Source organism: Arvicola amphibius, chromosome 2 (genome assembly GCF_903992535.2).
Source record: "Arvicola amphibius chromosome 2, mArvAmp1.2, whole genome shotgun sequence".
NCBI classification, from domain to species: Eukaryota; Metazoa; Chordata; class Mammalia; order Rodentia; family Cricetidae; genus Arvicola; species Arvicola amphibius.
The window spans coordinates 18450968-18523056 of record NC_052048.2 but is presented as its reverse complement, the minus strand read 5'-3'; the positions used below and the strand labels follow the sequence as shown (position 1 = coordinate 18523056).

Sequence of the window (72089 nt, the reverse complement as noted above, 5' to 3'; positions counted from 1 at the left end):
ATGAACACTGGAGTGTTCCACCGGCTATTTGATTTCACTATGTGGCCTTTTTTTAACTGTTTTTGTACTAGTTATTTTAGAGCCTGTATTTTTTTTTCTGTTAGGGGCCATTGACTTACCCAGACAGGCTCCTGAGTTAGCCATTCTATTTTATCAGCATACAACCCTTCTGCAGTGGCCCCTATGAAAAATTTTGACAGCTAAGTTGATCTGAGGTTACCAGTCTAACATCCATGGACTCTAGGATGTCCCTTCCCCATAGGGTAAAGGGCAAAGAAGGAAGCACATAGGGCTGGATCAGCCCTTTTTTACCATCACATTTCCATTTTAGATGTGTAGAGCTTTGCATCACTCCTGTAACTGATCCTAGCCCCAATAGTGAAGAGCCAGTTTTGTAGATAGGCCATGACCACGGCCAGTCAGGGGCAGCTATGCATGTTCTGTCAGCTCCTGTATCCAGGAGACCCCATTTTTTTTTTTTCATTTATAGTGATGGCCTTGAATGACCTTTGTCCCAGGTCTTGTATCCAAAAAGCTCCTTCTGAGGAACCAAATTGACCCTGGCCTCTCTCTTGTTTCATTACCTGATTTGGCAGTTTAATATAAGGCAGGAGCAGCAACTGTGCTATACGCTGTCCTTTGTGAATCTGAATTGTCTCAGCTAAAGTCTTAATCATTACCTTAATATCATTCTCGGTGTCCGCATCCAGAACACCAGGCAATACTTTAAAGTTTTTTAGATAATTACAGCTCCTTCCTATTATGAGTCCCACCGTTTGTGGCAGGAGTGTGCCTTTCACGTTAGTTGGCATCAGTGCCAGTCCGTCCCATTTGGACAGTATCATATCCTTAGCACTGGCTAAGTCTAAGCCAGCATTTCCAGGAGTAGCTCTGGGCAAATCATGAATAGTGAATTTAGGAGCATCAGGATTTAACTTTTGCCTCTGTATGGGCTTCTCCTCTCCCTTGGGTGCAGGGTTAGGAGAGCACCCCTGACTTAGTTTTTTGACTCTGTGAGTTCCTCTTTTTCCTCCTCTTCAAGAGGGGAACCGTCTTTGTGGAACTTTGACTTACATTTATCATTTTAATGATTTTTCTTTTTGCAGCGTGGGCATAAGTCGGGAGTTCCCCTTTGCCCTGCTGCTGCTCCCCGCGGCTTCCTGCAGTCCTTCTGCAGGTGCCTAGGTTTCCATAGCATTGGAGACAGAAGTATCAGAACAGCAGTCTTTACCAGACCCAGAAGGTGATTGATTGGTTTCTGTGGAAGAGGGACACAGAAAAGACTGACCTTATTTTGTGTAGGTAAAAGTGGTGCAATCAATTTTTCAAGGTCCTGCTGTTTGTCCATAGTCTGGACCCGGTCCTGGCAGCTGGTGTTGCACTGGGGGTCGTCTTGCCCAGTGGTCAGCGTCGTTGTTATCCAGGCGGAGACATCGTGGTGTCCCATAGTCTTCTTTGGGTCACTGTTAGGATCTCAGAGTTTTTGTTTGATATAAGCCTTTTAAAACTTTATTTTAAATGCTATTTTCTATAGATTTTTGAAGTATTTAGGGCTGTCCAGGTATCTGTGATTAGACAAACTTTATTATTTTAAATTACTTGTACTTATACCAGTACTTTGAGGATGACTAATTATTAACTTGTATTCTTAACAGACCAGAACTATATACCATATTTTTGTCAGATTGAACCTTTAGATTAATGATTTTAGCAAAGACAATGAGGCTAAAATCTAAACATTAACAATATGAAACATTTTATAAGACTTTATGTTTTATAACCTATTTTATTGTAATTGACACTTTTGGTGATTATCACCTGTCCTTTTTGTTTTTCTTTGTAACTGTTTTTTTTTTGGGAGTCTAGTCCCAGCTATTTCCGGTGGTAACTGACATTCTTGTATATCAATAAAGAACAGCATAAAACAGTTTTAACATTATTTATATTAAAAAGACATCCAAATTTTTGTGAACCCAAATCTAATGACCAGAGCTCAGAGAAAAATTACAAGTATAAAACTTACAATTACCAAAGCTTAATTTTTAACAAAACAAGCATACATAATTTTTTAAAGAAATAACCATGACCCTTTAACAAGGCAAACAAAGCCTTTTTAAAGCCAGAATTAACAGTTAAACATTTAGGTACAGTAAACATCTTTTGGCCTTTTATAATTTTTTATATACCTTTTGTGACCTTTTATATACCTTTTGTAATTTTTAGGTTTGTTCTCTCTCATCTTTGTTTTATTGGTTAAGTCAGACATTTTTAGATAAACCCCTATTAATATTATTATTATTATTATTATTATTATTATTATTTTAGTCTTCCATCCTTTTTGGTTTTTAGACATTATAAAAACCTCTATTAAAAACCTTTTAAAAATTTTGACAATACATAATGTATCTTTAACATTTATTTTAAAATTAGTGTTTTTTAAAGTTACAGGTTGGCATAATTTGACACTTTTTATAAGCAGCATTAGGACAGGAAAGAGTTAAGACAGAAAACTGCTGGCCAGCAGAAGAGACCTTGAGTGTTATCACAGTGAAGAACTTAGCTCAGAAAAGAAAAGAGGCACAGAGAGTGTCCTTAGCTCCTAATGCTCCTTTTTAGAAGTTTTTTGTTAATTTTTTTCTGACCATGATCTCAGACTTTTTGTTTTATATTTGCCTAGAATCTTTTTTTTAATATTAATTTTAATTTTTTATTCTTATCTAAAAGCATTCCATCCTTATAGAGTTTGGATTTACATTTATTTTTCCAGTGTCTTCCTTTTTGACATCTTGGACAATTACCTGGGAGAGGGCCTCTTTTGCCCTCCTTCCTTTCCCCAGAGCAATTCTTTTGTACATGACTTGATTCCCCACATTTATAACAAGTGGGAGCTGAGGGGTTCTTTTGACCTCCTCCATTGGCGCTGAATTCCTGTCTTCTCATGACTACAGCATAGGCTATACCCTGGACTATTGCTGGTGAGGCTTCTGTACAGGCTTTAGTATAGTCCTGTATGGTTCCTGTCTTTCTGATGGGCCTTATAAGGTCCTGGCATAGAGCATTGGCCTTTTCCCATGCCAATTGTTTAAGGAGCATGTCTGTAAAGAAATTCCCCAAAGACTGCTCCAATACTTTCAGTTCTCTATTTGTCATTACATGTTTCTGCTTTAAGTCAGTAAGCCCCATGTTTCCTGTGATTACTTACTCTTAACCGGTGATCCTTTACCGGCGGGACTGCAGTTCCCTGGTAAAAGCCGTACCTGATTTCGAGGGAGAAAGAAAGAAAGATTACCTGGCCTTCAAGTCCCTGTTTGGGCGCCACCTGCCACGGACCGCCTCTCGTGGAGACCACCGACCGCGGGAGAACAGGGGTGAAGGCTAGGAGAAATCAGGAATCGGCGAGGAAATGACAGACAGACACACTCAATAAGGTTGAATATGCTGCTGCAAATTTACTGAAGTTCAAGCATCAGTTTTATAGGATCACAGAAGGAAGTTGGCAAACAAATTACATGAGAAGAATGATTATAGGCAATAATCAAAAGCAGACAATTGATTGTTTTCAGTATGTCTTGTGGTTAGGGCCAGGTGAGCAGAGCTCTTTTTTGAAATCTGTCTCACACCATTAACCAACTATTTTCTCATAGCCCTAAATCATATCTGTTCTCATGGTAACCCAAAACACCATTTTTTAGGGTTATACTCCCAAGGCTTGCTCCGATGGTGAATAATTGGTTTTTTAATGTCAAGAATCCTGCCTTTTTCTCTTATCTAAAATGTACCTGGGGGTTTCTCATTCTGGCTAGCCTCTCCCATCATGAACTTCTTTTGTTTTAGGGTATCCATAAGTTTTCCCAGAGAGCGAGCCAGAGTCCAATATGTCTCAGTAGTTTGATTATTATTATTATTGGTAATGTCTTGAAACTTCTTGATCTGCTGGCAAGACAAAAGAACTATACAGAAACAAAGAAGGAACAGAAAGCTCAATACAGCGCCAGGGCTAGCCAGGGCGAGTTTGCTGATCCGGAATCATGACTGTGGCTGATTGCCAGGGAACTGCCTGGGGCTCAACTCCTGGGAGCGCAGACCCCAACCCTTCAGCGTCGCTCCACCTTAGCGGCATTTTTCTGCTACATAGGCGTGACAGCCGTGGGCATAGCAGTGTATTCCATAATTGCCTTTTCCCTTCATGATTAACCCATCTATTACCCAATTCATCATACCCTCCTGTGTAAGGAAGGGGATCCAGGTAATTTCCAGACTCTGGTGTCCAGCGCGGGGCTGTCCACCACTGACCATTAATCAAGTACTGAATGTATCCTCCCTAGGTTATGTTGTGGGTGTATGTTAGTTTTCTCAAACTCCTGAGCAACAGCCTGAATAAACGGTGGCGCAGAGTCAAGTAGATCAGTATCCTCTGTGTCATTTTGTTCTCTAGGATTCATGGTAGCAGTCATCTGTAAACAGGAAAGATAAGAAATACAAAGAAAGAGTACGCAGAGTAGCAGGAGGGCTCGCTTTCAGGGCCAGTTCCAAGGCCACTTTGTTCTACCTGAATCAGATCCCATCACGGTAGCTGATTGCTAGGGGACCGCCTGGGGCTTCGCTCCAAGAAGCTCTAACCCCAATCCTTCAGCGTGTGCTGGCCAGAGTAATGGCATTTGTCACTACACGGCAGTCACTGCTGTGGACGTGGCAGATGCCTTGAACTGATATTTTGTCTTAAGGACATACAGAATTCCATTTTATAATAAGTCTCCTCATATTAAGATGTTTCTTCAAAATCTTTGTATCAACTCAAATCCAGCTGTATAGATGCACCATATTTGCTGTGAGGCTCCTGACTGAATACTATGAGTCCCAGCCACTCACCATATGAACAGATGATGCTGTGTTATGTTCATGGTTAATGCTAACATGAGCCAAGGGTGCTTCTAGGATAATGGGTCAGCTGTGAGTGACTCATTTAGTGGTGATAATATGAGCTATACCTGCTACCCAATCTTCTCCTATCACAGCAGTGTTCAACAGATGGCACAATAACAGAGGCTGAAGAGAACTCACTATCCACTTCTGGTACTGGGGTTTGATCTCAGGGCCTAAAACATACTAGGCAAGTCCTCTAGTACAGAGATATTCTTGCCATTTTCTATCTATCTATCTATCTATCTATCTATCTATCTATCTATCTATCTATCTATCTATCATCTATCTATCTATCATCCATCTATCATCTATCTATCTATCTATCTATCATCATCATCTATCTCTCTCATCTATCATTTTAATCTATTCATTTCCATGTGTGTGCAGGTGTGTTTTTGAGGACTGAAGTTGTGTGTCAAGTGTCTTTCTTGATTGCCTTACAGTTTATTTATTGGGATCAAGCCACTTGCTGAACCCAGAGTTTAAAAATTCTGTCTGGATTTCTGCCTTGGCAATCCTCTGGCTCTTTCTCTTGACTGCTAGAAATACGGGTGGCTTCTGCTTTTCATGTGGGTTCAGAGGATCTGAATTCCAGTCTTCATTCTTGCACAGCAAGCATTTTATCCACTGAGCCTCTCCCCAGACATATTCATTTTTTTATTCTTATTTTGAGTCAGGGTTTTCCTAAGTTACTGAAGCTGGCCTTGAACTTATGCTGTAACCTAGGCTGTCCTGGAATTTATGATCTTCCTGCCTCAGCCTGTTGAGTAGCTCTGACAGCAGTTCTGTGTCATCAGACTTTGCTATTTTTAGATGTTTTGAAACAGGCTCTCACATGTCTTGCAGGTTGAGATAGAATTCATGATCCAGGGCAAGGGGTACAGGTGTGTGCTGCACACCTGGCTGGTGAAGCTATCTGTAGAGCACATTATAACTGTTCTAGGCAATGGGTCCAGATCAGCACTAGCCACCTAATAGTCCATTTGGTGCATAGCAGTGTGTTGGAGGTGATGGTCAGGGTGTGTGTGACAGTGTATATAACAATAACGTATGCGTAGGCATTGGTGGCAATCAATACTAAACTCTCATCCAAATACTTTCTGCTACAGTCCTTTTTGCTTGAGCTTAGCAGATTTGACATCTTGACAATGGCACCAGTGCACTCAGGCCTGCAAAGGCTTGCCACGGAGATTAAATTTCTGGGCTCCATCACAATGACTTCCAGGCAGGGCAAGTCTATATCATAGTTCAACAGTCAGAAAAGGGCTCTTCCATTCAGTTTGGTGAGAAACAATCTGTGGTGGTCATGTGCCCCAGATTGCTCTTACCCAGGGCTTTGTGTATGCTTCATAAGGGATCTACCACTAAGTTCTAACTCCATCCCTGTAACTATGCATCTAATAATTTAAAAAAATTGTTTTCTGCTCTCCAATTTGTTGCTGAGTAAGTCTTCATAATTACTTCCCATAATTTTTTTTTGTCTTTTGGCTTTCTTGAGTCTTGTTAAAGTTTGTCAACTTTGTTTATTTATTTTTGAAAAAGCAAGTCTTATTTTTATTGCACTTTCTATTGTGTTTATATTTTTCCCCTCATTTTCTGTTTTAGGACCCTTTGTTTGATTGTTATTTGTGTCTTTTGTAATATAGGCTTTTTTTCTGTTTTTCTTATATGTTTGAAGTTTATAGAGGTTAAGTCCTTTCTGTAACAGGCTCCCAGGCGTGAACAAACTGATTCCATGTGGGAAATGTCTTTCAGATCATAAAACTCAGCATGTAGACAGTACCACCTGTCAAAATGAAAACAAAGACTTAACTTATCAGAGTCCACAGTTCTGGGAATGTTTCTAAATGTACTAACTTTGCTTTTTGGATTCTGTAGTTCTGTGTCTGGCTAACTGTTCTTGTTAATTGAAGCATATCAACCCAGGACATTGTTTTTATGCTTAAAATACCACCCTGAGAAAGGCTTGAGACTACACTAGGATCCTGAACAGCCATTGTGGTTTCCAGCCAGCTAATAAAGACTTTCTCTTGGCTTAAAACTGTGTCCATAGAGTCTTCTCTGGTGGATACCCCATAGCACTTTATTGCTTTTAAAATTTAAATGTTTATCATGAAGCTCTCTTCTTTGTATGGTTTTCCTGAATCAAGATGTAATCTAAGTTCTTCTTCTGATCCATCACATTCAAAGATGGGTTATTAAATGTCTAAGCATTTGCAAACTTTGCCATTTTCTTTCTGCTTTGTTATTGCATAGAAATCAATCTTCTCAGATTTGTTAACACTTGTTTCATGATTTAACATGTCACCTGTCTCTTTGGGTTGCAATTTGTATAAAATGTGTCTTTCCAGTACTCACTTTTCAAACTTGGCATGTACAAAAATCTAAACATTTTTATTTTATTTTTTGTAGCCATCATGTGCTGAAACATTTTTCTTTTTCATATAGAATTTAATCTATAGATATTTGATTAAATTATTAAGAAAATTTCACATCATATAAACAAACATAGATGAGTAAATCTTTCATAAATAAAATTTGGAAATAATATGTATTTAAAAAATAGGACTCTAAAGGGGCTGCTGACCTGATGTAAAATTTGATTTGAGATTCAGATGTATTTTGCCTTTTGCTCCTTGCTGCCTCCCACTGGCACTAATTTTTATGGCCCCACGTTTCCCATCAAGCTATGATTTTCTAGTGAACTTTAGAATCTAAAGCATAGATGGTTATGGTGTTGCTTGCCCTGAGCATCAGACAATTTGTATTTTTTACAAAATATTTTTATCAAGATCAAAAACTAGAAACAGTCAAGGATTCAAAAGTCGAAACCAAACACTAGGAGAAAAAAACCCGCTTCTCTATATGTTCTGTGTTCAAAGAACAATGACCAAAAATTGTTAGTCCATTTGAGAAATTCACTAGCATATCAAGACTATAACAGAAATTAAAATGAACTGTAACAAAATAAAGATAAACAAACAATAGTATATGGTGTAATATAGAGGATTAACTCAGAAATTTTGCTAAAATTAAAAGGATAAGGCAAGATGATGTAAAATGTCCTTCTTGTATGTGTGTTGCTTTTGTTGGTTGATGAATAAAGTAAGTAAAATCTCATCTCCAAAACTTCCCAGACAAATATAATCTACACTTCAATTTATTCACTTAAATCATTAGTGTGATAATGGTACCTGCTTTGCAAGATTTCCAAGAGTTATGTTAATAATTGAATAACTCCAAAGACACAATTGTTTGTTCATACAAACCAGATTCACAAAGAATTAATTACAAAATATCATCATGGTAGTCATAAGAACTGAATCAAGGCCATAACTTCCAGAAATTCAAAACAACTTCAGGTGAAAGCATAATATTTGGAAGAAAGGTCTGTAATTAAAGAATTATAGTGAAGGACATACCTTCATAGGGAAAATGGAATTAAGGCACGAGACCCATTCATTATTGGATAATGGAAAAGAGTGTACCAATTGTTGACTGGAACAAGCTTCAGGCTAAATGTCACTGCTAAAAAGCTCAAGGTCACTGCTAAGGCCAAGATATAAGATGGAAAAAGTAAAGGATGAAGGAGAAAGTTGAGGCTGTGGAAAATCCTAGCATGGTCCTCTGAGTGTGTCAGGTCAGAGTGTGCTGGCAAGGCTCTTAATTTTTGTTGGAATTTTTTAAAATGTAAGAAGTTATCACTATAAAAATTTTAACAATATAGAAGGATAAAAAAAAGTCCGAATGATAGCTGGGTGGTGATGGTGCACACCTTTAATTCCAGCACTCAGAAGGCTTAGGCAGGTGGATCTCTGTGAGTTTGAGGCCAGCCTGGTCTACAAGAGCTAGTTCCAGAACAGGTAGGACTGTTACACAGAGAAACTGTGTCTCAACAAACAAACAAACAAACAAACAAACAAACAGTCCAAATGACCTCTACAATCTTACTTACAAAAAAGAAACCAATAAATAATAATTTGTCTATAATTTCACACATTTCCTGACAACAGTGTCTGATATGGGTAATATATATGCATATATAATATTTATCCATGAAATAAGTATACTCATAACAAGATAATGAAATATGCTAGACAGAAAGACATATAGAGAAATAGGTGCATGGGTAGAGAGGTAAAAAGATTTTTTTCATGCAAAAGTGAGATAATTTTTATTTTTAGTTAATAATTAATTTGGATACCCTTCTCTATTGTGATGTTCTAAATTATTTTTGATGGCTGAATTATGTTATGTTTTATTTATGGTTCAGATTACTTAAAGCAGAACCTTTTGTGGTGAAAGGGTGGCTTTGGGTCTATTCCCAAATAGGTGTAAAGAATGAGCAATAAGTTCCCACACTCTTGTTGTCAGTCAAAACAGTTCCTTGAGGGAGCATGGCCCATTCCCCAGGAATTTAATAAAAAGAGTTCAATGTCAGTTTGTTCTACAAATCTCAAAGTTGTTCTACAAATCTCAAAGCATACTTGAAATTCATAGCTAAGCACAAATTCTGACTTAAATGTGCTTTCTAGACGAACCTCTGCTGACACCTGTCTTCAGCATCATTCCCTTACCTCCTGTTGCATACTTAATGGAGCTACAGATTTGCCTCCTCTCCCTTTCCTTTCCTTCTCCTCCCTTCCACTGTCCCCCGCTGCTCCCCTCCATTCCCTTCCCTCCCCCTCTTTTTTTTCTGATTTCTGTCTTGTCTCTTTCACTCTGGTTTTATTTTCTGAGACAGGTCCTTATGAGGTAGCCCAGGCTACTCTTGAACTTCCAATCTACCTGTCTTCACACCTCAGCATTGAGATTGTAGGCCCGAGTCTCTGTTACTGGCCTGCACTGTCCCTTTTTGTCCTTTTTTATGCATTCTAGCCACTGTGACACAGAGGAAGAAGGATGGGCTTGCCTATTATGACTCTGTAAAATGTATCTCAGAAAGAAACCATCTGCCTTTGTCCTTTCTTCACAGGAGGTTCCTTGAGTTCTATTCAGAAACTACTGAAATCATAACTCCAGAATTCTGAAATCAAAGTTAATCATTGGCTAATGAGGGACTATTAAACTTTTTTCATAACAGCTTACGAATTTTCCTCTTGCATATCTAATTCAGAAAGGTTAGTGTTGTGACTGGTCTATGAAATAAAAAGCCATGGCTACAAATCTTATTCTCTCAACACCTAGTCATTGAAGCATCTGATATGAGGTTTTACATTACACCTGACAATCAGCCAACTGCAGAATGATGACTACAGATGTGAGAAGTGAACTGATAAAAATGACTGGCATCAACAGAGTCAAAGTTGGAACACTGATGAATCAAAGAAATGCATGTATTTTGCTACATTTCTAACCCACCATCATTAAAACCAATTTTTTTTTATCAACATGATGTTTTACTGGTAAGAAATTAGTTTTGGTATCACAAAGAGATGAATCAGAGTTTAAGAATGCTTGCTGGTTTTCCAGAGGACCCCAGTTTAGTTCCCAGCACCCATAACAGGGAATTCAACCACTAGAAGTGAGGAGCTGTTAATTCCCTGAAGCATCTTACCAGTCCCAAGAAAAGTTTTGAAAAGTAAATGCAAACCAAGTTCCTTTATATATAACATTAAAGTTCACATTAACATAATAAATACGTTAAATATTTTAAAAGTTAAATATATAATGATTAAGTGAGTTAGTACCTGTGCACAATAAATAGAATAAACCTTGGTTCCCACTAAGTATATTATAATATATTTGTACATTAATCCACTTATCTGCCTATGATGTAGGTGTGTCTTCTATCTATCTGATGATTTCATTGGTTAATTAATAAAGAAACTGCCTTGGCCCTTTAATGGGACAGAAAATTAGGTAGGCGGAGTAGACAGAACAGAATTGTGGGAGAAAGAAAGGGAGTCAGGCAGACGCTTCAGGCAGTTGCCATAGTGAGTCACCATGCTTCTTCTCTCCAAGACAGATGCAGGTTAAGATCTCTCCTGGTAAGCAACCACCTCATGGTGATATATAGATTACTAAATATGCGTTAAAGCAAGATGTGAAAAGTTAGCCAATAAGAGGCTGGAACTAATGGGCCAGGCAGTGTTTGAATGAATACAGTTACCATGTACTTATTTTGGGTGTAATGCTAGCCAAGTGGCAGGACGTAGCCCTGCCGCTCCATCTACATGCCTATTTATCTTCATCTATCTATCTATCTATCTATCTATCTATCTATCTATCTATCTATCTATCTATCATCTATCTATCATCATCTATCTATCATCTATCTATCCATCCATCTATCATCTATTATCTAGTTATCACCTATCTATCATCTATTACACATTCATCTCTATGACTATCTCTTACTGATCAGTCTATTTATTGTTCGATTTATTATCTATTGAGTGCTTATATAGAGAATAAAGACAAAAGAGAGATGCATATGTTTAAAAATTAAGCTGAAGTGAAATGAAAGAAAATAAAGGTGAAGTACCTTGAAAAAGAAGCAAGATTAAAATAGTATATTTAAGGGCATATTTTAAGGATATGGTGGGAAGGCAATGACATCTTTCTTAGAAAGAGCCAAGAAGAGAGCATTTGAGAGAAAAGAAGAACATAATGGTGAGATAGACAATAAAGATACCTATTAGGTGTGTCTATGTATGAAACTGCCCCATAGTTCCTTTTAATGGAGAATCCAAATTAATTCTTTGAAGTATCAATAATTATAGTAAATTTACTCATACTCTTCTGAGATATTTAAAAATATTAAGACAATTTAAAAAATGAACTAAAATTGTTTAAGATAATTTCAAGAATACTATAGAATTACTTTTATATTACCAACAAAATGTTCTTTTGTTAGTTGATAGTCGCAGTTTCTAGAAGGATTCAAACAAAAGTGCTCTTTGTTCTATATCACTAAGAATGAGAGGTGTACTTAGTTGTAATCTTGTCTTTCCAAGATGAACATATTTAGTTCACTGAGTGACCCTAACAGAATGTTGTTTTCCAACCCAGTCATTAATATTAGGTTTGTTCTTATTGGCAACTACTCTTGAAGTTTTCCAAGTCATAGAAGATATCTTATCATAGGTTTTCTTGACTCATGCTTCCCTCTTTTGATTGAGTTTCTGTTTTTCTTTTAGAGTCTGCTTTCATTTTGATTTTCTTGGCTCATTCTATAAAAAACTATCTTGAAGTCAATGACACTGTGGAAAGTTAGAACAGTGTTAGAGCCTGTAATAAAACAGAGAAGTGCACTTCTAGGTAGAATGTTAAACATGGAAGACAATTAGTAACACCTAGAATTAATAAATGAGGAGAATGAGCCATTGTTTCAAAGAACCTGAAGAAATTATTAGTTTTCTTTGAAGAACACAACCCACCCTTCTTTAGTCTAATCCAACTAGTCTGGCTGAGGCTCAAGTAACAAATCATATATGGATGGGAAGTGCTCAATTCATGGTCTTCAAGGAGACATTGTTTTGCTGGGTCTTATAAAGGCTGTGCTGAAGTTCCTCGGAGCATCAAAAGAAAGAGACACCATGGCTCCCTCCAGGATGCTTCTCCTTCTGGTCTCTATGGCCCTGCTTGCCCTGACTTCAGCTCAGAGGACCATTGAAGGTAAGAGGGGAAATGGGACTGAAATTCATGGAAAAGAGTAGAATTGGACTACTTATATTTCTTATAAGAAATTAGTTAATATTCAGAGAGCAGGCCATTAACAGGGTAGACAACATTAGTTTCTGTATCATTTTTTTTTCACTGATGGCAAAGACATGTGCCTGAAAATCTGGCTGTATATTCTAAGAACATATCTTTACAATGTAATGTTTATTATTTGAACATGCAGCAATTTTAAACACTAACTCTCTGTGTGAATAGGGTGAATTTTTCTTTCATTTTTTTTTATTAAAAATTTCCGCCTCCTCCCCCTCTCCCATTTACCTCCCTCCCCTCCACTCCCCCTCCCTCTCCTGTCTGAAGAGCAGTAAGGATTCCCTGCCTTGTGGGAAGTCCAAGTTCCTCCCCCCTCCATCCAGGTCTAGGAAGGTGAGCATCCAAACAGGCTAGCCCCTCCCCCCCCCAAAGCCAGTATACGTAGTAGGATCAAAATCCAGTGCCATTGTCCTTGGCTTCTCAGCAGCCCTCATTGTCCGCCTTGTTCAGGGAGTCCGGATTTATCCCGTGCTTTTTCAGTCCCAGTCCAGCTGACCTTGGTGACCTCCGATTAGATCAGCCCCACCATCTCGGTGCGTGGGTGCACCCCTTGCGGTCCTGACTTCCTTGCTCATGTTCTCCCTCTTTCTGCTCGTCATTTGGACCTTGGGAGTTCAGTCTGGTGCTCCAATGTGGGGCTTTGGGCAACTGATGAGAGGGAGCCGAAAATGGCGAAACCCTATAGCCATACTGATGAATATCTTGCATATTACCATAGAACCTTCATCTGGCGATAGGGTGAAAATTTTATAATTCACCTAGATATTCTTTTTCTTTCTAACAAATACCTGAACATTTAGAAATATTGATAATTCTTATTAAACCTTCATGTTTGATGAAAGTTTGATTCATAGGTTCTTCTGCTGTTTCCCAAATACACATGCTTCCCAGGAAAAGCATTACAGTTCAGTGAAGTGCAGAGCTCCAATCAGAACATTTCTTTACCAAAATCTAAGCAACTTCTGAGTGAAAATATATCTTGAAAGGCTAGCAAAATTTGGGTACTTCGAGATACTATCAAAACAATCTGTTGGTGAAAAAAATGAGTTTCTTATTTATGTAATGAAATAAAGTCCACTTTTCTTTAATTCATTAGTTAAAAACAAGAGGCAAAATTGGAATATTCAAACAAAGTTCTGGGTTCTGGTTGGTGGAATGAGGTCTTCATTAAGATTGTGTAAAATGTACAACTTACGATATGATGGAGGACCTATGAAAATATCATCAAGAATAAACAGTAATGGCTTTAGAGAATTGGACAAACTTGTGTTTGATTAAAAGGGTTTTGGATAGTTTCATGAAAATAAGCAATCCTTGTTTGAAAAGCTTGTCTTCTGGGAAAAAAGTTTTGTGGGTAATAAAGTCTTGCTAACATAGTCAGTGAGCCATATGGTCATGGATGGTTGAATTCTCAAGTTTTACCTGTTTAGGACATCAGCTCATCAAGCATGTGCTACACTGAAAAGGAAAGAATTCAATTGGTTGGTTAATTTCCGATTTACTTCTTGTTTAGTACATGATGGGGACTAGGGTTCTACTTTCGGAAATGATGGCTCATTATATTGAAACGACATATACATGTGTTTTGTGTATAATGTAAATCTTAATTTCCCCAGCATTCTCTTATATATATATATATATATATATATATATATATATATATATATTGTTTTATACAAGTACAGAGTTGGAATCAGTTAAATAAAATCTTAAATTTATTATATTTTTTGTTTAAAATCCTAGATGATGAAAATTCTCTTCAAGAGCAAGGTAAATCTTTAAAGCTATGCTTCATTTTCATTCAGAATGTGTCATACTTTACCTTTTGCTTACATTTCTGTCATTTACAAGTTCTAAAAATTGGTATGTCTCCAAAAAAGGTATCTCAAAAGAGAACCCCTAATGTTTTGTAGTCCTCAGTCAAAGTGTTAAACATGAGCCAACCTTTCACATCATGACTCTTGTGTCAGTGAGATAGTGTCTGTATATCAGCAGAACACAGCCACACCAATCATTTTCAAATGTTTTTCTCTAAATAGTCCTACAGACCATGGTTGATAATGGTGTAACACAACCCTCTTTTGCTTATAAGAGTTTTAATGAATCTCTGAGCACGAGGCAATGTGGAGGTCAAGGAGGAGAATGGCTTACTGGTTTGTTCCTTAAAGTTTGCCCAGCCTGCTTTCTATACACCACATGTCCAGGGTTGCACTACTACTCCAATGGCATAATACCTTGCACATCCATCAATAATTAAGAAAATGCTCTACAGGCCAGCTTATCTATAGCAAGATCTTATGGAGGCATTTTCTCAGTTGAGTTCATTTCTCTCAGATGACTCAAGCTTGTGTCAAGTTGACATAACATCAGATAGAACAACATATACTTTTTTTTTTTTTTTTTTGGTTTTTCGAGACAGGGTTTCTCTGCAGCTTTAGAGCCTGTCCTGGAACTAGCTCTTGTAGACCAGGCTGGTCTCGAACTCACAGAGATCCGCCTGCCTCTGCCTCCCGAGTGCTGGGATTAAAGGCGTGCGCCACCACCGCCCGGCTCAACATATACTTTGAATAGTAAATATATTAGGTTATTTGCTTAAATATGGCTATTCAATCAGTAAATAGCCCATCAAGGAAATGACAGAATCAAATAAAATGAATTAATGAAGGTATGGGCCTATAGTCTTTTCTGAGGAGACAGAAGGGGATGGTTCACAGGTCTAATGTCTAACTGGGCTGCAGAGAGAGTTCAAGTCTAGGTCAGACAGTTTAGCAAGACCCTGTTTCAAAGTGAAAAGTAAAGGAGACTTGGGTCAATGGTAGAGCACTTGCCTATCATTTTAGACTGTAGGTTCAATACCATGACAGCAAATAAGCAAATGAAACCCTTGAAAGCCACATAGTCATTTGTTATAAGGATGCCTCCTGACATTTTAATAATCTTTCCACATAGTTTGTAATTCCATTTAAACTTCTTCTTTGTGTGTGTGCTGTTCTTTCTTCACAGAATCCCCTGAAGGGGGAGACTCCCCTGACCCAGGTGAGATATTTCAGTTTCAATTGAATTATTGGGAACTATTCTGAATTACATCTAGCAACTTTTGGATTAAAAGTCTAGTATAAACTTTGTCTAACTTTTTAAATTAAAAAATTATGCCTAAGCTTTAAAACTTTCCTCTCCCTATTATTCTATTATTTAGTTTTTAGTTCCACATTATAAAAGGTTCAAAAAATTGAAAAAAGGAAAAACAATAAGAACATCAACAAAATGAGAAAGACAAGGAAAAAGAAAGAAAAGCAATGTTTGCTTTGTATCTGTCTTTATGATGTTCAATGTGGGGTTATTGTCTTCCTCTGCCTTTTCTCCCTTGCCTTGGCTGCCCTTGTGGTGGCACCCATATTTAGCATTTCCTAAAAGAAACATTTTGCCTACTTATAATATATCCTCCAATGTGAATTCAATGAAAAATATCACATTTACAACCATCATGGCGTGCCCTCTTTGTCATCACTAAGGGTGCAAGAGCTAAATGGGGGCATAGTTAATATCTTTGTGGTACCTAGAATCTAATAGATTGAGAAGCTTGGTCATAACCAGGACCACTGTTAGGAAAATGGGCATAGAAAATTGTAGATCTCACAGCATTAGAGGAAAAGAAAGACCTCATACAAGAGATTGTACCACTCACAGCTATATCTATACTCACATTATAGCCTTAGAAGATCAGTCTTAGAAGGTTAAAAATGCATATAGCTGAAGTAATATGAAGAGTTGAAAATGTGATTTAGCATCTGGGTGTGAAAGGTATTATGAATGGCAAATTGTACCCATCCTTTAAGCAAAAGACATGCGTAACAACAGATTTATATTATGATTTCTCTCAGGCACTGAGAAATATGATGGAATATGGGTGGTTTCATATGGAACAAACCAAGTTCAAGTTAGAGGAATAGATGACACTATATAATAATAGCAGCTATATAAAAAGAGAGGAGAGAGTAAATTGGGACAGAAAAGCAAAATGTTCCTTATTAAGTAATTATACACACTTAGGCAAGATCACTCTGTTCCTTTTTTTTCTAGGAATGGGGCCTAGTCACTACCTAATGACATCTATGCCAGTAAAAAAACTTCTCACTAAATCAAATCATTGATAGATTCTATGATTTTCTTCTTAAGTTCATGGTGATTCTTTCTCTATTTTTAATCTTTTTTGAATGTGTGTTCTCGCTTCCAAAAAGTTGGTTATCTCGGTGCAGGGCTAAAGGAAATAAAGAACCATGTTCAAGTCTCTATTTTTAATCTTTTTTGAATGTGTGTTCTCGCTTCCAAAAAGTTGGTTATCTCGGTGCAGGGCTAAAGGAAATAAAGAACCATGTTCAAGAACAACTAAGTCAACACAGCAAGAAGGCTAAGGATCTCATCCAAAAAAGAAGGAAGCTCAACCAAAAAAAAGGCCAAGGCTCTGATGTTGAAGGTTTGAGAGGTCAGGATCGTCAGAGTCAAAATCAACAAGGAAGAGGTGACCAAAGAGGACATGGTCGTGGTGGCCAGAGAGGCGAGAACGGCCAGAATGCAAAAGGTGGCCAGAAAATACAACGTGGAATAAATGTCAAGAGAAATCAAAGGGGTCAGTATGACAGCATTCCTGGTGACCAGTGAAAAGGAGAACCAGCTAAAGATGGCCTCCAACTATTTCCTAGGGACTAATTAAACTCTGCCATTTAGTGAATTGTTCTTTAAATTCCTCATGTTTTTCTCATTTATCTGAGTTTTGCATCTTGTTTTTCTCTCTAACACTCTTTCTTGCTGTGATTCTACCTGCCTCACATCTATACATAGAAAGGCCCTCTTCCTTCTGACAGCAGAAATCTTTCTTCTGCACTGTCACAGTCTCTCTCATTAGATTAATTTAATGTCTTCCTAAGTTCTCACTCTCTTATCATCTCCCTTCTCTTTCTTCTCCCTTCTTTTCCCCCCTCTCCTAGCCACTCCCTTTTCCTGTTCTCTCTCTTAGTGTGTTTGTTTGTTTATTTGTTTCTTTTGAGACAGAGCTTCACTTTGTAGCCCAGGATGGTCTGGAATTCACTATGCAGTCCAAATTAAAATCATATTGAGTGGTCTCCCTGCCTTAGAGTCCGGAGTGCTAGGGACACAGGCATAGGCCACAACATCTAGCAATATAATGTATTTTAATGAGACTATTGGATAGTGAAGGTATCGGGCATACATGTTTATGTCTATTTGACTCCTAAAGTCCTTCTCTTTGTTTCAGAGAATATCGGAGAACTTTCAGAAGAGTAAAAACCACTTGACTCTTCCTTTCCTCCAGCTCAAGCATCAATAAAATTACCAGCATGTATATCATGGCTCCTGTTTTCTTTTTAGGACTATGGCTCTTCATAGAGAATACTGATCTCTTGCTCTTGAGTTTTACAGGCACTTAGATGTTAGTAATTGATTGATGGCTCAACATGTTTTTGAGAGCAATGGTAATATTCTTGTAACCAGTGAGCAAATTTTCAATAATCAGCTTTTTCTTAGTTCAAGAAGATACTTACTTTGTGAGCTTCTATGTCAATATTTCAATGCCCAAGTGTCATTTTTCCACATTTATCTTGGGTTTATGAGAGTCCCCAGGACTACGAGAAGCAAGGGCAAAAGCCCACAACAGAGTCTTCCTTACAGCTTTCACAAAGAATGAACCCATTTACATCTTGCAATTTTAGCATTCAGAACTGTAACAGAACACATACAGCACATTTGTGTGGTTGGAACATCCTCTTCTCCCTGCCCATTTGGGAATCTTGGTTACTTAGAAAAAGTTATATGAGGAAATTCACTTACCAGATATTTTCCATGAATAAAAATAGAAGAAACCTAGCATGTGTATTCCATTCTGGCCCCTAAGCTTCTGAGAGAAGGTAGAGAGGGAGGGGGAGAGAGAGTTAATGAGATAGAGGGGTTGGGGGAGGAATGGAGAGAGAGAGAGAGAGAGAAAGAGAGAGAGAGAGAGAGAGAACTGGATAACTGGAGAACTGACTATAGGCAAGCCTCTGGCAACTAGTGGACTCAATACAGTCATTGTAGTGACTGTATTCCACCTAGATATTTGTTTTCCCAATTACGTTAACCTGTGGAATGCAGAAAGCTTAAAAAGCAGAAAATAAAAATGAACACTACAATGGCCCCCACTAAGGTTCTAAGGTTCTTGCTTTCAGCATTAGTGTTAATGGAGAGGCTAAGACAATCTGAAAATCTGATCAGAGCAGCCTGCATATCTCACTGTTCTTTTTCTCCCCTTTATCCTACCAACTACTAAAGTAATCTGTTGACTCTGTAGGTAGCCTTGGGGGAATTGCACGAGGCAAAATGTATGCAACACATAAACTGTAGTTGAGTTTACAAACATTTGGGACTGACTTAGGAGAGGATGAAAGGACAAATGTCTGCATATGTTGCAAGAAGACTGGGATCATTTACAATGATATTTCCCAATTTTCCATCACAACCTTTGCCTAACGTATAGAAAAAAGAATGAAGTAGAGTAAAAATAAGACACAATATACTATAACTCAGACATTCAGCATAATGGATACTAGTTCCCTATGTTTACCTATGAATTACCCCTAGTTGGACCATGCAGTCCCCATAGTGAAGGTCATATCACAACACTGCCTTATGTTACACAGGGTGAAAGAATAGGCAGAACATTAACAGATAAATCAGACACATCACTTTTTTCTTTGTTTTATAACAAGATCTCAGCTACTGTCCTCTCTTGTTTAAAGTTGACCAGTCTTCTAGTTTTTTCTTCTGCTAAAAGTTCTAGTTTCCATTTCTTTTCTTGTTCATATTAAGGTGTCTTCTAGTCCTCTAGAGAAATGTACAGTTTGCTCACATTGAAACAAATTTCTTGATCAGGAGAGACTATTTGTCTGTAAGCACAACTTTACAGTGTCAGCAAGTGCATATGTTAGTTTGAAATGCTGGGAAAGTGAAGTCTGACCACACTACTCCTTCGACATTCTTCTCATTGTCAGTACAATGAACAGCAAACTCCATTTCAATCTGCTGCTCACAGTATCTTTCCTCATCTGGAACTGACATTCATTTCTGGTCCATATCTCTCCATCCCCACTGAAACACCAGGAAGTGCATGTAGAATTAGCTGTACATTCTCTTCTGATTTCCCATCCTTCTCCACAGTCCAAATCACATGACATCTCTCTGTGAGCCTGTACCCTCCCACCCCAGTCACCACCCCTTGTCTTCGCTATTTTGAGCTTTAATGGCACATTCTTTTCCAGACAGTGTCTTATACAACCTAGGCAAACCTGACCTTAATATGGCCTAGCATGACCTTGAACTCCCGAGTTTCTTGCCTTTGTCTTTCAAGTGCTGGGGTTACAGGCAAGCCCTACCACACGTGGATAAAGCACCTTTCTTTCTCTGTCTTATAGTTCTTGTGGTTGTGTCCAAGCACCATCTTTTATTGTGTTCTGAGTTTCTAAAGGGCAACAATACTTTTCATCCTTAGTGCTGACAATAGGTCTCTGCCAGAGGGATTATTTCAAAATCGCTGAAACTCAGGGTTTGGAGAGATCTCTCAGAGGTTAAAAATCCCTACTGTTTTGCAGAGAACCCAAGTTTGGTTTCCAATAACCATCTTAGATGGCTCACAACCACCTATAACTATAGATCCAGTGGACCAATCTTCTTCTGTCCTGTGTGGGCACCTGCAATCATATGTTTATACACAGACATACATGTATATACATAAATAAAAATAAAATAAATCTTAAAAAAGACAATGAAGATTATGTTGATTGTCATATATTTGGTTATAGAAGCTTAATTTTATTCTAACTTTTTGGTTACCTTCCTGATCTGAGGTAGAGTTACCCCATACCCACAGAAATGACTAGCCTGGATTGAAACTCGCAGTAGGTTATCTCTATGTGTTTTGTTTTATGACATAGAAATGTGGTAGATTACAAAGTAGGGAGAGAGACCCCACAGCCATAGCCATGTCTGCCTAAGAATAGAAGAATTAGATTGTGATGTGGGAGGGTCTTCTGTTTGAGTTGATTTCATTGGTTAATGAAGAAACTGCCTGGCCCATTTGATTGGCCAGCCCTTAGGTGGGCGGAGTAGACAGAACAGAATGCTGGGAAGGGAAGTTAATAAATTGCAATGCCTCTGCTCTCTGAGCCAGACTGCCATGCCTCTCCTCAGGGAGACAGAGGCGATGAAGCCAGCCACCAGGTCAGACATGCTGAATCTTTCCCGATAAGATACCACTCGTGGTGTTACACAGATTATTCCATATGGGTTAGTCAAGATGTGAGTAAAAGGCTAAAACTAATGGGCCAGGCAGTGTTTAAAAGAATACAATCTGTGTGTTGTTATTTTGGGTTATAAGCTAGCTGGCGACCAGGAGCAGGGCTGTGGGAACACAGCCCATGGCTCCACACCACTACAAGATTGACTAGCCATCTAGCTTAGAAGCAACATTATTTTCTCCTCTATAGGCAGTTGCAGAGATTCACAGTTTGCCTGTTAGATGATTCCTCTTTTAAACGCTAATAAATTTGTTCTCTTTCTCTGAGTTCTTTCTTAAATTATTAACAAGACTATGATTCTTGAGAAAGGACTCATATCCACAGTAACACATGACATTGTAGGGGAGATTCCCCAACCTTTTCAGTAACAGAAATTTGTGTGTATTTGACTTCTTCCTTAAACAGTTTTGCCTACAAGGGCTAGATGGCTGCTCAATATCTCTTAGGGTCTTTATTGTTTTCTAGGTTTTCTGGGATTGTGATTTGTGGGCTGGATTTCCTTGCTTTATGTTTAAAACCACTTATGAGTGAGTATGTGTGATAATTGTCTTTCTGGGTCTGGGTTACCTCACTCAAAATAATGTTTTCTAGCTCCATCCATTTGTCTGAAAAATTCAAAATGTCATTATTTTTTTTCTTCCGCGTAATACTTGTACCACATTTTCCTTATCCATTCTTCGGTTGAGGGGCATTTAGGTTCTTTCCAGGTTCTGGCTATGACAAACAATGGTGCTATGAACATAGTTGAGCACGTGTCTTTGTGGCATGATTGAGCATTTTTTGAATATATACCCAAAAGTGGTATTACTGGGTCCTGAGGAAGGTTGTTTCCTAATATTCTGAGAAATCGCCACACTGACATCCAAAGGGGTTGTACCAGCTTGCATTCCCACCAGCAATGCAGTAGTGTTCTCTTTACCCTACAACATCGCTAGCACAAGTTGTCATCAGTGTTTTTGATCTTGGCCATTCTAACAGGTGTAAGATGGAATCTCAGAGTTGTTTTGATTTGTATTTCTCTGATGACTAAGGATGTTATTTTTTCTAATATTATTTCTTCAGAGCATTTTATACTAATTATATTTGAAATTTTGTCCTGTGTTAGCTGTTTTCTGTCCTGTATGAGCAATTATGAATGAATTAAAATGAGCAATTAAAAAGAACATACAGCACAAAGATAATTTATTAATTTGGCTTCCATGATATTGGATTGTTAGTCCAATAACTGGTCTCTGAATATTGGAGAAGCTGAGAACCTGATAGCTTCTCAGTTTGTGACTGTAAACTCCTTAACAGGTACAATATGACATAGAGAGTCTGGAATATTCCTGAAGAGTTCCTTGTTTTGAGTTCATTTTGGAAAGCTCAAGTAACTGGCTTGTTATGTCACTGAAGGATGGTAGCAGCAACAGTAGTTGTACTTTAGAGCAGACAGCAAAGGTTGGTAGCAATGCTTTTTCCTCAGACATCTATCTGCTCTGCCAGTGGAAGGTGCAGTGTATTCTGGGGAAGGTTCTAATCCTCTGTCTTAGTGTAGTAAGAGCAGCTGGCTCCGTTCCACCACTTGGCTAGCTTTACCCAAAATAATTACATGTAAACTGTATTCTTTTAAACACTGCCTGGCCCATTAGTTCTAGCCTCTTATTGACTAATTCTCACATATTGCTTTAAGCCATATTTAGTAATCTGTGTAGCACCACAAGGGTTGAGAGGAGAGGCATGGTGACTGCCTGAGGCATCTGCCTGACTCTGCTTTCTTTCTCCCACAATTCTGTTCTGTCTACTCCACCTACCTAATTTTCTGTCCTATTAAAGGGCCAAGGAAGTTTTCTTTATTAACCAATGAAAGTAACACATAGACAGATGACCCTCCTCCATCATCTTAGTTAATGTTCCTTTCCTGTGAAGAGATACCTTGATCATGGCAACTCTTATAAGGGAAAGCATTTAACTGGGACTTATTCACAGGTTCAGAAGTTTAGCCCATTATCAGCATGGCGAGAAGCATGTATGCAGGCAGACATGATGCTGGAGAAGAAACTGAGAGTTCTACATTTGGATCTGCAGGAAGCAGGAAGAAGAGAGTCTCTGGTCCTGGCTTGGGCTTGTTGTTTTAAATTTATGTGTGTATTTTATGTGTATGAGTGCTCTATCTGCATACCAGAAAAGGGCAATTGATCCCATCATAGGTGGCTATGAGCCAACATGTGGGTGCTAGGAAATGAACTCAGGACCTCTGGAAGAGTATATACTTCTCTTAACTGTTAAGCCTTCTCTTTAGCTCCTGGATTTGTGCTTTTAAACCCCAAAACTCATTCTATTTGCACAGTTCCTCCAACAAGGGCACTCCCATTAATCCTTTAGTGCTGCTCCCTAAGAATTTAAATGCATGTGTCTTTGGCATCCTTCTTATTCAAACCACCACACCTTCTCAGTTAATTATTCTAGGATTCTAACCTTCTAGCATCTGCTTTCTACTCCAGGAATCTCTTTTACATAATTTAATATCCAATCATATTTGCAACCACAATTAACCATCATAAAATCCATTCCTATCAACTTGTTATTTAATTCATTAGTATGTTAATTTCCAAGTGAAGAAAATAACAAGGTCATCATTCTGCATAACATGACATAACTGCCCAATGAATAACCAAGAACATAGTCTTCTTTCCCCAGAATAAACGGCTAAGTCCCTTGAAAACTGCATAATCCCTCAAAATGTAAATGTGATGATATAAATTTATAACACTTAAATACCAATATTATGTTAATCACTGTTACATTTCATGATAAAAAAAGTGAGAGGAGGACAACCACAGGGAGTTCCATCTGGACTGGTGAGTGAGTGCAGACCCTGGGGCAACCTTCCCTGGAAGAGAGCACAGACCCCCTCCCCCAGCTCCTGCTGCAGGCTTGTCTTTGTTTCTCACTTCCCTGCCTCTCTGAAGCCTTCCCTAGTTTATTCAGGTGTCCTGCTCTTGTACTAAGGCCATCCACCCAAAGGGGTCAGACTCTGGCCTCCAGGCAGGTCTGAGGATTCCTGCAAAGGAGTGCGGGCTCCTTCAGATTGTGCTGCCAGGTTCACTGTGTGATATTCCATATCGCCCTGCCCCCACCTTGGCCCTTTTGTCTGGGCAGCATTCCTGGGCTGCATCCCTGGGCTGCCTGGAATCCCTGATCCTGTGCAGTGGAGTTCCATCTGGACTGGTGAGTGAGTGCAACCCTGGGGCAACCTGCCCTGGAAGAGAGCACAGATCCCCTCCCCCAGCTCCCTCTGCAGGCTTGTCTTTGTTTCTCACTTCCCTGCCTCTCCCAAGCCTTCCCTAGTGTTTTCAGGTGTCCTGCTCCTATACTAAGGTCATCCACCCAAAGGGGTCAGACTCTGGCCTCCAGGCAGGTCGGAGGATTCCTGCAAGGGAGTGCGGGCTTCTTCAGATTGTGCTGCAAGGAATAGCTCCTCCTCTGGCACTGGGGAGATCCAACCAGATTCAGTCACAGCAAAGATTGGTCTAAGACACCAAGCACCTCCTGGCTCCATTTGAAGGAAGAGATGGGCAGGCGCCAATGCAAGAACTCCTCCAACAACATGAAAGGCAACATGACATCACCAGAATCCAGACATCCCGAAACAACAAGAATTGAATGCCCTACTCCAGAAGGTATAGAAGAAACCGACCTTAAACAGTACTTTATGAAAATAATAGAGGACCTTAAACAGGAGGTAAAAAAACTGCCATAAAGAAATGGAGATGACAAACAAAAAGGTAGACGAAATAAATAAATCTCTCAAAGATACCCAAGAAAAGAGTTGATGAAGGACAAATTATGATGACAGTGGCTGGCAAGCAGTAGCTGTTCAGTAAAGTCAGCGAATGAATAAAAAGCAGCTATTGTGATGCCCGGTACACAGTTCGTACTTAGTACTTGTTAGATGAATGAATGCCAAAAAAAAAAAAGAAAAGAAAAGAAAAGAAAAGAAAGAAAGAAAGAAAGAAAGAAAGAAAGAAAGAAAGAACACATATGACACACAGTAAGTACCTAGTAACTATTTCTTAAATGAGTGGAAATGGTGCCTGATACACAGTGAGGGCTAAATCAGTTCGCTGGACGGATGGATAGATGAAACGTTATCCCAACGGCTGGCAAACAGAAGGCACTCATCATCAAGGTCCCATCAAAATTCTTCACAGATATTGAGAGGACAAGAATCAACTTTATATGGAAGAACAAGAAACCCAGGATAGCCAAAACAATCTTATACAATAAAGGTACTTCTGGAGGCATTACCATCCCTGACTTCAAACTCTATTACAGGGCTACAGTGTTGAAAACAGCTTGGTATTGGCAAAAAAACAGAGAAGTTGACCAATGGAATCGTATAGAAGACCCGGATCTTAAACCACAAACCTATGAACACCTGATTTTTGATAAAGGAGCCAAAAGTACACAATCGAAGAAAGAGGCCATCTTCAACAAATGGTGCTGGCATAACTGGATGTCAACCTGTAGAAGAATGAAAGTAGATCCATATCTCTCACCATGCACAAAACTCAAGTCCAAATGGATTAAAGATCTCAATATTAATCTGAACACACTGAGATTGATAGAGGAGAAAGTGGGAAGTACTCTACAACAAATGGGCACAGGAGACTGTTTCCTACATATAACCCCAGCAGCACAGACATTAAGGGCAACATTGAATAAATGGGACCTCCTGAAGCTGAGCAGCTTCTGTAAAGCAAAGGACACTGTCACTAAGACACAAAGGCAGCCCACTGACTGGGAAAAGATCTTCACCAACCCTGCAACAGACAAAGGTCTGATCTCCAAAATACATAAGGAACTCAAGAGACTAGACTTTAAAATGCTAATTAACCCAATTAAAAATGGGGCACTGAACTGAACAGAGAATTCTCAACAGAAGAAGTTTGAATGACCAAAAGACACTTAAGGTCATGCTCAACCTCCTTAGCTATCAGGGAAATGCAAATCAAAACAACTTTGAGATACTGTCTTACACCTGTCAGATTGGCTAAAATCAAAAACACCAATGATAACCTTTGCTGGAGAGGTTGTGGGGAAAGGGGTACACTCATCCATTGCTGGTGGGAATGTACACTTGTGCAACTACTTTGGAAAGCAGTGTGGCGGTTTCTCAGGAAATTCGGGATCAACCTACCCCAGGACCCAGTAATTCCACTCTTGGGAATTTACCCAAGAGATGCCCAATCATACTACAAAAGCATTTGCTCAACTATGTTCATAGCAGCATTATTTGTAATAGCCAGATCCTGGAAACAACCTAGATGCCCTTCAGTGGAAGAATGGATGAAGAAACTGTGGAATATATACATGTTAGAATACTACTCAGCGGTAAAAAACAATGACATCTTGAATTTTGCATGCAAATGGATGGAAATAGAAAACACTATTCTGAGTGAGGTAACCCAGACCCAAAAAGATGAACATGTGATGTACTCACTCATAATCGGTTTCTAGCCATAATTAAAGGACATCAAGCCTATAATTCGGGATCCTTGAGAAGATAATAAGATGGTGAACCCAAAGAAAAACATATAGTAATCCTCCTGGATATTGGAAGTAGACAAGATCACCGGGCAAAAATTGGGAACTTGAGGGTGGGGCGAGATGGGCCAAGGGAAGATGGGGAGAGAAAAGCGTGAAGGGGAGAATGGAGGGAGCTCGGAGGAATGGGATGCTTGGGATACAGGAAGGGTGGATATGGGAGCAGGGAAGCATATATCTTAATTTAGGGAGCCATCTGAGGGTTGTCAGGAGACTTGACTCTAGAGGGGTTCCCGGGTTTCCAGGGAGACGCCCCCAGCTAGTTCCTTGGGCACCTGACAAGAGGGAGCCTGAAAAGGCCAGTTCCTATAGCCATACTGATGAATTTCTTGCATATCACCATAGAACCTCCACCTTGTGATAGATGAAGAAAATGACTGAGCCCCACATTGGAGCACCGGACTGAGCTCCCAAGGTCCTGATGAGGAGCAGAAGGAGGGAGAACAAGAGAAAGAAATTCAGGACCGTGAGGGGTGCATTCACCCGTGGAGACGGTGGGACAGAACTAACGGGAGATCACCAACTCCAGTTGGAATGGGACTGATGGAACATGCGACCAAACCATACTCTCTGAATGTGGCTGATGGTGGAGGCTGACTGAGAAGCCAAGGACAAAGGCTTTGATTCTTCTGCATGGACGGGCTCTGTGTGAGCCTTGTCAGCTTGGTTGATCACCTTCCTGGACCTGGGGGAAGTTGGGAGGACCTTGGTCTTAACATAGAGTAGGCAATCCCAATGGCTTCTTGGCCTGGAGAGGGAGGGATGGGGGTATGGGTGGAGGGGAGGGGAGGGAAGTGGGAAGAGGAGGGGAGGGGATGGAAATTTTTAAATATAAAAAAATAAACCATATTAAAAAAAGTGAGAGGAAAATTCTTCTTAATGTATGTATATACATACATTTACAAATGTATTCATAACAAAATATAAACAGATTTTTCTCTGTCCTATCATCCAGCTCCCAAATCATGACATGGAGACTTATTACTAATTACTAATTATGAAAGCTTGGTCAAAAGTTTAGGCTTATACCTAACTAAATCTTATAATTTAAATTAATCCATACCTTTTAATTGACATTTTGTCTTGTGGCTTTATTATCTCATCTTCATAATGCCCATCCTCCTTGCCCTGTGTTTGATGACTGCCTTTTATTAGCATTCTCTCTGCCCTGAAAATCTCGCCTAATTATTGGCCATTTAGCTTTTTATTAAACCAATCACAGTGACATAGCATCACACAGTGTAAGGGAATATTATAAAACAACAAAATATGACAGAAATACAAAAATTATAATCCTTACTTGTATAACTAGTCACATGGCATTAGCTGCTACTTATGACTATCTTCTTTTACTACACATTTTGTATTTCTTCCATCTACAATTTTTTCATACTCCTTTTGCAAACCAATTCCAAAGACTTAAGAACCACATGGCCAGGTTTATCATAGCAGCAACTCTACTTCTGATACTGTAGTCTGTGTGAGTCAGAGTTTTCTAGAGAAAAAGAGACAGTAGAAAGCTCATACAGTACAAATATGGTTTGCTATATCTGACACACTGAGTAGTTGATGATGACACCTGCAGGCACACTGCAGGACCAATGAAACCTGCTGGCACACTGTGAGACAGAGGGCACAGTAGCTTCTCAGTCTATGAGGAGTTTCAGTCTGGCATTGAAGGAGTGCAGGATGCATGAGAATTTGCTCTTCTTCACTTAGTAAGGACAGAAGAAATCTAGGTTCCAGTGTCAGCAAAGGATTCCAGTAGACATGGCAGCAGTGGGGTTAACTCACTAGCAAACTCAGATCTCTTTGTCTCTTGCTGCCACCAGAAGGAGCTGATCACTCTAGGGCAGGGTCTTCCATTCTCTATTAATTCTAGGAAATACCCACCCAGACCTGTCTGAGGCATGCCAATCAGTCAATGCCATGCATTATCAGGTAGATAACCAGCTCTGATTTTACTTTCTTGATGCAGATCTATCCTAATTTAGTACAAAATGATTCCTCACCTTTAGTTACTCTCAACTGTATAATTATGGTTTGTAATTATGTCTATTGGATTATTATTTGTCTTCAATGATATTTTCTGTGACTGTATCTCACACGAGACCATGGACTTTATCATACCTCATATGCATTTCTAGCACCTACAGCACTGTTAGATACCTAGACATTCAAGGTATAAATGGCTACCCACTGAGCATGCAAGGAACAGAACCAGATAGGAATAGCTCTGCTTTCTGTGGTCCATTCACTGATCCCTTATAAAGAGAGCTCGGAAGCTATCATCATTGCTACAGTAAAAGAAGGTATCCAAATATGCCATTCCACTTTTTTGTTTATCACCACATGATTTGCAACAATCAACACACTCAGGAAGTAAGTCCACCTTCTTGAGCGAGGACGACTTTAACCTAGCGAGAGGGAATTCAGGCTGCCAGACTTGTTAACCCAGCTTCTTACTTTTCAGGACATTTCCCCATCCTGTTGCTTTAAAATTTTTTTAGTTGTTTGAAATTGTGCTATAATTACATCATTTTCCTCTTCTGTTTCCTCCTCCAACCTCTCCTTTGCACCTCCACCTTTATCTCCCTCAGCCTTTGAAATAAGGTCTGGCTATATAGCGCAGAGTGGCCGTGAACTCCTTCTGTCACCTCTCTCAGCCCGGCAGGTGCTGGAGGCACAGGAATGCCTCGCCACACTAAGGTCTCTGTAGCTCAAGTCCCTCATCTCAGGCCACGTTTCTTCTGCTTCTTTTTGTTTCTTTTCATTTTTCACCATTTTTCCTTTCTCTCGGAATTATTTCCTTTACTTCCTTTCCTTTCCCTTCATTAGTTATGTTTATCTTTTTTTTTATTATCCTTTTTAGTAGGCACAGAAGATGCTGGGTTTCTGTATGACATTGCTACCGTGTAAATCATGGTTCTTTGCTTATATTATTACTATTTGCCATTGCCCTCTCCTGCCAGACCCCTCTTCCTGTTGGTCCTTTTTATTCTTTAAGCAGTCAAATTCCTGCTTTCATCTCTCTCTCTCTCTCTCTCTCTCTCTCTCTCTCTCTCTCTCTCATACACACACACACATGCACACACACACAGTTTTAAATCTAGGTTTCATATATGAGGGGGCATGTAATGTTCACCTTTATTTTTAATCACCATTAAGCTCTCCTACATCTATCCGCTATTCCTTTAGACTTATTCGTGCTCCTTAAAAGTCAATTTTTTATTTTTATACTATATCAGTATCCACCCATCCATTCATTTAAGTATATATTCTCCATTACAGAAAAAACACACTTTTTTTTCAAGGTCTGGTTATTTCAGTTATCACAAAGATCTCCAAGTCTACTTATGTTTTTGCTAATGAGATAGCTCCATTCTTCTTCATGTATCAATAACACTCCATTTTGTATATGTACAATTTCTTTATTAATTCATTTGTTGTTGGATATGCAGTTGTGTTCCCTATCTTAGCTATTATGAACAATGTTGTAGTAAACATGGCAATACAAGTATCTATGTAGTATGCTGACATAGTCTTTAGGTATGTACCCAGGTTTGGTATAACTGATTCTATTTTTAACATTTAAGGCTATATCCTGCTATAATATCTTTATAATCTCTGCCTGATACATTCTGGGTGTCCAGAAACAAAGTTGTAGGTGTTCTTTGTGGAAAAATTTGCTTCAATATGCAGCCAATAGGAATTACTTTTCAGAAAGTTTCTATGGAAAACTTACTACCCTGCTTCTAGAATATTTTTCATCTACTGATATATAATCCTAAATAATTTTGAATTTAACATAACATTTAATCACAATTTATATTTTAATGATATTTATACTCTATTAATTTAATTTCCCATATATTATATGTTTCCAAGGCATTTGCTAAGAATTGTCACCTGAGTCCGATGTGGTGGTGCACACCTTTAATCCTAGCACCTGGAGGCAGAGACACAGCTGTGAATTTAAGCCAGTTTAGTCCTTATAATATGTTCCAGGCTAGTCAGAATCACATGGTGATGATGAGATCCTGTCTCCAAAACAAAAGTCATCACTTGGTACTTGATTCTTCTCCAGTCATGAACATAGCTCCATGATCTGAGAAGAAAATGCTCAGTAGGGCCATAAGAATGAACTCACTCTTTTTGTAAGGATGCAAACAATGGCAAGATGCTGTTACAGTCATTTTGAATATGTCAGGCAGCTTTGCATTTGGAGAAGTGATTTAGAGCTGACTATGAAAACATTCTTTCCTCTTGTGGCTATTTGTTGTAATTTATTTGGATATGTTTTTCTTAATGTCAACCCTGTAAAGAGAAACAGAGATAGATACATGCAACGCTGTACGTGAGATTTCCCAAAGTTCAATCTTAAATCTGTTAAAAGAATGTCACTGCATAAAACCAATATTCATGTCAGAATGAAAGATAATGGTCTTTTCTTCCTTTATATTAGAAAGTGGAAGTTTTTATTCAGATCTGTCCATGCTGTTAACAGTTTCTTCCCATTACCATAGCCTTTACTTTACAAAGCACCTTCACAGATGCCTGTTTTAGTTTATTGTTGCTCAGGATTAGAATAAACGAATGGCTTGAGGGATAGATCAGAGATATCATCTCACCCCAAATTACAGCCAAGTCAGACTCTGGCATAAAGTAGCTGGAGGTGGCTATGAGAAATGCCAGACAGTAGGCAACAAACAAGACAAGGAAGGAGATTACTGCTTTTATGGCTCTATGTGAGCTGTTGTGCTGGGATCTTTGTTCCCTGTTGCATTGAGCTGCATATGCCTGGTGTGTCTCCATAGGGAGAGGATCAAGAGAAGAAATGAGAGCAGGGACACAGAAAAGGGAAACAGCATGACCAGGTTGAGATATACCTTGACGGAAGCGTGTCCAGCTTTATTTACTTTGCATCTCAAAGTAGAGTTTATTCTCCATTTTGTCTTGACACAAGATCTGAAGTCATCATTCAAATTCTCAGTGGCTGGAAGGCTACAACACAGGGACAGGACAAAGCTCAACAGTAGAGTCCTGAGAATTAGTTTGTCAATTCTCCACTTTATCCAGAGGAAAAGAGGGTGGAAGAAGTTTGCTATCTTGAAGAAATAGAAAATGCTGAGGCAGGTGGCAAACCAGACACTTAAATGGTTGCTGAGTGTCCAGAAGAAGTCAATGATCCTCATTTCTTTACCTGTGTTGTAGGTGTCTGGATACTGCACCAATATGAAACAATCTAATAGGATGATACACTGTAGACAAATTCTGGACATGGCCAGACTTGTGAGGATTGAATCAATAGAGGCAATCTTCTTACTCTTGATCCAGCCTGTGAAGTTTACCAATGCAATGAATGCATTTCCTAAGATCCCTACCAAGGTCTCGCCAACAGCTACAAACATTAAGGTAGTATCCATTTTATGAGATATTTTAAGTAGAGAAATATCCAGTTAGTTTCTGGCTGACTTGATGCAGTTTTGTCTCTATACTTGGTAGTTTAGAGTTCGCTGGCTTTGTCTTTTCCTTGTTAAGTTGTAGCCTGTCTTGTGAGGAAGACTGGATACATGAAGACTAGAGGTAGTTTAGTTAAACCTCAATTAGTCTGATAAACAGTGTGTTTGTTGATCTTTAGCCTGGGTGTTGTGTGTCCCTTTATCTTCTCAGGAGGTCATTCTTTTCTACACACAGTTAGTTTAGGCTGAGCTACTGTTTGCTAGGATGCAAATTGACTCAATTCCTTCCCATGGTCCGATGCTGTTTATTTGAGGATAAGTTTAATGAATTTGACATTCAGTAATCATACTAGTAACCCCAACAAAGCTACTATATTGAATAAATAAAAATACAGTGCCCTCAGTTAACTGAATTTCAGATAAACAATGAACATTTTTAAAGAGAATATTTTAGAACTTAGAATGTAAGATCAAAACTTTTAGGAAGCACTGAAGCTAAATGGAGTTGGGTGTCCTGTGTTATATTAGGTAACCCAACCCTCAAGAATTTTTTAGCAATTAAAAAATTGGTAGTAGCTGAAATTTATGGAGGACTCTCATCTTTGTGGATAATCATGCTGTTTATTATTAAAAAATTTAAAATTAGGCTGCACATTGAGAAATGGACAATTCAAGTACATTTAACAAACTAATCCTCTCTATAATTTAGCCCTCCATTTTAAAAAATTTGTTTAGTGTTAAAAGAACACTAGTTGAATGATGCAATGCTTCTCTTCCCTCTTCTTTCTTTTCTATTTTTTTTTTGAAAAAAATGATACATGGTACATCATTAAGTTTTAAGCTTTATTTTTTTATGTACCCTGTAAAGAAGAAGAAAAGATATGCCACAGGATGATCCAAAAATTTCTTATGAACATACATATCATAAAAGGCTTACTTCTGGAATATTTAGTAATTCTGAAAATGCAATAAATTAGGAAATATCTTTATTAATTAGATGAAAGATTTAAACATTTCACTGGTGACTTTTATTTGTCACAGAGAGATACGAATATCACATAAGCACATGAAAAGTTACTTGCAACAATTATTAGATATTGGAAAAACAAATTAGCAGTGTGCTGGAATATCATGGCACATCTACCAGATTGACTTCAATGAATATAACAAGAAAAAACTCCAGCAAAGCTAAGTGTTGACAAGCAGCCAAACCATGAGGCTTTGACCTGAGTCTCATTTATGTGATCACTGCAACATGCTTTCTAAGAAAAAGTGATGATGGTGAGTAAGGCATTTTCTTAAAAAGCCAAACATGTGACTTGGACACCAAATCCTGGAGTTTATCCACCAGGGGCAAATGTAGATGTCTATAATCTGATAATATTTGAGAAGTTATGGCGCATATCCTAATTCTTGGTCCCAGAAACAGACCAGCCATCATAACTCAGTGCATGGACAAAATGTATCCATAAAATACTATTTAGCACTTAGAAGAAAGAAATGACTATCATATTTGGCATTCAGTAATCATACTAGTAACCAAATAGTAACTAGTAATTATTTGGCATTTAAAAGGAAGAAATGATTGACACATCTAATATCGATCAATCTTCAAAACACTGCAATAACTGAAAAATCAGACCAAGAACTCCAAGGAACAGACACAGAATGATAATATTTACAGTTTAGTGAACTACTGAACTGTAATTATGTCTACTTGTGAAAATCTCTAATATTTTAAGTTGTTAAATTATTTTGGGTAAACAGGTCTCTGGTCACTTAGACTAACCATAAATTCCTAGAGTAAAAGGACCTCAGAATCAGCCATAAATTCCTATACAGTGTGTCTGTGACCTAAAGGTTATGAGAACTGACCACTGAACTGTTATCTCTCTGCTTCTGTAAAAAAGGCTTGCTTGTTGCAGTTATCTACAGCTGCCTTTTATATACATCACAGTTGTGGGTTTTGCCTTTAAAAACTTGTACAAATTGGAGGTGGTAGCTACTTCCCACTACTCTGCCTGGAACAGCCCCCACTGAAGGTAAACAAAGACTATAAAACTTATTTCGGCATCTCAGGATATTTTCTATTCAGGTACCCCATAAAAACATTTCCTAAAGAACCAGAGTGCTCCCAAGGTCCTGATGAGGATCAAAAGGAGGGAGATCATGAGCAAGGAAGTCAGGACCGTGAGGAATGCATTTACCCATTGAGACGGTGGGACAGATCTAACGGGAGACCACCAAGTCCAGTTGGAATGGGACTGATGGAACAGGGGACCAAACCGGACTCTCTGAATGTGGCTGACGGTGGAGGAGGACTGAGAAACCAAGGACAATGGCAATGAGCATGAAATCTACAGCATGGACGGGCTCACTGTGAGCCTTGTCAGTATGGTTGCTCACCTTCCTGGACTTAGGGGGAGCTGGGAAGACCTTGGACTTAACATAGTGAAGGGAACCCTGATGGCTCTTTGTCTTGGAGAGGGGTGGAGTGGAGGTATGGGTGGAAGGGAGGGGACGGAAGGGGGAGGAGGAGGGGAGGAGATGGAAATTTTTAATAAAAAAACTAGAAAAAAAAAAGAACCAGAGTGCAGGGTGTAACACATACTCCTCTTAGACCTCACATTCATAATTCCCATTGAAGGGAGAAAAGAATTAAATTTTACTTGAGACTAAACTAAGAAGGCTAAAGCAGATTCACCATATGTTTAGGATCTGAATAAAATAAATGAGAAACTCGTGAATCTCTCAATAATTTGAACTTTGAGTTCTTTATGAAAGTTAATCACAGTTGATTTTTTGAGAAAAAATGTTTTTAATGTGAAACAATTCTCCATTGAGACTTAACAAACTGTTTTAATTGTAATTGAATTATACCAAAACAGATAAAATGAGTTAATTAGAGCATACTAATTAGAATTACTGGCAAGCTAATATGTTCAATACTCTTAACAATGCATGGGTATGAGACAAATTATTTTTCTTTGATTTATCTCCTTTTTATTGAAAATAGACCGTTTTTCATCCATAGTCTACCTTGATTATGGTTTAACTACTTCTACTCCTCTCAGTTTCTTTTCTTCTCCCCTTCCATCGGGATCTATTCCCTTTCTGTCTCTCATTAGAAAACAAACAGGCTTCTAAGGCATAATAGCCAAACAAATTATAAGATTTAAAAAACCTACCACATCAAAATAGGACAAAAGAAACAGAAGGAAAAGATCTCCAGAGAAGGCACAAAAAGCAGGGACTCACTCGTTTACACCCTGTAGGAGGATGGCCCACTCGTTCCTCCTGGCCTCTCAGAACCAAAATAATCACACAGAAATTGTATTAATTAAAACACTGCTTGGTCCATTAGGTCTAGCTTTTTATTGGCTAATTCTTATATTATTTTAACCCATTTTTTATCAATTTGTATATCGCCACATGACAGTGGCTTATGGGCAAAGATTCTAACTGGTGTCTGCCTTAGGCAGAGGATCTATGGCTTCTCTTTCTCTGCCTTCCTTCTCCCAGCATGCCATTTAGTTCCCCCCTCCCCCACCTACCTGAGTTCTGCCCTCTCAACAGGCCAAGACAGTTTTTTTATTCATTAACCAATAAAGGAACACATAGACAGAAGGACCTCCCACATCAGCCCCCTCAGGAATAAAAACACTTAACTGGAAGCTATAACATATACACAAAGACCTGGTGAAGACCTCTGCAGGCCCAGTGCATGCTGTCTCAATCTCTGAGAGTTCATATGTGCATTAATCATGCTAATTTAGAGGGTCTTGTTTTTTTGGTGTCTCCCACCCCCTCTGGCTCTTATACTCTTTCTACATCCTCTCCCCAGAGTTCCCTGAGTTCTCAGGGGAGGAATTTGTTAGAGATACCACATTTAAGAATGAGTGTTTTACACACACACCCTCCAAGGATGGGCAGCAAGATGCCAAGAGTAGCCAGAGATGGACATTCACAAGCCTTCCTGAAGCAGTTTGCACTGAGTTGGTGAGAAGAGGACACGGGCCTTGTGTCATTAAATGGTCAGGCACCATTAGGGTGAGCAAATGTGTGGTGGGGTGTGGGAAGGAGAGAGAGTCAGAGAGAGGTTCATAGAAAGAGATGGGTCAAAGGCTGTGAAGAACAGGCTGTTGTGGGAGGCCTGTTTACCTCCCAGGGCCATGGTGTTGTCTGTTCCCGGGCTGCTACCAAGGGCCAAGTCTGGGTCTGAGAACCTATTGCAGCCAGGGTCTGTGTTGATGTTCATTAACCTATTACCATCTGGGGTCATGTGGATGTCCAGCATCTGGGACCATACCTGAGGACATGTTGGGTGACCAGGGCTACCCTGAAGCTGGGATGGTGCCCATTTCAGTGTCCTTTGTGGTCATAGTGGCATCTGGCCTGGGCTGCTTCTGAGGACCCTGTCTGAGTTCACAGTCCTACATCAGATAGGTCTGTGATGATGTTCATGGCCTGTGTCACTACCAAGGGCCATACAGATACCTGGGTTCTGGGTCACTGCCTGTGGGCATGTTGAAAACCAATGGCCATGCCGAGGCCGGGCCGTGACAATGTGGGTGGCTGCACTGCCATCAGTGACCACAGCGTTGGCTGGGTCCAAGCTGATATCAGGGGCCATGCCTGGTGCTATAGCACTACTACAGCCTGGATATGTATCAGTGTCAGTGGCTGCTATTACCACTGGAGGCTGTGCAGATGCCCAGTGCATGGGCTAACACCTGAGGCCAGGTTGGTGCCTGAGGGTCACACTGCCACCAGGGCCGTACAGATAAGAATGGACTACACAGCCACCAGGGACCATGGAGATGTCTGGGTCCTGGTTTCAGTTCAGGAGACACGGACATCAACACAGTCCTCAGCTGCAGTAGGTTCATGCCAAAATCAGTGGCCTGTGAAACCTATGGCCATGGTTTCATTGGGCCCAAACCCATGGTTCCACTGCAGGGACTGCTTCAATATCTGAGACTCTGGTTATTATCCAAGGCAATGTAGATGCATGGAGTCCAGGTGAACATTTTGAGGCTATCATACTGCTGCTAGGACCATGCAGATTGGGATGGCTGGCACTGACACCAGGGCCATATTGATGCCAGGCCAGAGCTGGGCCTGGCAGCCATTTCTGGGTCCATGACCCTGCTGCAGTCAGACTCTATGTTGAGGTCTATGATCCCTGTTACCACTGTGTTGAGCAACTGCCAGGAATCTGAACTGTCACATGGGGCCAGGTTGGAGTCCAGGGACCATGCTGTTGCTGGACCCATTCAGATCTTGAGAGACTTGTACAGTCACCTGAGGTCATGGTGATATCTGATGCCAAGCTGCTTCTGTTGACCACGTCTGAGCTTGTGATCCTTCAGCATCTGGGGTCTGTGTGGATGACCATTTCCTGTTTTTGCACCGGAGCCCATGCAAACCATGTACTGAATGAACCACGTGTTGAAACACTAGGGCCCTACTGAGCTAGCCCTGCCTCTCATTGGTCTGGAGTGACCTGCCTTCCCCACAGGAAAACTCACCCTAAACTTCTCCTGTCCTGAGATAATGGACCAACAACTGAAAGATGGCCTATCCCAATGAAAGAACTGGCCCAAACACATGGGAAATCTCAAGCCACCTCTCACTTCCAAATTGGGAGAACTGGCTCTACCCCCTCACCTGAAAGGAATGGTTCCAGAGACCAGGACTGACCAACTCAGTTGCCATCTTGGTACACATCCAGGGCTTGGAGATGACACACCCCAAATCTACCCTACATATGACATTCAGGAGTGTGTGAAGGGGCTGATCCTGTGGGACCATAGCCTCAGGATCTCCATGACTCAGGGCAGCAGCAGAATATCTGAGAGGAATGTAGGCGAGGGTCCAGTATTAACACTGTACCAAAACTAGGGGACTTAATCCACAACTCATCACACAATTTGCAAGTAAAGCTCTTTGGACTAAAGGGTTTAGTGCATGACACCCAACAGTTCCCAGTGACATTAAGATGAGTGAAGAAGTGATCGAGAGATGGGAAAGATGGAGGAGTGAAGTGTTTTACTTTTAAATTTTTTTAAAAATTCTTATTCTTTTCTTTTTGGCTCTCCTTTGGGTGGGGGGCAACTACAGGAGTGAGGGGTATATACAGAATGACTGGGACATGAGTGGGATTGGGGTGCAGGGCGTGAAATTTCCAAAGAATCAAAACAAAACAAAACAAACAAACAAACAAACAAACAAAAAAGAGCCACTGAGTGTTCCAAGATCTCTTACTCTCTGAAAAATATCTGGCTGTGGGATTTTGTGTTTGTTCTTTTCAGCTGTAAGAGGAAGCTTTTCTGATGATGGCCGAGCAAGTCACTGATAATATTTATCATTCTGTGTCTGGCTTATCTCACTCAGGATTTTTTTATAGTTCCATACATTTTACTACATTTTCATTTTTAATGACTGAGTAATGTTACACTGTATGAAAGTATCATATTTTCTTTATCCATTCTCTAATGGATACTTAGATTGTTTCCAATTTTTGGATATTATGAATAGATCAGCAATGAACATTGTTGAGCAACTGTCTCTGTGGGAGGATGAAGTGTCCTTTGTGTATAGGCTCAAGAGTCGTATAGCTGGATCTTGAGGTAGATTGAGTCTCATCTTTCCAAGGAACCACCACACTGATTTCCATAGTGGTTGTACAAGTTTGCACTCCTGTATTCAAGTTTTGCACTCAAGTCAGTAATAGATAAGTGTTCCCCTTACTCCACATCCTCACTAGCATAAGCTCTCACTTGTTCTATTGATTGTGGCCATTCTGATGAAAGCTCAAAGTAGAGAATACCACTCTGTGCCCCAGACTTACCTAGAATTCACTAAATAACCCATTCTGGCTTTAAAATCATGGAAATTCTTTTGCCTCATCTTCCCAAGTGATGGAATTAAGGACATGAGCTTCCATAGCTGATTTTACATTTTTTTTCTGAATGTGACATATTACTGGAAAAGTGACATTTATTGGTCACTGTCTTAGAGTTCTATTACTGTGAAGAGACACCATGACCACAGCAACTCTTATAAAGGAAAGCATTTAATTGAAGCTTGCTTGCAGTTTTAGAGGTTAAGCCCATTATTGTCATGGTGAGAAGCAGGGTGATATGCAGTCAGACATGGTGTCTGAGAAGGAGCTACATCTCAATTCACATGAAGAGAACTGTGCCACACACTGGGCATAGCTTGAGTATATGAAAGCTCAAAGACCAAAGCCCACCTTCACAGTGACACAATTCCTCCAATAAGCTACATATCCTAATTGTGCCACTCCCTATGGGCTAATTCAAACACACGAGTCTATGGGAACATACCTATTCAAACCTATTCATCACTTAGTTTATGATGTGAAATATAATAAGTTAAAAAGCAATGATAAAATCACTATTGATTACCATAGATGCTTCTTTTCATGTAAAATGTTCTCATGAAGTCTTGTAAGGTGTTGGAAGTGCCAGTTGTCATGATGGTGGTGTTGACATCACAGATGCTTGATAATCTCAAAATTAATCTAAACACACTACTTGTGTGTTGTTTTTCACATTTCATTTATCCTTAATATATCTATCAAAATAACCATTGTTTTCATGGATAGTTTTATATTGAGAATAAGTTGTAAAATCATTGCCAACTCCACCTTTCTCCTTACCAAAGTTTATCTAAATATCTAGACCCTTATTTTTTCTAGCAGTGCAAGGAATATTAAACTCACAGTACCAGTCTTGACTCTTTTAAAAAATGTTTATCAATATTATACAAGGTGTTTTGATCACATTCACATCTCTGTCACAACTTCTCCAGAGCCATGCCCACTTCTAACTTCACATTCTCTCCTTGTATAAAAGTCTATTTAGTCCAGTTTGTGTTGCCCAAACACTCGTGAGTATAGAATAAACCCCCAGAGCATGGCTGACCTGCCAAGGATCACATCCTTAATCAAAATAGATTCTTCCACACACAGCAACTATCAATTGCTAATAGCTCCTCATCTAGGGATGAAACTATGTCCACTTTCATGCTCTCCTCAATACAGAGATTTTATCTGTGTCTAGAGCTCTTATGAATCTTGTGAATGCTGCCATAATCACTGTGGGTTTGTATATGTGTCTGGAAAATACTGTTTCATTGTCATATACCACTTATGGCTCTTACAATATTTTCACTTCTTCTTCTGCAGTGTCCCCTGAGCCTTGCGTAGAGGAGATTCTTTATTTATGGCTGAGCAGCTACATACTTTTATTTTACACACAGACTAATTATTGTTTAGAACTTTACTGAGAAATACTTTACTATATAACATTTTAATAGAATAATATTGTCTATTCACACCTAATATTCTAATAAAGTACTCACAGTCCCTACAACAGCATCCTCCTCCAAATATTTTGTAAGTGTAACACAAATGTAATCTATCACAACCAATATTAAAATATTCGAAGTGAACAGGTGTTGGGAGCTGTGAACCCCCAGATCCTGAACTTCTTGTAAACAACTTGTTTTCCTCTGCTCTGAGACAGCTTGCAGCTGCTCTGAGCACGAGACCCTCAGGAGTTCCTGATGGCAGGGGAGTTATTTCTGGTGGGTTTGGCTGGGGCATGGCTATCCCTATATAAGCTGCCCCTGGACACAATAAAGGGAGCATTCTGGCATCAAGGATGACCTGTGTCTTTGTCTGTGAGTCTTTGTGTGTTTCAGTCTCCAGTCTTTCGCCTGGTTCACGAACTGTATGGTGGCTTATGGAGCGCAGATAGGCGTGGTGCACTACAAACAAGGCAATTCATGTCCCACATTTATACTAAGAATGCAAAAGACCAATGAGCACAGAATTTCTTAGAAAACAAGGAATATAAAAATGAGTGTGTTTAGGTTGACCATACTTCTTCGGATGGCCTTGTGTCCAGAATTTATGAGCAGCACAAATTGGAGGCTATTGGTTACTAAATTAAAAAAAAGAATTTGGGGAGAGAGAGGGAGTAACTAAAAGAATTATTTAAGAGTGAATATAATTAAAATAGTTGCATGATATTTCAAGAAATTATTAAATGTATTAAAACATAGTAGGCCGATTTGTATTATAAAAAGTCCAAGGTATGTGTATACACACACACACACACACACACACACACACACACACACACATTCATTAGTTTGATAGTAAATTCTGATCAAACTTGAAGATATGCCTCCAAAATTAGTAGAATAAAGAAAACAGAAGAATTTACACATTAGAAAATTTCATATTTTTAGAAAATAATTTGTTTATGTTTATATTATGTGTATAATTTGTAAGTTACTACATTGGTGCTGGGAACTAAATCTAGATCCTGTGCAAGAGTAACAGGTGATATTAAACATTGAGATAAGCCAATTCATAAAGTGAATATTTTACATCATGTGGACTATGCTTCTATATGTCAGTATTTTGATTCTTCTGGTTAGATTTTATCATCATTACATAAACTAGAGTCAACCGAGAAGAGGAAAATCTCAGTTGAGGTCTGCTGCCATCAGACAGGCTTATGGACAAGTATCTGAGGCATTTTCTTGATTGTATATTGATATTGAAATGTCCAGACCACTATAACAAAATTAGTCGAGCAAGCCAGGAAAGCAAGCCAGTAAACAACATTCCTCCATGGCCTCTGCTTTATTTCCTGACTACAGGTTCCTCCACTGACTTCTTTGTGTTGAACTGTGACACACAACTAAACTAAAGAAATTCTTTCCTCTCCACACAGTTTTTGGCCATGGTGTTTATCACAGCAACAGAAATCAAGCAGCACACCAACAGATGCAGGTTATAATTCATTTTCCCTCAAGTTAAAATGAGTGAGTGAAGGGATTGAGGATTGCTATAGTTTCTTCAAACACTACAATTAATTTTTATTCTAATTTTATGAGATAAAGGTCCCCCAAATAGAAGAAACATAACAAATAAAAAGAGAAGGTAAATGAAGTTACAATTTTCATGACACTAACACAGCTTCTGTGTTGGGATCTATACAAGCTGTCATATTGAGTTTCATCAGTGTAGTATGGTCCTGTAAGGATAGGATAAAAGGAAGAAAAATACCAGTGGTACAACAAATAGGTTAAACAAAGTTAATGGCTAGATGTACTTCCACCACATCCTCCGTGTTTTTACTGGACATGACCATTTTAGTCATATCTTTCCTTGTAGCTCCAAGGCAGTCTGTTGGTAGTTTAAGGCTGGCCAGCAGGGAAATTGCAAAGCATGATAACAATGATCTATTTCATCAATTTTCCACTTCAGTCAGAAAAAAGTGCGTGAGAGGAATTGGCTACTGTGAAAAACTAAAAGTCAAGATGACAGGTGCCCAAACAAACACTTAAGTACTTCGGGACTGTACAGACACTCAGAGTGACTGCTATTAGTGGATGGTAAGTTTCTGGCACAAGAGTAGTATAATAGTGCTCAATACCATTACACTAATCAGATACACTCTGAAGATAACTGGTAAGGATGCAGTCAATACTGGTAAGGATTTCAGTCAATCTAGTTGATCACTTCAAAGAGTTCATCCCTTCAGAGTTCTACTAATACGTCTCCAGTTGCTATGATAATGCAAATCTTTTTAGTACTGAACACATCTGTAGAATCAGCACTTGATCTTACATATCACCGTGATGGACTCATTTTAAGTGGTCCAGCTAGAGTATGATAGATTCTTCATATTATGTATTATTTTAATCTTTTGCTATCCTTTGACAGCATTCATGAAATATATAGTTCTCTTTCGAAGGGACACTATTCTCAAAGACTACATCAACTAGTTGCTTCAAATCATCTGAGTTCCTTACACTTGAGCATTAATCTTTATCAGAGGAATACTATTCAAATACTTTATTCTGATTTTTCAGTCATTTTTTCTCTCTGTCAGTTGTCTCCATTGCTCCTCAGAAGCATTTTATTTTGACTTTGTCCCACTTGTCTATTTATGTTTCTGTTGCCTATGATTGCTGGGTCATATCTATTTTGTGCCCTGGACCAATTCTCTCAATCTTTCCCCAGCTGTTTTCTTTCACAAATTTCAGAGCTAAAGAAATGTGACCCTAATTGGTCTAATTACAAATTATTAAATAAAAACCTGGAGTCAGGTGTTGGGGGTGAAAGCTGAAAGATCAGAGAAACAGAGCAGCCAGCCATTAGAGTTCTTACCCCTACAAAATCTCAGAATGAAAGGGGGCTGTGTTTCTGTCCATGCCCAGCCTTATCACTTCCTTTCTCCTGTCTGCACAAACCTACAGACTTCTATGGCTAACTAGTGGCTAGTTCCACCCTCTGATCACTAGGCAAGCTTATTTGTCAGAACACAAACAAAATATCACAACAGGCTTGCAATTGTCTTAGTCCATCCTCTATATATTGCATGATAAAGCATCTAAGTTCTTTCTACTGTGTGCAGATATAAAGATCTCCCCAAACTATTTATAGACATCTATAATTTCTCTGTCTTGTGTTTTTGATACCTCTGTTGGAAATCAGTTGATGATAAATGCATGGTTTTATTTATGGATTCCATTCCATTGCTTTGTGAATGTTTCTAATGCAGTTTCCAGTGAAATGTGTTTCTAGTTATTGGGGTCTAACACTTAGGAATAGGGATGGGCTAGGAAGGGAGAGGCTGAGCAGATGCACGGGTGGGAGGAAAGCAGGGTGTTCCACTAGTATCTGCTTAGTCCTTTAGGAAGGCAGAGAAGTAAGGAGAGGACACAAGAGGTATTCAGCACAAGGCTGATGCTGAGATTGGGGGATTGGTATGGAGGAGACGACGAGAGAGAGTGAAGATCTGAAGCTAGCCTACCTGCTTAGCTGACCTTCTTCTCTGGGAGGAAGCTGGCAGGTTCCCAGAAAATTGCTGCTGGGATATTGCAATGAATAAGGGGAAAGGACTTTGGAGAGGAAGATTTGTGTTATCTACTGGAGGAGAGGACAGAGGCAGAGAAGAATAGAGAACACAGCAGGTAGTTTGTTACAGAGCTAAAGATGAGACTGGGGTAGATAGGATTTGGAGCATAAGAGGGAAGCTATCAAGTTAAGTTATCTACTTACCTGGCCAGAGTACTTTTATTTTCTTGAAAACTTTAATATAACTGTCAAAATTGTGCCATAATAATAATAATAAGCAATAGTTATCATAACATGGACTCTAAGTGTAGGCACATTTAAAGCCTATTATAGGTGACTCAACCCAACCCTGTAATCTTATTTATCAAAGAATTATTTTATTTACATATGCCTCAACATTCTTAGTATATTATGCTTAGGCATCTGCTTAAACTAAGTCTGTAAGTTATGATTTTTTAATTTCTTCATGATTAGATTTCATTATTTATTCATTTTATGTTCAATACCTATTAGTGTTATGGCTTTTAAGTTAATTGTCTCTTCCTTTTATATTTCCATTTATTTATAAGCCATGACACTATCAGATTTGAGTGAGTGGCATATGTTCTTGACTATCTGTTTGCATGTCTTCTACATAGGTTTTGTGATACAAAGACTTATTTCCCTTCTTTTTTATTTTTTATTTTCCAGTCACGGGTTGGGTCCTCATAATAGAATTGCTTTAAATAATAATTTGTATATCCTAGCCATCTCCATTTCTCATAACCAAGCAAGATATATAAGCATTGTGCTAACCTGTTTTACATATTTTAGTTTTTACAGTCAGTGTTGCAAATAAGGGAAAAGTGTTTGCATTTTAGCAAACACACTAAAGGAGAGTATGTGAGGGAGCGAGTGTGTGGTATATATATGTGTGTGTGTTGTCATAGTGCCATAGGATGGCCTTGAAATCAAGATAATCTTCCTGATTTGGGCTTCATAGTTATAGGGTTATATTCATTTTGACAGTTGCTTTCCAAGGTTGTAGATGCCATGTTCATTTGTAACTTCCCTTTGGCAGCTTTTGTGTTTATCTTACAGTCAGCATAATATATATATATATATATATATATCCTAGTGTTGTTTATAGTTTTCTTTTCCTCTTTAGTCTCTAGGTAAGATAAAGGACTGATTTAAAGTGTTAGTTTAAGTTTACTTTGCCTAAGAAACAAACAGAGGCAAAAATGATAGAATATTCTAGCACCTGGACAGAGGGAAATTAAAATACATTGAGAAAGCACATGCAAATAAAGTTCAACAAAATATTTTCATTTGCATGTCTATAAAAAGAAAAAAGAGATGTAATTTTAAAAGGAAATAGAGAAAGGTAAACAGTGAGCTATGGAAGCTCTTGGTGAGGTAGGGCCAGGGAACTCTGTTTGAGAGGTAGGGTTTTCTAGAGTGATTTTTGTTACACTTAAGGATATTCTCAGCAAAAGAAAAAATCAGTATCAATTTTGTTCAACCATCAAAGACCATTACCATCTAGTTTATGTTATACCTCTTTCAAATCCAGCTATTCTATCAAACCAGATATTCCAGAATAGAGGGAGACATGGTAAAACCAGTGAATTACATGAGCATGAGACTATAGACCAGATTCACCTTTTTATTTTTCACTATGAAGTAAGTTCCTCAGGCAAAAGCAATACCGAATAGAATACTATGATGGTATATCCACTATAGTTTATCTGCAACCAGGTCATTGACTGATTTTTCTGGAGAACAATGCCACGTGGGGCCCCCAAAATGTGAACCTGTTTCCACATTGACCAAAGGTCAGAGACTTGGAACTTACTTCTATTCTTTCAAGGTTATTGTGTTTCTATCTCCAACAAAGTTCCCACCTAGATTTAGATCAGAGTGTTCTGTTCTCTCAAGATTATAGTCAACATGTGTGGCTAATAGCCAGAGCTTGTATTTCAGGAATAGAGAAGTAGATATTATTCTACCTCAAACAAAAGTCTAAGGATCTGACCAAAATTCCGGTTCCTTTATGTTTTTATTTGTCTTACTCCTACCTTTTGGGGTCAGGGGTATTTTGAGCAGTTGTAAATTAAACACATGTAATTTAGGAATTTACTGGAACTCCCTCCCGATACATTTCAATATGTTTCTGCTTTATTATCTTAAGCATGTCTTCATATTTTTAACTATATTTCTAAATCCCAATGCCCCTACCCCAGCAAGAGGTATTTTTGTCGAGAATGGTCCTTGACAATGTCATATTGGGGCTCAATGTTGTTTTTTGCTTCTCACATATTTGGTACTCAACCACAGTTATAGCCAGGTCATCCTCCATAAGAGGAAATCCATGCATTTGAGTCCATCCATTGACCACCATGGTTGCGATCCTGGCCACTTCATTAATGGGCTCATTGGGCAATGGCAGGGAAGCATAGCTCTCATCTCTCATCAAAGAACCATCTTTTTGGAACGGATGGAGACCATTACAGAGAGCCACAAATGGTCACAATGCAGAAATTTGTTCTCTGTGGGTGGCCTGTCCCAATTGATATATAAACATGTAAAGCTCAGGGAACATAGCAGAACTGTGGGTGGAGAAAAGCCTCTTGAGAATTATAGGTAACTATTAGCTGCTGAAAGAGAGCTATCTTTCCCAGGAATGAGCCCCCTGATATGTTATTCAGCCCCAAGCAGTCAGTTCTATACACAAATACATATAAGCAACACTAAATGAACTCAGCAGTCTGTATGTACATTTGCTCAATGGCTAAAATGTTTGAAGTGTAAACATGACAGCATTATTCTGCATCCCAATACCCAGGTGAAGGCCAGATACAGAGGCATATGTCTGTAGACCCAGTATTTGAAGAGGAGGCAGATAGGTCCCCAGAGGTCCACTGATCAAGTAGGTGAGTTAAAACAGTGAGATTGAGGAATGCTAGTAGACTATGGACCTGTTGTTCTAAGATCAGACTAGCTTCCCTGTGGGGTCTGTCCAGATAAGGAACTGGCAAGCCTCCTGCTTTTCTTTTCCACACAACCTAAAGATGCAGAAAGTAATTGTAAACAGACGTGCTTTTTAATCTTAGTTGATACCTGACTTGAAACTGGCTTTGAGCTATGGCCAAGCTCCCCATACCTCAGGGACAGTTATCAAAGTAGGGCTCGCTCTACCTTATTCTAGTTCTCTATCTCTTTATCTTACATGCCCTATTCTCTTTCTCTCCTCTCCCTCTCATCAACCATCAACCCTCCTTCCTCCCCTTCTCTTAAGGTGTCTCTGAAATACTGTCCACATCAGATATCTCTTTTACAATTTCACCTTAAGCTAACTCTATTAATGTTTGTGTAATGCTCTCTCAACTCACAGCTTTGTCATGCTGCCTCTGGCATGCTATTCCTCATGATGCTTTCCCACCGCATGACTTGATGATGTCCTCTGTGGTCACATATCCCTCTTATTACTAATACATCTCATTTTCTAAGGTAACATTTTTATGCCATCTCCTTTCTGAAGTCTAACATCCACCTTTTGGAAGCAGAGAGTTATTAAGAAAAACATCTGATATTGATTTCTTTCCTCCACATACACATGTGTAGGTGAACACACTACCCCCTTATTAGTGCATATGTTCATGAATGTGTTTACACATGTACACGAGCACACATTACACGTTGAATAAATCTTCAAAAATATAAATGGATGCAATATCTCCAGTACACGTATCCATCATCAGAGGTTAAAAGTGTGGGGAACACAAATTCTGATAGAAAAGGAATGCTGAAATAGTTATTCCAAAAACTATTGGTGATTTCCAGGAGGATCTATATGTGTTTTTCTTTGGGTTCACCTTATTATTTAGCTTCTCTAGGATTGTGAACTATAGGCTCAATTTCCTTTGTTTATGTCTAGAATCCACTAATGAGTTAGTACATACCATATACATATTTTTGGGTCTGGGTTATCTCACTCAGGATAGTGTTTTCTATTTCCATCCATTTGCATGCAAAATTCAGACAAAAACACAAGGCAAAAGTTGGGAGCTTGGGCATGGGGGTGGAGGAAGGGGAGAGGGGGAGAGAAAAGGGAGAAGGAGAGGGTTGGGAAGAGCTTGGGGGAGTGGGATGGTTGAGATGGAGGCAGTACAGATATGGGAACAGGGAAAAAGATATCTTAATTAAGAGAGCCATTTTAGGGTTGGCAAAAGGCTTGGCTCTAGAGGGGCTCCAAGGTGCCCACAGGGATGTCCTCAGCTAGGTCTTTGGGCAGCAGAGGACAGGGTGCCTGAACTGGTCTTGTTTCGTAGTCAGACTGATGGCTATCTTGAATATCACCATAGAACCTTCATCAGGTGATAGATGGAGATAGAGACAGAGACCAACATCGGAACACTGGACTGAGCTCCCAAGGTCCATTTGAAGAGCACAAGAAGGGAGAATATGAGCAAGGAAGTCAGGACCACGAAGGGTTGGTCCACCCACTGAGACAGTGTGACTGATCTGATCTAATGGGAGCTCACCAAATCCAGCTGGACTGGGAGTGGATGAGCATGGGATTAAACTGGACTCTCCGAATGTGGCTGACAATGGGGGCTGACTGAGAAGCCAATGGTAATGGCACTGGGATTTGTCTCTTCTGCACGTACTGGCATTTTGGAATCCTAGTCTATTTGAATGCACACCTTCCTAAGCCTGGATGGAGGGGGGAGGGCCTTGGACTTTCCACAGGGCAGGGTACCCTGCCCTTTCTTAGGATTGGAGGGTGAGTGGGGGAGCAGGAAGGAAATGGGAAGAGGGGAGGAAGTAGAAATTTTGAATGGTATTATTTATAAAGCAATAAAAATTAAAATGAAAAAATAAAAAATAAATAAATATCTGAAAAAACACAAAAACTGTGATTTTCTTGAAGCAATTGTTTTAATGTATAAAGAATATTCACTTATAGATTGAGCTACCTGACTAGGTCTTTCCAGGACTGGAAGTAAGGGAGTACCTTACTGAGTATATGTGCAGCAAGTGGTTCAAGCATGGCATTCAGTGGAAAAAGGGATGTAAAGAATTGACGTTCAGAAACTTTCCTATAGAAATCTTGAGGAATGGGGTGCTTGGGATATAGGAAGGGTGGATATGGGAGCAGGGATGCAGGTGTATTTGAAACTAGAATTTGTGCTGTTTATATTGCCTAACATTTTACATACTGATAATTTATTTTTAAGGAAGTCCAAATCTGGTAGAGTCCATGTCACCCTTCATTAGCAAAATCAATTCTTTGCTGGTAGAGAAGAATGTAAGTCCAACTTCAAAGGACTTTCAAGGTAAAGGCCTAATTAAGCTGTTCAAGATAGAATCACAAAATCCATCAGGACTAAGTCATCAAAGTCAAAAGTCAGGACAAATAAAAAAGTAATAAGAAAGTAAGTCATGACACCAGTCATGGCAGCAAATGTCAATGAGCCCATTTGAACTTGCCCTTTTTATGTCTTAGTTTTTTTTCTTTTTCATTGTTTTCATTGAGCTGTATATTTTCTCCACTCCCCTATCTTCCTTCTTCTTCCTGTCTGCCCTCTCCCATAATCCCTATGCTCCCAATTTACTCAGGATATCTTGCCATTTTTCTACTTCCCAAGTATATTAGATCAATGTATGTCTCTTAGGGTCCTCTTTGTTTTTGTTGTCTAAGTTCTCTGGGGTTGTGAACTCTAGGTGTTTTTTTTTTTTTTTTTTTTTTTTTTTTTTTTGCTTTATGCCTAAAAGCCACTTATGAGTGAGTACATATTATATTGTCTTTCTGGGTTTGGGTTACCTCACTCAATATGATATTTTCTAGATCCATTCATTTGTCTGCAAAATTAAAGATGTCATTATATTTTTCCACTGTGTAGTACTCCATTTTCTACCACATTTTATTTTTCCATTCTTTGGTTGAGGGGCATTTAGGTGGTTTCTACTTTCTGACTATTACAAATAATGTTACTATGAACATAGTTGAGCACATGTGATGGAGGTCTCTCATTGGTTAATAAAGAAACTGCCTTGGCCCATATGATAGGCCATCCCTTAGGTGGGAGGAAGAGACAGAACAGAATGCTGGGAAGAAGGAAGTGAGGCAGATGGCTTAGGCAGACGCCTCGGGCAGATGTCATGCCTCTCCTCAGTGAGACAGTCACCATGAAGCCAGCCACCAGGTCAGACATGCTGAATCTTTCCTGGTAAGACACCACTTTGTGGTGTTACACAGATTATTAGATATGGGTTAGTCAAGATGTGAGTAAGAGGCTAGAGCTAATGGGCCAAGCAGTGTTTAAAAGAATACAATTTGTGTGTTGTTATTTCGGGGCATAAGATAGCCAGGAGGTTGGGAGCAGGGCGGGCAGGAACACAGCCCATCGCTCCTCTCTACACACATGTCCTTGTGGTAAGATAAAGTATCCTTTGAGTATATACCTGAAAGTGGCATTTCTGGGTTTTTTGTAGGTTGTTTCCTAATTTTCTGAGAAATTACCATACTGACTTCTGAACTGGCAGTACCAGTTTGTACTCCCACCAGCAATGGAGGCATGTTCTTTTTACCATATCCTCCCCAGCATAAGCTGTCATCAGTGTTTTTGATCTTGGCCATTTTGACAGGTGTAAGATGGAATCTCAGAGTTGTTTTGATGTGCATGTTTCACTGTTGAGAAAAGTCTACATTCTTTTTTTATATGATTTATTTTGTATATTTAAAAATTTCCATCTCCTCCCCTCCTCTTTCCCCTTCCATCCCCTCCCCTCCACCCATACACCCCCTCCCTTCCTCTCCAGGCCAAGGAGCCATCATGGTTCCCTACTCTATGTTAAGACCAAGGTCCTCCCAAAAAGTCTACATTCTTAAAATCTTTTAAAGTCTGTATTCTGTAGGTCTTTAAGGTTGAAGATTTTCTATCTAACTGAAATGTATCTCTGTATATCTAGAAAACCTAACATTATTTTAAGTTTGACAATTATAAATGACTATTCATGAATCTGTAATATTAAATTACACATTGCATTTTAAAATGAGATGTATAAATATTAATACCTTGAACATAAGTAGGAATACATGTATAATAAAATTGATCTTAAATTTGTATCAACAAACCAAAGTCTATACCAATGTAAAGTATTCATTTCTATATCACATCCCCTTTTAAGTAAAAACAAATATTGTAAACAATCATTTTGGGAATTTTGTAGCTTTCTCCAAATTTTTTTTCTTCTGTTTGTTGGGTGAACTAATTTAGTGTTTATGTAGACCTTTCAGGGGGTCTTGTTTCATCAAGTCACATTAGCCAGGAAGGAATCCATAGGTCCCCATTCTCTATGGAAACAAAGGCAGAACCTCTTTTCTAAAGTAACATATACTTATACTCAATTTTTGAAGTCAAGATAACTTTAAAATATATATACTGGTTTAACCTAGTAGCTCCCAGAATCATGTCTCTCTGCAGTTAAAAAATTTAAAGAAAACACAATAATATATATAATCCAGAATCACTGTGTATATTCCATCTTTACACACCTTAATTTTCTTAACTCCTTTAATCTATTACTGTTTGTACTCCTTCATATTACTTTTATTGTCTCTTTAAAGACTTTGTTATAGTTTTGAAAGCTATTTCTTTTTAGAACTGTCTATATTTTTTATATTCTTTCTCCCAAGCATTTTTAAATACACTGTGATCTTTTAAGAGGTTTATTTCTGTCTGAATCTGTCTTTATTTTGTAATTATTTTCTGACCAGGAGTACCTCTTTTTCTTTTCTAAATGCTAAGCAGGCATGGCTAGGACCAACTCTGTGGCCCTGCCTATTGGCATTTACACTGTCCAACATGGCAGAATTATGTTGACTGCCTCTGGGAACCATGCTCACCACCCCAGCTCCAGGTACAAAGCTGGTCTATGTTGCCATTAAACAGCTAGTAGGATGCTGCTCACAAACCCCATTTATGTGTAGGACCTCTGGAAGGAGCCAGAACCATTACTGCTACCAGCATGAACCAGAAAGCCTTACCTTAAAGGAGCTGAGCAGTTTTTGCTGCTAATGCTGAGTCTTATCATAAAGGAGCCACACCTCTGCTAATGGCCATCAAAGTGAGCCTATCTGAAAAAATACAGTTACTATGAAGCTGTGCTTGGCTCCTGTTTTTGTGGGTCTAGAATCCCTCTTTTTTTTTCTTAAGATTTTTTTAGATGTTATATAGACCCACGCCCCAGATGGTTGGCACCACTTTGTAAACAGAGTCTGTTATTTATCCCAGGAGCCCAGACCCGAATAATCTATATTAATTCCAACACTGTTTGGCCAATTGTTCATGCATATTTCTAGCTAGCTCTTACATTTTAAATCAACCCATTTCTATTATTCTGTGTATCACCACAAGGCTGTGTCTTACCAGATAAAGTTCTGGCATCTGTCTCCTTCAGCAGCCACATAGTGTCTCTCTTACTCTACCTACTCTCTGTCTATATCTCTTCCAGCCTGGTTATATTCTGCCCTGCCATAGGCCAAAGCAGTTTTATTCATTAGCCAATAAAAGCAACACATATACAGAAGGGCATCCCATATCAATAAATGCTCTTATTTAGTTAGCTTTTTTAAAATGCAGACTGGAACCACAGTTCATGCCATGATGCTGCTCACATTTTTAACTTCTGCCATATAATCCCTTAAGAACATATCCATATGTTCATCTGTTTGGTGGTTTTTGTTTACTTGTTTTTAAATTTTTTGTGACAGGATTTCTCTTCATAATCCTGGCCATTCTGGAACTTGCTCTGTAGATCAGGCTGCTCTCAAATTCAGTGATTCACCTTCCTCAATCTCTAGTGCTGGAATTAAAGTGGTGTGCCATCATCTTTGGTACTGTAAGGTTGACAGTCAATATTAACTACAGAAGAATAATTAGTGAAAAAGAGGCCATGGGTTTGAAAGAGCAAAGAGTGATATATGAGGTGATTCAAAGGGATGAAAAGAAAAAGGGAAAAGTTGTTATATTATAATCTCAAAAAATAAAAGAAGTATTTGTTTTTGAAATGAGGTTTCTCTGTGTAGCTTTGGTACCTGTTCTGGAAAATAGAAATTTTTTTTTAGAAATCAAATCAACATTTCTTAAAGTCTAACAAGTTAGTGGTAGAGAATATGATTCCCATTAGCCCCAGAATACCAAAGGCAGAAATTTCAGACTTCACACAGGTTCTACCCCAGTGTAGTATTTTTTTTATCTCTTTATTACCAGCCATATTAACTCTTTTGCGTGCATGATTCTAGCACAATATTCACGCAGTTCCCAATGGCTTATGGCTTTGCTTCATCCTGGGTGGATTTGCTGGATTTATAGATGTTCCTCCCTTGGCTAGATTACATTTCCATAGCTGTTTTTGACAGAACAATGTCCAGTATTGTGGTCATTTTATCTCATAAAATATATACCATTAGCAAAGAATATTAGGCTTTACACGATGAAGGCAATAGAATCTGAAAACACACACACACACACACACACACACACACAAGAAGCATCACTTTCTGGTCCCCAGTTCAGTCTAGACATGAAAAACCAATCATAACCCTCTGTTTTCTTTTTCTTTGACCCAGTCTCAGAATTTCAGTGAGTAACAATGAAATGATTTTTTTCTTTTAGGTATATTCTCACCATAACAGTCTCCATAAGGACTTGTCTCCAGACCAATTGCTATCTGGTTAGTTTGCGTGAAGAATCTGTATAGTCAAGACACAAAGTGAATTGAGGCTTCATGCCACCAGAAAGACTCCTTGAGCTGTTATTAACCATTGCAGGGTTTTCTGTTTTTAAACATCTGATACCAATTTTAAACTGATGGAAGAGCATCAGTTATTCAGCTTTCTCTAAAAGTCCATTTTCATGACTCTGAGACTCCTTTCTATCTCTCAACATTTTAGGCACTGCAACACTCTCCAAGAGGCTTGCTTCAGCTGTTCGTTTCCTAGAATTAGGGTGACTGAGGGAACACAGGGATAGAGGCATGTGGCTGTCAAACTGGTTATAAAAAGGAGTCTGTTTTGTGGCAGAGTAAAGTTTACTACTTTTATGGCAATGCCTAAAAATTGCAAGATAAAGAAAATCATAAAATATTAGAAAAGATTGAGGTTTCCTGAGGCATCTGACGGTATCTGCCTGTTGTGTCTCCAGAGAAAAATGATTAGCAGGAAACATGTAATCAGAGCTGCCAAAAGAAGAAAAGAATTTTCAAACTGGTTAAACTTTGATTAATAACAAAGCAATTTTTTTTCATTGGTGGATCCAAGATGTGTTTCCTTGGTGCAATTTTATGTCATGAACCATCTTTATCATTTGTGTAAAAGAAAGTAGCCATAAGGTAAGCACACTTCTCAACAAAAAGATAAAAAACTGCACTTAGTCTCCTTTTCATTTGTGTAAACGAAAGTAGCCATAAGGTAAGCACGCTTCCCAACAAAAAGATAAAAACTGCACTTAATATCCTTTTCAGTCAGAGAAATAGCGAGTAAGAAACATTTCTTATCATTAGAAAGTAGAGGATGTTGAGGTTGGGAGCAAACAAGCCGCTTAAGTGAAACTCTAACTATAAATATTTATTCTTCACCTCTATCAAAGACTCCAGAAAGATATATTACCTAAGAAAACAAAAAGTGCATTGTAAGCAACTTCCAAAATTCTAGAATTGACAGAGACATCTCATTGCCTGGATAGCCACCCAAAGTTCTGTATCTTTGGAGCATCCACGTTCAGACCACAGGCCCATAATATCACAGACTTTTCTACAAAGCAGGAAATTTCAAAGACAGTTCCTCCTATATTGGCAGCTTGTTAGTCACTTTCTTCTGTGCCCTGCACAATGTCTGCAGACTCTTTCATAAAGCAGGAACTCTGAAGGACAGTCTCACCTTTAGGCAAGCTCAGCAGTCATTTCTCTATGGGTCCTGCATGTCCAGTTAATCAAGCAGTCCAGGCAAGAACAGTTTCTTGCCCAAATGTCTAGTAACTCTTTAAGAAGCCTGTTCAATGTCTATCTTCTTCTTGACATAGATTGGTGCTGCCAGGAGGTGTGTCTAATTGTCATTAGAGGTCCTAAATTCTTAAATCATTTTAAATGCCATATTCTGAAGGTCTCTGAAAGATTTGAAGATTATCTATCTAACTGAAATATATATCTGTGCATCTAGAAAACCCAATCAACATGACTAGAATCTTGACTATTAAAGATTATCTATTTTCCTATATTTCTTAATTATAAATTACATTTTTAAATGAGCTGCACAAACACAATACTTTAATCAAGAGCAGAAATATACATATAACAAAATTGACCTTAAATTTGTATCAATAAGCCAAGATCCATAACAATGCAAATCTCTATAGCATATACCCCTTTAAACAAATATTTATAAACAATATTTGGAAATATGGGCACAGTTCTCTCCAAACTGCTTCCTGCATTTGTTGGGAAAAGTAATTTTTGGGATGTTTACAGCAACCTTTCAGGGGATCTTGGTCTATCAAATCACATTAATCTGGAAGGATTTTACAGGATCTCATCCTCTGTGAAATCAAAAGAACCTTTTTTTCCCAAAGCAACATATCCTTAGATCCATAGTTTGAAATCAAGATACCTTTAAGTTATACATCTTTGTTTAGCTTAGCAGCCTATACAATGAAATGTCTCTCTGTACTTAGCTCCTTCACAGGCAAAAAATTTAAAGAAAACACAATAATATACATAATCCAGACTCTCTGTGTATTTTTCACCTTTATGTGGCTTATTTTTCTTAATCTATTACTTTTTCAACAAGTTTAATATTTATTTGGTTATCTTTACCCCTTTAATCTATGACCGTCTGTACTCTTTTATATTACATTTACTGTTTCTTTACTCTTTTTTTTCCCTCTCCCAAGCCTAACTACATATTTTAAACATACTGTGTCTCATTTAGAGGTCTTTTATGTCTAAATCCATTCTTATTGCATATCTGTAATCTTTTTCTGACCAGGACTACTTCTTAAAATGCAAAGCACTTCTTAAGAACCTAAGCTGTGGCATTACTAGGGGAAATACGGCCCTGCCTGCTTGCTCTGCCCATCCCAACATGGTGGAAGTTGGTTGAATGCCTGAGACTACCAGGGGGAAGCCATCCTTACCACCTCAACTCTGATAACCAGTTGGCCCATGTTGCCACCAAGTAACTTGCAGCACATGGCTAACAAACCCCATTTAAGTGCTTATCCTTCTGAAAGAATCAGAAGTCACCAGAAACCCTGTGGCTTTTTTTCTCTGCTACCCCTGAATCAGTAAACCATCTCTTAAGGGAGATACTGCATGCCGCCAGTCAAAAAATGTGGCTAAACTTTGTTATTCTTTTGGGTAAACTGGGTGGGGGGATATTAGGGAACATAATGGGGTGTGAGAACATGAGGTAACTTGAAGGTCAAGTTGAGAAAGGAATTGAGAAGATGAAAAATGAAAGAGATAATTCCATAGAGGGAGCCATTATGGGGCTAGGGGAAAAATATAGCTAGGGAAATCCCCAGAAATCTTCCAGAATAGCCCCCTGCTATGACACCTAGCAAAAGTGGAGAGGGCACCTGAACTGATCATCCCATGTAATCATATTGGTGACTACCATATCTCTCATCATAGAATCTTAATCTAGTAACTGACGGAAGCAGAGGCAGAGACCCACATCCAGGCAACAGGCTGAGCTATGGGAGTACAGTTGAAGAGATAGAAGGGGAATTATAGGAGCAAGCAGGGTCAAGATAATGAGGGGGAAACTCATGGATACTAGACTGAAAGCTGGGGAGCATGTGTGGGACCAAACTAGAACATCTGCATGCAGGTGACAGTTTTGTAGCCTGGTCTGCTTGTGGAATCTCTGACAGTGGGACCACTATCTATTGCTGGTGCATAAGCAGGCTTTTGAAACCCATTCCATAGGGTGAGATGCCTTGCTCAGCCTGTTGCAGAGGGGAGGGACTTGGCCCTGCCTATACTGAATGTGCCAGGCCATGTTGCATCCCCATGGTAGGCCTTATTCTTTCTAAGGAGTGGATGGGGCTTGGTTGGGTGGAGGTGGAGCAAGTGGGAAGAGGGGAAAGAGGAAGTGTGGTCAATCTAAAAAATGAATAAAAAATGAATAAAGTTTCCTTGTTCTGGAAAAAGTCAAATATGGAGCAAATGTCAGAAACATTGGTCAGACAACAGGAACCAACACCCCCTTGCCTCCTCTTCATTATGAAACCATTGTTTTCAACTAGGTGTCACACACCTGCAGTTCAAGCTCCTTGGCAGGCTGAGATCACTTGAACCCAGGGGTTTGAGACCTGGATAATATAGCGAAAGAACTTCAGAAACTGGAAATAATCTAAACTCCAAAAATCAAGCAGAAACATAAGACAAAAAAATTTAGAAATTGACACCATTTACAACCACAGTTAAAATATATAATAATATGTAGGAGGAACAAATGAAGGTAATCACTGACTCCAAAATTGATTCAAGTAAAATGTTAGCTCACTGTAGAATTAAGAGGTTTCACAAATACCACACAGAGCAGCTGTGGTTATTTATATACTGAGTTCTGTGACCTTCGTGCATGAAGATTGTGCAAATAAATTTTGACCCGTCCTTTCAATTATCATGTTTCTACTTAATAACATTAATTCTTTCATTCATTTAAATAATATTTCTTGAGTGTTTCAGCATGCTCTATTCAAGTCTCTGAGATAAGAGACTGGCTCATAGATCCATAATGCCTTCTTTGCCCAAGGGCTTGTGTTCTAATGAGGGGACAGAAAACCCCAGTCAAATAGGTAGATGATTCTAAAATTAAAAGTGACATTTTGTGAGTGTTTAATATGTTAAACCCTTCCTATTCATCATCTCAACTCATCTTCAAAATCTATCTTTAATATAGTTGCTACTACTACTACTATTATCATTATCATTAATGCATGAGTATGTATGTGTTTGAGACAGGGTCTTCCTATGTATCCCTGGCTAGACTTGAATTTATGACCTTCCCATCCTGCCCTCTGAATTCTGAGAGTTATGGTTATGCATCACCCACAACCATATCTTCAGTTTTAATTGAGCAAATAGGCATTTAGAGAAAAAAAGACTTCTCTTTGTATTGGCCTGAATGATGGGCATAGATTGCTGGATCTCACAGTGAAACACAATCAGGCAAAAGCACACTGTATATGAGTGTCATTAGGTTACAAAGAATATTCTTAAGATAATTTCTAGAATAATTAGATACCCACATGGAAAAGAACAGAATGGGTCCCTCCTTCAAATATTATGACAACTTTAAATTAATGGAGGTCACAGTCATACAGGTAAGAACTGTAACAATAAAACATCAAAGAAAATCTAATAGTAAATCTTCCAGAAATAGAATTTGATAAAGAATATTCAATATAACTTGAAAAGCACATGTAACAATACTAAACAGATAAATTTCTTATGAGAAGAAAACTTTTTAAAGTGACATGTGTCTTGAAAGGTTACACAGAAATTATAACATTAATATGACTTGTCTGTTTTATATGAATTTGCCTTTAAGAACATTAAACTCTTTGAAGAAGATGAAGTATTATTAAATGCAGGCCCTCAATTATGATAAAAAAGATTTGGATGCGTTTAACAAAACAACAAAAAATACTGAAAGGAAGTTAAGAACAGTATGGCATGTAACATGAGGGCCAGCTTGTTGGGGTTTTCTGTCCCACCCTATACCCTACAGCCGGCAAGCCCAAAAGAAAATCACGCAGAGATCTCCATAAGTTATAAAACTGATTGGCCCATTAGCTCATTCTTCTTATTAGCTCTTGTAGCTTATATTAACCCATTATTCTTATCTATGTTAGCCACATGGTTCGGTACCCTTCTCAGCTGGGTAGATTACATCTTGCTTCTCTGTGGTCTGGGCAGGAATGGGGGAAATGGGCTTCCTCCTTTCCAGCACTCTCCTGTTCTCATCGCCCCACCTCTACTTCCTGTCTGGTTGACCCACCTATACTTCCTGCCTCTCCAATCAGCATTTATTCAAAAAAACAGATTGACAGAATACAGATAATTCTCCCGCACCAATGGCCAATTTCTGTTTTTAAGAAAATGGTGACATTAGGACCAGAATACACATCTGGGAGCCTGCCTGTGGCAAAGTAGGCCCTCTCCGGAACTCCCTGGCCAGCAAAGACACTGGATATTAGGACCAGAAGACACATCTGGGAGGACCAGAAGACACATCGGGGAGGACCAGAAGACACATCTGGGAGCAAAGACACCGGATATTCATACCAGAAGACACATCTGGGAGCAAAGACACTAGATCTTAAAACCAGAAGACAGATCTGGGAGGCGTCCCTCAGCTACCAGGAATCCCTGATTCAGTGCTGTGGAGTCCCATCTGGACGGCTTTCCCTAGTGTATTCAAGTGTCCTGACCCTATACCAAGGCCACCTAACCAGAGGGGGGAGAGGCTGCCCTCAAGGCAGGTCTGAGGAGCCCAGCAAGGGACTGCGGGATCCTTCAGACTGTTCTGCAAGGAATAGCTCCTCCTCTGGCACTGAGGAGATCCACCCAGATTCAGTCAGAGCACGGATTGGAACAAGTCACCAAGTCTCTGCTAGCTCCATTTGAAGGAAGAGATGGGCAGGCGCCAATGCAAGAACTCCTCCAACAACCCGAAAGGCAACATGACATCACCAGAATCCAGGCATCCCGAAACAAAAATTGAACACTCTACTCCAAAAGAAATAGAAGAAATCGACCTTAAACAGTACTTTATGAAAATAATAGAGGACCTTAAACAGAAGGTAAAAAACTGCCATAAAGAAATGGAGATGACAAACAAAAAGGTAGACAAATAAATATATCTCTCAAAGATAACCAAGAAAAACAAGAAAAAGCAATCAAACAGGCAAGGGAAACAGTACAAGACCTGAAAAATGAAATGGAGGTAATGAGGAAAACACACTCCAGGGGAAGACTGAAAATGGTAAACGCTCTAAATAGTCCCGTTAGTCACGAAGAATTAGAAACTGTTATCAAAAACCTCCCTACCAAAGAGCCCAGGACCAGATGGTTTCAATGTGGAATTCTACCAGAACTTCCAAGAAGACCTAATAACTATACTCCTTAAGGTATTTCATAATATAGAAACAGAAGAGTCATTGCCAAATTCCTTTTATGAAGTTACAGTTACCCTGATACCTAAACCACACAAAGTGTCAACCAAGAAAGAGAATTACAGGCCAATCTCATACATGAAAATTGATGCAAAAATTCTCAATAAAATACTGGCAAACCGAATCCAAGAACACATTAGAAAAATTATCCACTACGATCAAGTAGGCTTCATCCCAGAGATGCAGGGCTGGTTCAACATACGAAAATCTATCAATGTAATCCATCATATAAATAAACTGAAGGAAAAAACCATATGATCATCTCATTAGTTGCTGAAAAAGCATTTGACAAAATTCAGCACCCCTTTATGATAAAGGTCTTGTAGAGATTAGGGATACAAGGGTCATTCCTAAATATAATAAAGGCTATTTACAGCAAGCCGACAGCTAACATCAAATTAAATGGAGAGAAACTCAAGGCCATCCCACTAAATTCAGGAACATGACAAGGCTGTCCACTCTCTCCTTATCTCTTCAATATAGTGCTTGACGTTCTAGCAATAGCAATAAGACAACATAAGGGAATCAAGGGGATTCGATTTGGAAAGGAAGAAGGTAAACTTTCGTTATTTGCAGATGATATGATAGTGTACATAAGCGACCCCAAAAACTCCACCTAAGAACTCCTACAGCTGATAAACTCCTTTAGTATTGTGGCCGGATACAAGATCAACTCGAAAAAATTATTGCCCTCCTATATACAAAGGATAAGGAAGCAGAGAAGGAAATCAGAGAAGTGTCACCTTTCATGATAGCCACAAATAGCATAAAATATCTTGGGGTAACTCTAACCAAGGAAGTGAAAGACCTATTTGACAAGAACTTTAAGTCTTTGAAGAAAGAAATTGAAGAGGATACCAGAAAATGGAAGGATCTCCCTTGCTCTTGGATTGGGAGGATCAACATAGTAAAACTGGCAATTCTACCAAAGGCAATCTGTAGATTCAGTGCAATCCCCATCAAGGTCCCATCAAAATTCTTCACAGATATTGAGAGGACAAGAATCAACTTTATATGGAAGAACAAGAAACCCAGGATAGCCAAACAATCTTATACAATAAAGGAACTTCTGGAGGCATTACCATCCCTGACTTCAGACTCTATTACAGAGCTACAGTATTGAAAACAGCTTGGTATTGGCATAAAAACAGAGAAGTCGACCAATGGAATTGAATAGAAGACCCGGATCTTAAACCACAAACCTATGAACACCCGATTTTCGATAAAGGAGCTAAAAGTACACAATGGAAGAAAGAAAGCATCTTCAACAAATGGTGCTGGCATAACTGGATGTCAACTTGTAGAAGAATGAAAGTAGATCCATATCTATCACCATGCACAAAACTCAAGTCCAAATGGATTAAAGACCTCAATATCAATCGGAACACACTGAACCTGTTAGAGGAGAAAGTGGGAAGTACTCTACAACATTTGGGCATAGGAGACCACTTCCTACGTATAACCCCAGCAGCACAGACATTCGGGGCAACATTGAATAAATGGGACCTCCTGAAGCTGAGCAGCTTCTGTAAAGCAAAGGACACTGTCACTAAGACACAAAGGCAGCCCACTGACTGGGAAAAGATCTTCACCAACCCTGCAACAGACAAAGGTCTGATCTCTAAAATATATAAGGAACTCAAGAGACTAGACTTTAAAATGCTAATTAACCCAATTAAAAATGGGGCACTGAACTGAACAGAGAATTCTCAACAGAAGAAGTTTGAATGACCAAAAGACACTTAAGGTCATGCTCAACCTCCTTAGCTATCAGGGAAATGCAAATCAAAACAACTTTGAGATACTGTCTTACACCTGTCAGATTGGCTAAAATCAAAAACACCAATGATAACCTTTGCTGGAGAGGTTGTGGGTAAGGGGTATACTCATCCATTGCTGGTGGGAATGCAAACTTGTGCAACCACTTTGGAAAGCAGTGTGGCGATTTCTTAGGAAATTTGGCATCAACCTACCCCAGGACCCAGCAATTCAACTCTTGGGAATTTACCCAAGAGATGACCTATCATATTACAAAAGCATTTGTTCAACTATGTTCATAGCACCATTATTTGTAATAGCCAGAACCTGAAACAACCTAGATGCCCTTCAGTGGAAGAATGGATGAAGAAAGTTGGAATATATACATATTAGAGTACTACTCAGCGGTAAAATACAATGACACCTTGAATTTTGCATGCAAATGGATGGAAATAGAAAACACCATCCTGAGTGAGGTAACCCAGGCCCCAAAAGATTAACATGGTATGTACTCACTCATAATTGGTTTCTATCCATAATTAACGACATCGAGCCTATAATTCAGGATCCTTGAGAAGATAATAAGAAGGTGAACCCAAAGAAAAACTCATAGTAATCCTCCTGGATATTGGAAGTAGACAAGATCGCCGGGCAAAATTTGGGAACTTGGGGGTGGGGTGAGATAGGGTAAGGGGGTATGGGGAGAGAAATGTTTCAAGTGGATGATGGGGAGAGCTTGGGAGAATGGGATGGTTGGGATATAGGAAGGGTAGATGTGGGAACAGGGAAATATATATTTTAATTATGGGAGCCATTCTAGGGTTGGCAGAGACTTGACTCTAGAGGGGTTCCCATGTGTCCAGCAAGATGCCCCCCAGCTAGTTCCTTGTGCAGCTGAGGAGAGGGAGCCAGAAATGGCCAGGTTCTATTGCCATACTCACGAATATCTTGCATATCACCATAGAACCTCCACCTAGCGATAGATGAAGAAAATGACTGAGCCCCACATTGGAGCACCGGACTGAGCTCCCAAGGTCCTGATGAGGAGCAGAAGGAGGGAGAACATGAGAAAGAAAGTCAGGACCGTGAGGGGTGCGTTCACCTATTGAGACAGTGGGACAGAACTAACGGGAGATCACCAACTCCAGTTGGAATGGGACTGATGGAACATGCGACCAAACTGGACTCTCTGAATGTGGCTGATGGTGGAGGATGACTGAGAAACCAAGGACAATGGCAATGGGCTTGGACTCTACGGCATGGACGGGCTTTGTGTGAGCCTTGTCAGTTTGGTTGCTCACCTTCCTGGACCTGGGGGGAGTTGGGAGGACATTGGACTTACCATAGTGAAGGGAACCCTGATGGCTCTTTGGCTTGGGGAGGGAGGGAGTGGGCTTATGGGTGGAAGGGAGGGGAGCGAATGGGGAGGAGATGGAAATTTTTAATAAAAAATGAGGAAAAAAAAACAATATGGTGAGTGAAGCTGGGATACTGGGGAGAAGAGGAGGAATGCAGTTTGAGTAGAGGGGTCCCTGGAGAGACATATGGCTTCAATTCTAAGATCATATGTACAAAGACAACAAAAATGGGCTCAGCATGTTTTAACATACTTGTGCATAAATACACATATATGTATTTGTATAATAATATTAATCAAATAAAAAGAAGCTATCAATTTAAGAGTGAGCAGGGATGTGTTAGGGATTGGAAGGAGGAAAAGAAAAAGAGGAAATGATATAATTATATTTTAATTAAAATGTATTTTAAAAATGTAGCAAAAAAGATTGTGATGAGGTTCCTTCTTTTCTAGATTTTTTAAAAAGGCAATAAAAAAGCAATCAGAAATATAAGTACATGTACTACCCTCCCTCCCCTAAACACATATTAATGGCCTCTCTATGAAGTTAAAGGATAGTATAAATTTTGAAAGAGAAAAAAAAGTGCTGAAAAAGTTGATTGCTGAGGAAAATATTAATCTCCTTGCGTATGAGTTTCTTTTAAATGGAACACTCACATACATAGGATGAGCCATCTGGCTCTGCCCCTCCAAAATCAGAAGTAAGACTGGATGTTAACAATAGACAACAGTCCCTAGAAGGCAGTATTGTAATGAACACAGGATAAGAGAATATGAATTCAGAGAAGAGTTCACATAGAGATACTCACCTCTGAACCATGGCATTCAGTGGAGGGGAGTGTAAAGATCTGTTGATCTGAGAGGTTTTAGTAAAGGCCTTTGTATGTGTGCACAGGGACGTAAATTTGTGCTTGCACTGCATCAAATTTCACAAACTGGAAATTTAATTTTAATGATGTTTAACTTGAGTGTCCTGGAAAATGCTTGTAAACTCAATATTTGCAAGTCTAAGCCAATAAAGCCACTTAAAGTTTGAGGCTGGACTATATAGTGAGACCTTGTTAAAAAAATTTCAACACTGGTCTTGTCTTTAAATAATGTTAATATGCAAAATCAATTTCATGCTATCAGAACACACTGAAAACCTGAACTGCAGACTCACATACACACAAAATTCTAATAAAATTGGGTTCAAAAAGAATCACAAAATACAGGATAGGTAGGCATTTAATTTAGGTAGTGGGATGCTTGCCTACCATGTACAAATGCCTAGATTTGATTTCCAGTGCTGAATAAAATCAGGCTTGGTGGTGCATTGTTTATCATCTTAGTGCTCAAGAGGCAGAGACTTGAGTTTTAGAAGTTCAAAACCATCCTCAGCTACACAGCAAGTTTGAAACACATAACACCAAAATGGGAAAAAATACATTAAGACTAGACCACCAGACCCATGCCAGCAAGATCTGCAAAGCAACTGATCAGAAATAGGAAAGCAGTGCTTACACATAGACACAGTGATGACTCTTCCCTTACTGTAAAAAAGAACCTTAACCACACAGATTTTTTTTCATATTTCAGTTTTTATTTATCTGTTTTCTATGTATATGAATGCTACATAGAAAATTTTGCAATCTGTAATGGGATGAAAAGAAAAAACCTCATGTACTTAATTATTTACAGATAAAGTAATTTGTAAATTTTATAAAAAATACTCCCTGCTTTCCATTCTCTATCTTCTACCTACCTATCTGTCTGAAAATATAATGTAATTAATTAATGATTGAAAGTGTAAATAATCATAATCAATAATATATTTTATATCTTTTTATTTTATGAACTCATGCTCAATGAAACTATATATAAAAATGGAACAATGTCATAACAGGAAAAGCACAATTAAAACTAAAGTAATATTGACAAAAATAATAAGAGGAGAAAACATAAAAATGTAATTTTTAATTAATATAAATTACAAATGATTTCACCAAACATTATAAAATATTTTCTAGATAGCAAACTAACAGACACAACATCAACATATCTATGACATAGCATTAAAGCATAAAATAATAAAGAAAATCATTATGATAATTCTAAGGCTAAGAAGGCTAAGAGTGAAGATAAAGAATCATTAAAATGTATGTGCTGGTTGCTAAAACCCCAAACTCAGCATTGAATATATATTTATTTTTAAAGTATGCTTTTGTAACCAAGACAGCACAAAAATAGTAAGACTGGATGATAAGGGATATTTATTCCATCTTAAAATATTTCTTCATTCTTTCTAGAGAAAGAGTTATCAGTTCTGTAAGAAAATTTCTGAATTTCTTCCAATTGGAATTTTTCTTAAAATACTTAAGACTCTGGTTGGTAAACGTGGTGATCCTGGACATTTATTTCCTGCAATGTCTTGAGCTCCTTCAGTGTACATGCTATTTCCTACTCAGAATTCCTCTTTTTCTCCACTTTACTCCGCAACCTTACTTAGCTTGGGTAAAAACCATCTTAACTTCAGAAAACCTTTCTCTGCCCCAAGGACTGACTCATTTATTTGCTAAACACCAATCAGACTTTTAAATCTAGAAATGTAAACAAATATTTTAGTTATTGTTTGCTATTTTTTCTTTCTACAATATATTATTCATTATACTGTAGCCTTGTTCAACACTATAATTTCAATATCTATGAAATAATTGTTTAAAGAAAGTATTTTTTTTTGGTCAGGGGTGATACCTCAGTCTAGCAACCCATGTAGTTGGGAGACTGCAGTAGAAGGATTGCTGTTGAGTTTAAATGCAAACCTAGGCTAATGAGTGAGACCTTCCTAATAAAATGTCATTTATATACACATATATATTGTGTATAGCGTTCATGATAGCCATTTTATATTTATTTGAAACAGTGGAAAACAAGATACACTAAATATAAGCAACTTAATATAAGTGAAAATATTTATAGATAATTTAAAAATTGGAGTGAAAATCAATTATATGCTAATATAATTAATATTCAGAGCACAGATGCCCAGACAGTATTATACATTTTTAACTGATCTGGTAAACTTTTTAAAAATTGTGTAGTAAAATTCAAGATTCAAAAAGTTGCTCTAGGACTGAGCAGAGTTCTGTGCTTTAGAACACATGCTTCTCTTACAGAGATATGGGTTCAGTTCCAGCACCCACTTGGTGGCTCACAACGGTCTATAGCATACTTCAGTGCCAGGGTATCCTTCTGGCTTCTCTGGACACAAGGGACACATGTGGTACTCAGACATAGATACAAGCAAGTCACACACACACACACACACACACACACGTATAAGTGTAAGTTCCACACACATTTTTAAATGAAGTAAAGAAGACACTGATGTAATAATGGTTTAGATATAAAAATTCACTTAACAATCTGCATTATAAATGTAGCTCTCTCTCTCTGTGTATGTGTGTGTGTGGTGTGTGTGTGTGTGAGAGAGAGAGAGACAGACAGAGAGGGGGGGGAGGGAGGGAGGGAAGGAGGGAGGAAGAGAGAGAGAGAGAGAGAGGGAGAGAGAGAGAGAGAGAGCGTAAAACCATAAGGTGGAAAATTTCATACTATAGTCACATTCTACAGTCATTTGTCTCCTGGTCAAAGACAACCATGACTTCTTAACATCTGCTCCAGCAGAATCTTCCTTCAACTTTGATTGTTTCATTCACTTCATTATCTGAAATCACAGCCTCTGAAGGGTGTAGGCTCCCTTTCTGATGCTCTGCTCTACTCTCCTTCAAATAAACTGTTCCCCTGGCTGTTATTTTAGAGTTCCATTCATATGTTATTAAGATCTTTGAGATTGCATCAAATTTTCCCCCAGCAGGGAAGATTTGGGGGATCTAAACAATAAAAGCAAAAGTTACTTTGTAAAAAAGTTGTATTCAAACAAAAAAGCAGCAACTGCTTTCCCCAGCTTCATGTTCTAAATGTCAAGAATGAATGTAACTGTCAGGCTTTGCTTTTCCCTTGGGTCTTCCTGGGAAGAGGGTATTATCAGTGCTTCAGGGAAGTCAGAAGTCAGATGAATCCTAATGCCAAGCTTTGTTATAGGTGTCTAACCTCATGCTGAAGGATTTTATAAGAGATAATATCTGGTTAGACATTTTTTTCTTTGGGAAATATGTAGGAAGAAGTGGCAGGTTCGGGAGATTGAATTAAAAGTCCATCGAAGAATGAGGGTTTTTGACATATATTAAAAACAATTTAAGAGCCAGGTGTGATGGCACACACGTTTAATTGCAGTAATGGGGAAACAGGGGTAGGCAGATCTCTGAGGTCGAACCCAGCCTAGTCTACAGATCAAGTTCCAGGACAGATAGGGCTACACAGAGAATCCCTGTCTCAAAACCTCCCAAATCAAACAAACAACAAAATAGAGAGTTGTATGTGCTCTTAAAAGCTGAGCCATCTCTCCAGTCCCAAAAGGAGAAAGATTTCCATGATGTCAGGTAAGAGTTTTTGTTTTGATCTTGCTTTTAAATCAATGCTAGAACATAGTGAAAACTGTCTTCAAAGATCTCCACACCAGGCTTATTTCTGTGACCACCCATTTCTCTCTAAGTTTGCCATGTCATTTTGACATCCGTGCCTTTCCCACAGCACTTTAATTGGTTCAGTGTCCTCAAAGATGCTTGCTTCAGCTGGCTGTTTGCTAGAATTAGGATGAATGAGTGACAGCAAGGATATATGCATGCAATTGCCAAACCCAAAGCAGGCAGCAATTTATTTCCTGATCTGAAAAAGCTCAGGGTTTCTATGAAAACACCTATGAAATGCAAGATAAACAGGATAATAAAAGAAATTAAAACTTTCATGGCTTTCACATGAACTTCTGTGTTATTGTTATTGAATCCTGAGACATTCAATTTCATCTTCTTGTTGTGCCTCCAAATTGAAATAATTATTAGGAAACATATAATGATAGTTATCATAAAGAAGAAAAAGATTCCCAGGTTGAGAACAATATGGTTTATAATAAACTCACTTTTAAGAAGGTGAAGCCTCCAGGATGTATTTCTGTGTTGCATGTTATCATTAAACATCTTCATTATTTGTGGAAAAGAAATTGACCATGATATAAGCAAGCATCCCAGAAGAAGGATAAACATTGTATTGATTCTTCTCTTCAAGAAGAGAAAGATGTAGTGAGAAAAATTTGCTATCTTCAGCAGACAGAAGAGGTTGAGGCTGGTTGCAAACCATGTACTTATGTGATTGATAATCATCCATAGATAAGCAACACATGTAATGTGGGTGTCAGAGGCAACCATATGTGGAGAAAATGATTTTAAATATCCATCAACAATGAGTACACCTATGACACAGATTCTGGAAATAGCCAAGCCTGTGAGAATGAAGCTGATCTTGGAGCACTTCTTCTGCCTGACATAGTCAATGCAGGTTTTATGCAGGATAAACCCATTCACTTGTAGTGAGGGGCTATGGGCTGCTTTCCTGCAGCCCTGCTCCTGATCGCTGGCTAGCTTGTGCCCCCAAATAACGACACACAAACTGTATTCTTTTAAACACTGCCTGGCCCATTATTTTCAGGCTCTTACTCACATCTTGACTAACCGATATCTAATAATCTATGTAACACCACAAGTGGTGTCTTACCGGGAAATATTCAGCATGTCTGACCTGGTGGGTGGCTTCATGGCATCTCTCTCTCACTGAGGAGAGGCACGGCGGTCTGTCTTACTTAGGAGAGGCGTGGTATCTGATTGAGCCATCTACCTCACTTCCTTCTTCCTGTTCTGTCTACTCCACCCACCTAAGGGCTGGCCAAGGCAGTTTCTTTATTAAAACAGAAGACTCTCCCACATCATTCACTAGGACTCCTAACGCTGATGCACTTGTTGCAAAACAAAGAAGAATGCCTTCAACTATAGTCGGCATCTCTATGGATCCTCAGGGTTGCTCTTGTTGCAACTATTTTAGATTTTTTTTACCTGCTGGAGAATGTTGCTTGTAATGGCATCTTGAGAAATGACTGATGTTTTTCGTCCATATTTAAAGACTTTGGAGGGAAATAAAAGTGTCTTATAGTGCAATCAGAAATATCTTTATGAAGTTCCCTCCTGTTCTCTAAGACTCAGTCTGTCTACAGAATGCAGGCAGACTAATGTCTGCTTGTAGTGTGCAAATTAGCAAACTAAAGTTTCTGTTTCATGGATTTGCCTTGTCTCTCAGACACTGCTTTGCATTTGATAAAGTGAATGGTGTTATGAGGATGTCAGATATACATGGACAGGACCCAAACTTACAAAACCAGCATTGCATTTTCTTTCTTTCCATAGCAACTTATTGTTAACTGGGCACAGTGGCACTTGCCTATGCCTCTAAATCCTTGGGAGACTGATGTGTGGGAATCCCTTGAGCATAGAGGACTCAGAGCAGTAAGGGTAATTCAGTGAGAGTTCATAACAAAATAAAGCCACAACCTCTCCCCCCAAACTCCAAAACCATTCAGAAAAAAAAAATCAAGAAAGCAAAAAAGAATCACTATAATTTATATTATTAAAATAGTATATGGAAGCACTTTTGAATACAACCACTTACTCTGTTAAACTGGTTATTTTTAAATCGGAATCTAAGTTTAACTGTAGATAGGATACATTTCACAACTTTAAAACTACTTTACAAGGTTTTATAAGCTTATATTCATTTGGTAGAGTGAATGGTTTCACAAAGACAATTTCACTCAAGCATCTTACCTGTGGTGTTTTGAACATTCCTCAGAGATCCACCTGCTTCTGCCTCCTGAGTGCTAGGATTACAGGCATGCACCACCATTGCCGGTGCCCCCACTCTCGTATCTTTATGTTGCAACAATATCTAGGACCCACCAATGAGTGAATGCAATATTTTTCTTCTCATTTTGAGTTATTTCACCCCAAAAGATTATGTATCTTCATTTTGCATCCATTGTCTCACAAATAGCATAACTTTATTTTTTAATGTGACTCAATCAAACTCCATGTATTTACACATCATATTTGGCTTATCCATTTATTTATTGATAGATGTATAGGATGATTTAATACCTTGATGGTTGTAACTAGTGGTGCATATCTCTATGTCATGTTGATTTGGAATTATTAGGATAGATGCCCAGGAAAGGTATAAGTTGGTCACATAGTCATTCTATTACCTTTTTTTAATTAGATGACACTTTATTCATGTTAATAGTCTGAACCTTTTCAAAACACTTTAAGATAGGCACAATTATAACTCTTGCACTGCATCTAATAGGGGAGGGGTTGGGCTCAGAAAGACAGATGTTTGGTCTACACTGTTATCACCCCTACTATATACAGTATCATCTAGTCTTGAAGCTAATCAGGGCTAATGATGATGAATGCTCAAATACTCATGTGGGAGAATCAATCATTTGAAGATTAAATGGCAAGTAAGAATAAAGGACTTTAGGGCTTAAGAATTTAATCTTCTAGCATCCACATACAACTACTCAAGAACATACCTACATGCATCCTACACATGCACATATAGTTACACACATACCTAAGAGCATACCTACATCAATGGAATATAAAGAAATATGCAGAGGAATATACATATATATGTACAGCTGTACTGGGCCAGTCATTAGTCAACTCCTTGCTTACACATTTAGTACATAAGATAATATAGACATTTGTACATGACAGATACCCCTTAGAAAGATGATTGGCTCTTTTTGTGTTCCAGTTTCCATGACTGTTTAAAAGGACAAGCAAAAGCAGTAATACTGTTCTGGAGTGCATGAGAAGGGGTTAGCACAAGGCATATAGTGTAATAAGGGGCCTATACCCATTAGAAGATTAGTTATTAGTATTGTATAATGCAGGTAGATTACTCAGCTTTAAATTTCTATCTATATCTCTACTCACCTCTCTCCAAAAGGGGGTGACACTGTGGTCCTGGACTTTTGTTTGAAGTATCAGATGTGGATTCTATGATGTGGAGGTGGTCCAAATAGAAAGCAGTTCATTATTCCTATAACATGCTTGCCTCTGTTATACCAGCAGATGAACACTACCATGCAGTTCTGTAATGTAGCATGCAGAGTACACAGTTGAACAAAATTGGTTGATAACAATTCCCAATAGCCTTGACAGCACCATCTGGTACTATAAAATCTATGCCAACATGGATAAAGCTTCCATATCAGTCCCAACTTGTTTTTCTTTTGCTCTGCCAACAAAGCTTATAGTGATTTCAGCAATAGTAATAGGTACATTTCGAGGAACTACCAAACTAACTTCTATATAGGCTGGACTCTTATACTCACTCTAGCATTGTATAAATGTTTCATTCCCCTGCATCTTCATGAGTCCTCATGCTCATTTACTTTCTTGATGATGATAGCCATTCCAACAAGGATGAGCTAGAAACTGTCCTAATGAGAGAGGATAAAGACGTTTACAATGAAATAAGATATTGAAAATATAAGAATATTACTTCAAAAATCTCATATAGAATTAATCTTTCAAATATATAAATATATGTTTGACCATCAGTATAAAACTAGTATACTTTTATAAGTTGCCAAAATAATATATTCACCTAAATTATTAGGTTGGACATAATATTCTCTTTAAAAACTACATTATATATATGTATATATATGTGAGTATAAATTTATATACATGAGTGTGTGAGTGTGTTTGTGTGTGAGTGTGCTTGTGTGTATCTGTTTGTGTGTGTGATGAAATCCTAAGGTAGAATGTTGTACTGTGTAGATTCTACTCCTGGTTCATTCTTTTTTTC

At 38.7% G+C, this 72089-nt stretch overlaps 2 protein-coding genes and 1 pseudogene across 2 annotated transcripts; all 3 read right to left on the bottom strand.

The window, feature by feature from the left end:
- Positions 1-31070: 31070 nt before the first annotated feature.
- LOC119807093 (taste receptor type 2 member 7-like) lies at positions 31071-32002 on the bottom strand (the record flags this gene model as incomplete). The annotated part of the gene is given in 2 exon segments (XM_038319244.2): positions 31071-31315; positions 31318-32002. Coding segments are annotated over 2 exon segments (930 nt in total), but the record flags the coding sequence as incomplete, so codon positions are not given.
- Positions 32003-53829: 21827 nt separating this feature from the next.
- LOC119807092 lies at positions 53830-57001 on the bottom strand (annotated as a pseudogene).
- A 10872-nt stretch (positions 57002-67873) lies between these two features.
- LOC119807091 (taste receptor type 2 member 106-like) lies at positions 67874-69215 on the bottom strand. The gene is made up of 2 exons (XM_038319243.1): positions 69133-69215; positions 67874-68756 (listed from the first exon to the last, which is right to left on the bottom strand). Exons 1-2 carry the CDS (start codon positions 69213-69215, stop codon positions 67874-67876), a joined length of 966 nt encoding a protein of 321 aa, XP_038175171.1.
- Positions 69216-72089: the final 2874 nt, after the last annotated feature.

What these genes read in the sequence shown, in the direction of transcription:
- LOC119807091 (XM_038319243.1), bottom strand. Translation starts at nt 69,215, where the DNA reads ATGCCGACTATAGTTGAAGGCATTCTTCTTTGTTTTGCAACAAGTGCA. An exon ending in CTAGTGAATGATGTGGGAGA is followed by an intron (nt 68,757 to 69,132) that starts GTCTTCTGTTTT and finishes AGCAGCCCATAG; the next exon opens with CCCCTCACTACAAGTGAATG.